General features: G+C 45.1%; 1 protein-coding gene across 1 annotated transcript; it reads left to right on the forward strand.

Annotated features, from left to right (window-relative positions):
- The first annotated feature begins 9,455 nt into the window (after positions 1–9,455).
- LOC104301022 (monocarboxylate transporter 2) lies at positions 9,456–38,476 on the forward strand. Its single transcript, XM_009901357.2, has 4 exons — positions 9,456–9,709; positions 29,015–29,158; positions 34,495–35,346; positions 38,157–38,476. The coding sequence occupies exons 1-4, from the start codon at positions 9,493–9,495 to the stop codon at positions 38,447–38,449; spliced, it is 1,506 nt and encodes a 501-aa protein (XP_009899659.2). The 5' UTR covers positions 9,456–9,492; the 3' UTR covers positions 38,450–38,476.
- The last annotated feature ends 33,323 nt before the right edge of the window (positions 38,477–71,799 follow it).

Genomic DNA, 71,799 nt, shown 5'->3' on the forward strand with positions numbered 1-71,799 from the left:
AGAATAGACTAGAATAGAGTTAGTTTTACACTATTCAGAAATGCTCCAGCTAACTGTGCAGACAGTAGTCAGGACAGCAAGTGTTTCTGTGCACTAGAGTAATGAAAAAGAGAAAAGACTTCAACTAACATTGAATATAGTTTCTGAGTGAAACTTTGGCTGTGTGATGTCAGCAGGAACTTTGCTGTCACCTTTAGTAGAGGATTTCCTCTTTCAGCTGCAAAGTTTGATCTGCTGCTCTATAGCATTAGAAGCCTGGCAAATTTCAGCCCCAAGCATGGGAAAAGGGGGCTGAGAACTGAATGAAATTTAAGAGATTAATTCTCTGACTGTGAAGAGTGGGTTTCACAAAGAACGTGAAGTGATGGAGTGCCTTATAAACATGATCTAGATAACAGGTGCATCTTTGATGCTTTTCTTATGAAGAGTGATTTCTGTGGCACTCAGAGAGCTCTTGGGAAGGTCAGTTGGTAAACCCAGGATTACAACAAGCTTGAGCAAATACCACGCTTGGACCCAAAGTTTCCTCTTTTGGTCTTGTGTGGTAACGTGGAAATGCTGTGGCAAATGTTCAACAAGCTCCTAAAGAACAATCTGTATAAGACCTTGAAAGTTAATACTAAAGCATTGCACTTGAGTTGCTGGACAATGGTCAGCCAGAAGGGCAAAGCAACACAGAAAATGCTGGCAGAGGAGCCTGAGTTTACCTCCAGTACTATTGTGTATTGCATCACCCTGTGTGAAGGGCATAGAGGGCTCATAGCTTTGAGTGATGTCATATGCTGCTATCCACACCATGCGATGCACCAACTAATCTCTTCCCTTGTTTCATTTGGTTTCTTGTTTCCCTGCATTTGGAAGGCAATGAAGGAGCTTGCTGGGTTTCTCCCACCCTATGGAGAAGAATGGGTTATGTGCAGAATGGTTGCTGATCTGATCCTGCTTCCTACTTGCTCTCTTGCAGTGTCTAGCAGCCTCGTTGGTGACAGGTGTGCTGTGAGATGAGCTCTTTGCTAACCTGGTTCCATTTCACTGAAATGAGTAAGGAAACTCAGAAGAATATTGCCATCAGAAGCCACAGACCACCTGTGGGCTCAGTGGAGGTGAGTCCAAGCCTACAGGCTTGGGCTGCAGTATGTGGTGGATACATCCACTAGCCATAAACTCTTTCCATATTTGCAGGCTGTGTTCTTGTGGAGATTGTCTAAATTTACATTCAGGGTGAAGAAATGTAGTTAAATAGCATCATTAGAATAGAATAGACCAGGTTGGAAGAGACGTTCAAGATCATCGCATCCAGCCTATCATCCAACACCACCTAATCAACTAAAGCATGGCACCAAGCACCCCATCAAGTCTCCTCCTAAACACCTCCAGTGATGGCGACTCCACCACCTCCCCAGGCAGCCCATTCCAATGGGCAATCAGTCCCTCTATGAAGAATTTTTTCCTAACATCCAGTCTGAACCTCCCTTGGTGCAGCCTGAGACTGTGTCCTCTTGTTCTGGTGCTGGTTGCCTGGGAGGAGACCAGCCCCCACCTGTCTACAACCTCCCTTCAGGTAGTTGTAGAGAGCAATAAGGTCTCCCCTGAGCCTCCTCTTCTCCAGGCTAAGCAACTCCAGCTTCCTCAGCCTCTCCTCATAGGGCTTGTACTCCAAACCCCTCACCAACTTTGTTGCCCTTCTCAGGACACATTCTAGCAAGTCAATATCTTTCCTAAACTGAGGAGCCCAGAACTGGACACAGTACTCAAGGTGGGGCCTGACCAGGGCAGTGTACAGGGGCAGAATGACCTCCCTGCTCCTGCTGACCACACTGTTCCTGATACAGGCCAGGATGTCATTGGCCTTCTTGGCCACCTGGGCACACTGCAGGCTCATGTTCAGCCTGCTGTCAACCAGTACCCCCAGGTCCCTCTCTACCTGGCTGCTCTTCAGCCACTCTGACCCCAGCCTGTAGCTCTGCATGGGGTTGCTGTGGCCAATGTGCAGAACCCGGCACTTGGATGTGTTAAATCTCATGCTGTTGGACTCTGCCCATCTGCCCAGCCTGTCGAGGTCCCTCTGCAGAGCCTCTCTACCCTCCAGCAGATCAACTCCTGCCCCCAGCTTGGTGTTGTCTGCAAATTTACTGATGATGGACTCAATGCCCTCATCCAGATCATCAATAAAGATGTTAAAGAGCATGAGGCCCAGCACTTGTCCTTGGGGGACACCACTTGTGACTGGCTGCCAGCTGGATGTGGCACCATTCACCACCACTCTCTGGGCTCAGCCCTCCAGCCAGTTCCTAACCCATCGCAGTGTGCTCCCATCCAAGCCATGGGCTGACAGCTTGGCCAGGAGTTTGCTGTGGGGGACAGTGTCAAAGGCCTTGCTGAGGTCCAGGCAGACTACATCCACAGGCCTCCCCACATCCACCAGGCAGGTCACCTGATCATAGAAGGAGATCAGGTTGGTCAGGCAGGACCTGCCCTTCCTAAACCCATGCTGGCTGGGCCTGATCCCTTGGCCATCCTGTACGTGCTGTGTGATTGCACTCAAGATGACCTGTTCCATAACCTTGCCTGGCACTGAGGTCAGCGGCTCGTCCAACCGGCCCTTCTTGTGGATGGACATCACGTTGGCAGCTTCCAGTCATCTGGGAACTCTCCAGTGAGCCAGGACTGTTGAAAAATGATGGAGAGCAGCTTGGCCAGCTCATCTGCCAGCTCTCTCAGCACCCTAGGATGGATCCCATCTGGTCCCATGGACTTGTGGGGATCCAAGAGGCTAAGGAGATCTCTAACTACTTCCTCCTGGATCACAGGGGAACGATACTGCTCCCTGCCTCCATCTGCCAGCTCAGGAGGTCAGTTGTCTGGAAGGCCTTCTGTCCTGCTATTAAAAATTGAGGCAAAGAAGGTGTTAAGTACCTCTGCCTTTTCCTCATCTTTTGCTACCGTGTTTCCATCTGTGTCCACTAAAGATTGGAGGTTGTCCTTGCCTCTCCTCTTGCTATTAATGAAGAAGACGGGTCTTCACGTGGAATATGTGTTGGGGTAACCCAAGGCATGGACAAACACTGCCCTTGGAAAAAAATTCCAGGGATCTAAGAAGTTGCTGCCTTTTTTAGTAGGTTGTCATCACTTCACATCTGAGTGAAGAGATGTGCAGGATCACACAAAGATCTATTTATTTTTTTTTAAGTAGAATTGGGACTATAAAGTGATTTTAAGTAAGTTGGCTGAAAGTGGCAGAAGATGCTCTGGGGTGGAGCAAACCACTGACTCTATCCCCAGTGTCTCTGATAGGATCAGCTCCTCTGTGAGAGTAGTGGAGATTTGCAGGATGTTGCCTGTGTGACACAGTTTGTGTTTACCAGGACTTCCCATCCATGACAGAGCAGAAGTGTAGGTCCTTTATTTTTTGGGTGTATGTGCTTTTGCTTCAGAATATGTGCAAGTGGGCAAAATAGGTGAGGCAATCTGGAGCAAGGTGGGGTCTAGTACTGATTTTACTTTGGCAACACTAAAATACTTTTAGCCTCTACATGTGTTTACCTTGAGCAGAAAGAGTATGAACTCGTTATCCCATGGTAAAGGCCTGAAAACAAGGCCTGAGCCTGTGAGTGGAGAACCACAGGGTGGGAAGGCAGAGGTTTCCCTCTGCACACACTCTCCTTCAGTAGAGCCCCATTTACATTCAGTACAAATGAAAGAGTGACCACTCTGCTTTGGCTTCAACACAACCTTATGCCCCAGCTGTTTGTTTGCCTGTGTTTGTGTGCTCAATCTGAAATGCCACCAGGCTCTGCATTCAGCAGTGTTTTTTGGGGAAAACCCCCGCAGTATTTGTCCCATTTTTTAGCCATTCAGGGCTTGGCACAGCCAGGCTTCTGCAATGAAAGTTAATAAATTCGTGATGCATCTTTGAGTACTTCAACTATGTTGTTTTTTCCCTTTCTATGCAGTCATTTTCCAAATATGACAGAGGAAGATCCTACTGGGATTAAAATGTAAATGAGATGAAGATGCAATAGCAGAGGAATAATTTGTTTTAATTCCCCAGTGAAAACATTCCAGTTATTAGATTTAGATTAATTGTAGCCATCTTTTCACCAACACAAATGTTTTGGTTTGGGCTGCTGATTAAACTCCTGCAGCAGGGGAAGAACAAAAGAAGTGATGTCACTGCTTAGTTTATTTTATCATCTCCAGGAAACCAGCACATTCAGCAGCAATGCTTCATGCACCTGGCTGGTTTGACAGAATGGAGCCAGGCTGGAGTCATCGAAGAGATTTGCTGGCTCTGGAGCGAGTTATTTCATGTTGTATGAATCCCTCCACCTGCCTGGCCTCTGTGCTATTAGTACTGGGGTTCAGCAAATAGGAGCTTTAACATTTCATAACTTTCTGGTTTGACCTCTCTTTGACCCCTTTGTAAAACATTACTCAGTGGAGAGCAGAGCCATGAGGCTCTGCCAGTGTCCCAGGTGGTTCTGAGCAGTGTCAGCGCTGATGTCCCTTGGCTCAATGTAGTGCCACTCAGCTGCCCAGGTGCACAGACACGTGGGGCTGGTGGCTCTGCCCACAGCAAACATCTCACACAGCAGTGAAGAGGCTGTTTGGAAATTAAAGGTCCTCTCAAAAATAGCCACAGGGTTGCCAACTGACCACCCTTGGCCCAAGACCCCCATTTGGAATGTTATTGGGTGCTGCCTGCATGCCTCCCACTGCTCAGCACCCCAGGAGCTGTTGGACAGAGCTGGGTTCCCTTTAATTAAAATCTCAGGCATGAAAATATTAGTAGTAAATCCCTGAATGCTGGCAGTCTTGTGGTTAAACACTGAGGAATGTGTTGTATCAGCTTGGTCCTGCTCAGCAGTGAGGAGAGCGTGGCGGGGCCAAGGGCAACTGTACTCACCAGAAAGGGAACTATTGATCTCTAAGTTTGCATTTCATGATTGCATCTGGTTAGGGTCCAGAGCCAAGAATTTGCTAAATTCAGACCTTTTCCCAAGTAATAATCTATATTAGTGTGGAAAAAGTTAAGAATGTTATTAGGGACATAAGTGTGTGTGCCCAGTTTTGGAAGCCAGGGATATCACTCTGAAGATGGATTGCACTGAGGACAGTAATAGTATCACAACCTGAGCCATGGGGTCCTGCCTTTTGGGTTTGTGGACAGTTCCTACTTATAACCTCATCCATTGATTCAGAAGCTCTGTTTTAGCTGGACTGGATTTCACTGCTGGTGCTTTTTATGAGCAAGTGGAAGATGACAATGGGAATAGTTTTGAGAAATGCAGGTAAGCCATGGAAGTGAGCTTCACAGCTGGATTAAAGTAGTGCAGTTACTTTTTTTAGGTGCTCACGTACCCAGTGCTGCTTTCATGCAGCAGAGCTGAGTGAGGATCGATTTTTAGTATTTATTTGTTTATTTTAACATGGAAGCAATTTCTAAAGCCTCTAATTGACTTTCAAAGACTCACTGAAGGAAAAACACTGCTGGGGTTATAGAGTTGCAGCTCCTAACTCGGGCTGCAACAAAATGCCTTGCATAAAAGGCTTTGAACAAAATTCTTTCCAAATACCAAAGTCCACTGAGAATAAATAGAAAAGCTTTCCACTCTCAGGGGAGCCCAGGTTGTGGGGCTTGCTTTCTTTTAGGGAAAAATAAAAAGCTAGTCACTTCTTTTTTTTAATGACCTTATATTTTCACTGTGAAGGTGATGAGGCACTGGAACAGGTTGTGTTGCCCAGAGAAGTTGCGGTTGCCCCATTTCTGGAAGTGTTCAAGGACAGGTTGGATGGAGCTTAGAGAAAGCTGGTCTAGTGGAGGGTGTTTCTGCCCATGGCAGGGGGGTGGAAATAGATTATCTTTAAGGTCCCTTCCAACCCAAACCATTCTATGATTTTAAATATTGTTCATCAAGCCTTGGGCTTCAATAAGTGAAGGACTTTGTTTGAAAAATCATGGCTTAAAATATCTCTGGGAACTGCCAGAGAAAGCTTTGCAGAGGATGGAAAACGGGCCCTTCTGGGGCTTGGAGAGGAGTTTCAGATTCTGCCTTGCTCCTGGCCTCGTTTCCCACTTTGCCCCTATTCTTTCAACAGCTCTGGAGTGGAGCACTGGGAATACAATAGCAGCCACTTATTTACATGGAGGACTGCGATAGAGAAATGAATCATTTGAAAAGGTATTTTGCAATTTTAATTAATTTTGTTGCCGCTTGCCAGCAAATTAAAAAACCTGCCCTCCAGGAAGCGTCTGCTGTCTGTGGATGAGTAAGCGGAGCCCAGCCTCGGGGGGAGCCTGTGCTCCTAGAATGAAGGGGGAGCACTCACATGGGCAGCTAATGTGAGATGAGCGCAACTCTCCCCAAATTGCTAGGAAGTCCTTTTTGACCTAGTGAGCCCAGTTGTTTTTTTCACTGGCAGTCCCACCCTCTGCCCTCGGGCTGTCACGCTTTGCTTCTGAGCATCTCTTCAGAGCGGCAACACAAAGGCAAAGATTAATTGTTCTCAGGCATCTTTAGAAATCATTTGTTTGCACCTAATGTCTCCTGCTCAACTGTTTTCCTGCTGCGCTCTTGAGTCTGCCACCAGTTTGTGTGAATGTTTACCCCGAAGGTGTCATGCTAGGGTTTGCTGTAGAGGTTGTTCTTTAACGTGACATTACATTCAGTATTCTGCAGAAGAAAACTCCCCTTTTCCATCTGAGGTCATGGCTGGAGTTGCACCTGTGTCTTCATCCCTCTACTCTAGGGAACTTCCATCTGCCCTCCCTCCCTTCCATACTGCTGCTAAGAATGTGCCCAAGTTCACCCTCAGGTGTGTTTATTTAGATTTGGTGTAAGCTTTGATTTTTGGCAGACCACACAAACCAGCTGCTGAATCAAACTTTATTCCCATTTATTAGAAAAACTCCCCAAATCCAGACCCTCATCCCTCTGTAGGAAAACAAAGAAAAACAGCCCTGACTGCTTGGCCATCCCCTTGTTCAGCTGCAGATGGGGTTTTCATACTGGAAAGACTTTTAATTGTCTCCTGTGCTGGCAGATGGCCTGCAGGACTTGGTGCATGCAAGACTGTACATTGTACAAGTGAGGCAGTAAAAGCAGGTGTCCTTATACAGCCCATAAAGCATGTCTGGGCTGTGCCAAAACAAAACTCTCCAGGTCATCACACTGTGACCCTGCACCTGAGAGTAAAGTTCTTCTGGTCATTTTGAATTTACTCAGTTTTATAGGAGGAAAGAAATGGTAGCAATAAAACATCTTACAGTTGTGTTGCAAAGAGGTCTTTAAAGCTCTAGATTAACTGTAGTGGGAAGGTCACTGAGCAAAGCCCCAATTTCCACCCCTATCTCCATTATTGCTTAATTGGTTTTGCAAAAAAACCAAACCAAACCAAAACAAAAAGTGGTTTACACTAACCCAGAGGCTGTTTTGGGAGCACTGGAGGGAAGGTGGAAATACAGGGGAGAGGAGCTCCTTCTGGTTTCATCAGAGACTGACATACTTGTCCCTGAACTGAAAGTGGTACCACTGTTAAAACTGTGTTAATTCAAAACTAGGGAAGCTGCAGCCTGGGCTTTGTCTCTGCATCCCTTGGGGAGGGAAGAGCTGTGTGCAGACACAGAAGGGTGTGAGATGGGACAGCAGCAAAGCCCTGCAAAGCCCCTCGTCACTTCTTTCTGGACTATCTGGGAAGGTCTCCCAGCATGCCTACGCAGAAGGTGCAGGCAGTAAGGGACCTCCCATCTCAGGCTGAGTGGGATGGGGAGAGTCCACTGCTCCCTGAGACATCACCACATGGGTGACATTTGGCTTAAGAAGTAGGAAAGACATGACACTCAGGGACATGGCTTAGTGATGGATGTGGCAGTGCTGGGTTAATGGCTGGACTTGATGATCTTAAAGGTCTCTTCCAACCTGTGTGCTTCTATGATTTGATACAGATAGGCACCACAGCAGTGTTTCAATGCAGATTGTAAACCCACACACTTTATGAGGGTGACTTGTTTTTTGAGTGTTGCCTTTTTTTGACAGCTTTATAGGGAAGATGGGGTCTGAGCCTTAATACCACAGAAAACCCAAGTGGGAATGGAAGCTCTGCTTAGTGGAACTGGGAAGAAAGGGCCATACATATCTGCAGTACAGGCCATGGAACTGATTCACAGGAAAAATATCTTTTGCAGAATGATTCATAAAATTTGCCTCCATCATGCCCCAATCTTCATGGTTACACATGGGGGAAAAAAAAGGTCTCCCTCTCTCAGGAAGCAGAATTGGAGGTGGAAAGGTGCTGACACCTGTCACCTCCATATGAATTTCCCCAAAACTGGGGCCAGGAAGGCATGTGGCTGAATTCCTCCAAGACCTGGTGGCCTTGAAATCCTCCAAGGGCTGTTCCTTAAGCCAGGGGGAGGCAAGGTTGAGTAGAATCATAGAATCAATAAGGTTGGAAGAGACCTCAAAGATCATCAAGTCCAACCTGTCATGTCTGGTAGGAAAAGTGTAACTTTTCAGCAAGACCAAACATTGTCAACATTTCCCCCAATGTAATTGCACACATAGCAAGTGGAATACGCAGTGAGTTAGTGAACATGAACAGCGGGTGGACAACTGCACAAATCTGCAGTGGTGCCCTGGTGTGGGGAGAGGAGGGCAGTCTGCAGCTTGGTAAGATGGGGAGAAGAGCTGGGATGCTGGTGGAAACAGGGAGGGATAAAATTAATTTCCACAGAAGTACCTGAGGATGTTTTAATTAAGGCCTGCGGGATGGCTGGGTGCTGCTGCTACCCTCCGCAGTGCCTCGGCTTGACGGGAGACAAGGAGAAACAAGGCGGGGAAAGGTAAAAAGCAGGAAGGCAGGTGAAGGCTGGAGGGGGTTTGGGCTGTGTTCCCGTGTGCGGGGCGGGCCGGTTGGTTGCGCATAGGGCGGTGCTGGCGGCTTCCTAGCCCCGGCTGGTCCTGGAGGCTGCGGGGGGGTCAGTGGCTACTCCGGGTCCGCGCTCCCGCAGGTGGGTACTGCCCTGCGGGGGGTCCCTCGGGTGTCCAGGGGTGCTGCGGTCTAGCCCGTCTCGCAGAGGGGTGCGGGGGATCGGGCGCGGGTCGGTGCTCCGGGTCGGAGCCGCCGGTTCTGGTCTCACCCACGTGCGCCTTTCGGCGCCGGGCCACTCGGACTCCAGCGCCAGTGCCGGAGGCGCTGACACGTACAGCTAGCGTTCTTTGCATTAAATGCCAGCGCAATGCCCCTTACTGGCTTTTGGACATCGGGTGGGACATTCCGGTCTAGATATTTATAGAAGTCAGGACCAGGCTGGAGCTGCGCTGGGGCGATACTGTTACTGCATGCTGAGGGTCTGGGAGAGCAGCAGCTCCGGAACTGACTCTATACCTTTGCATTTTGTTGTGCAGACTAGGGAGTCCGGGAGGAGCAGCATCTGACTCTGAACTTTTGCAGTTTGTGTTTCAGGGCTTCCCTAGCTCGCACAGCCCGGCCATGCCACCTCCAGCTGACCCCGGGCAAGCCCCAGGCCCGCCTGATGGTGGATGGGGCTGGGTGGTGGTCTTCGGTGCTTTTGTGTCTATTGGCTTTGCCTACGCCTTCCCCAAAGGCTTAGCCATCTTCTACAAAGAAATCCAGGATTTCTTTGGCACGTCCTATAGCGAGATCGCGTGGATCTCCTCCATCATGCTGGCCACGACGTATGGTGCAGGTGAGTAACCCTGTACCAGCCCCTGCTGCGTGGTGTGTGAGAAAAGCAGAAATAAGACAGAAATCTCTGCTCCAAGCCAACCAGCCCAGAGCAAAAGCAGCAGTGTTTTATTTTCTGAGCGTGTTTCCAATCTTGTTTGGGGAAACAAGTCATATGTGGAGCCTGAAGGGGCTAAAGGGCAGCTGCTCAAAGGTAAATTGGTGTTGGTTGGGATTTTCAACAAGCCTGATGCCTTCAGAATTTGTCACTGTGTTCAGTGGGTGCAGGCATTTTCTGACCCCTTTGGGTACCTTCTGGGCCTGTGGGGGACTCCAGATGTCTTTGCAAAAGCAGTCTGTGAGTGAGCAATTGGTGCTGATAATTTTATTTCCAGCTGGGCTTTCAGAACCTTTGCTGCTTGCCAAAAGAGGGCTCCTGTCACTAACATAGGCGCAGAATTATGCAGAAGCTTTAATAAAGGGGTGTGGTGTCTGTGCACCAGAGCCTGAGGGCACTTGAGGTGCCCCATGGCTGCACCCCTTCCCCTGCCACGCTGCCAGCTGTGGGCTGTGTCAGAGATTTTATCGGGCACCACAAACAAACTGTGGCCTTGTCCCTGTCACACAGCACCTCCACCTCACACACCCCTCAAAGCAGACAGCACCAGCCCTGTTCTTTGCATCCAAGTGGCAAGGGGCCAGGCAAGACACTGGTGTCCTCCTGCCTTGCTTTGACACAAGTTGGAAACTTTCTACCTGAGAGGCTGTGAGATACAAGAATACCCCAGACCTGGATCTTGCTGAGGGTAGCAGTGGTGGTCCCCTGCACCAAAATCAGAAGATTACCTGTGAAAGCTTTCCATGGGCTTCATTCAGTACTCTGAGAAGAGGCTGGTGTGAAATCGCTGGGTCTGGATTTCAGCCAAAGGTAGAACATGGAGTAGAGCAATAAATGAAGTAGCTGCTTGTTTATTGTGGCAGCTTATAATTACAGCAAAGAAATCACCACAGCCAGTCATTCTTGTCAGTAGCAAAGCAGTGCATATAACTTTGATGATATTTTAGTTTTTTAATGATTTTGATATCACTTTCATGGCTCAGTGAAAATCTTGGGCTGCCTTTGCTTAAATCTGCAATGGGAGGTAGACAGGAACTATGCCCTGTAATTGCAGAAAACTTAAATATTTATCCTGGCTATTAAAGCACTTCTAAAATATTCTTTATTTTTAGAAAGGGATATTTTTTTTCCCCTCAATAATACACTGTAGTGCTTTTTTGGAGAGCACAGTTGGTAATGGAATCACAGAATCAACCGGGTTGGAAAAGACCTTTGAGATCATCAAGTCCAACCTATCACCCAACACCATCTAATCAGCTAAACCATGGCACCGAGTGCCTCATCCAGATCTTCCCCTCCTCAAATTTGGATCTGCTGCCCATGTACTAGGACCAGAAAACCTCTCATGGTAGACCAGTGCAGCTCTCCTGCTGGAACAGCTTTCTCTTCTGTTTACTGCTCTTTGTAACTCATGCACTCGTGCCTGTAGAACAAAAGGTTTCCATCTCGTACTCCTATTGTCTCCATACTCACACAGGAGAGACCACAGGGCTCATTGTGGCATGGACTGTTCCTGTTGAGCTGTAGAGAAGTTCAACTCTGCCAGCTGAACCCATTGGCTCCTCTTCAGCCCAGCAGTGTCCTGGCTTCACACAGCCTGCTCTCAGAAGCAAACCCCCTCCCTCCCCCCCCAATGGGTGGGAAAACATCCCCCAAAAGCCCTCTGGGTTGAGATAAAAAAGTTTGCTGAGATGATACCACTGCACAGTTACCTTAGCAGAAGGTGTGTGGGGTTTTTGTTTATTGAACTTAATACTGGCCTATCAAAATCATGTTTGGGTTTGCCAATAAATTATCTAATATCCAAGAGGAGGGGAACATCCTGAAAGCAGCCACATTAAGCATCTAGCAATTACTAAAAGCCAACAATTCATATTTGAATGTATTTTTAATATCTATTCTTTCTTAACAGCACTGGTTTCACAGCCTGACCCTTTTCCACCCCATTTTCTCCCTTTTCCCCCTCAAACCCAGAGCACCTGGGCTCTGTTGGAGTCTCCTCCCACCCCAGGTGTGGCCACTTGGTCCTCCCCACCCGCTCCCCTATTTAATCCCCCCCAGGAAAGGCTGAAGCCCTAAGTTGAGCCCGTCTGGGCTGAGGGATCCTCCTCTCATCACTGGTGAGTGCCCATGGTGCACACTGGGTGATGGTGGTGGTGACAACAAAGGCCGGGGGGCCTGGTGGCCCCCCGGTTGTTAGGGCCATGATTGTTGACTACTCCAATATTATCCATGGGCGCTGGCTGGGCCTCCTTGCTGGGGCTGAGCCCCACTGTGTGGTATCTTGGCTGGTTGAGGGTCTTTCCCTTGGCTCTGAGATGGGTGCAACAATGGTGGTGGTGGAGCAGGAGCTGTTTAGGCACATATTTTGAGACATCTGTTTAGAATAGAATAGAATTAGCCAGGTTGGAAGAGACCTTTGAGATCATCGAGTCCAACCTATCATCCAACACCTTCTAATCAACTAAACCATGGCACCAAGCACCCTATCCAGTCTCTTAGAATCATAGAATCAATGAAGTTGGAAAAGACCTCAAAGATCATCAAGTCCAACCTGTCACCCAAGACCTCATGACTACTAAACTATGGCACCAAATGCCACGTCCAGTTCCCACTTGAACACTTCCAGGGATGGTGAGTCCACCACCTCCCTGATAGCCCACTCCAATGCCTACCAATTCTCTCTGTGAAGAACTTTCTCCTCAGCTCAAGTCTAAACTTCCCCTGGTGCAGCTTGAGACTGTGTCCTCTTGTTCTGGTAGTAAAAATATTTTGTAAAGATTTATAAAGTGGAAGTGATGCTTGAATTGGAGCCCATCTTAAACTACCTTATTGCAAAGGCTTGGTCCTACAGACAATAGATCTACAAGGGCTGAATTCCTATCTGAGAATACACAAATGGAGCACTTTAAGGGCAAAACCCCTTTAGAAAGAGAAATCCTCCACTTAAGCCAGTGCCATTGTCCCCGTACACCCTCTTGGCCTTCCTCATGGGATGCTGAGCCCGAGCCCTTGAAAGTGCTTTGGCTTGGGGATAGATTTCCATTGTGATTTGTTATTAAATCTAGGGGAAAGCACTTCTGCCTCAGTCCCAGCAATGCAAATAAGCACTGTGCCTTTGGTACATTCAGGTGCCTTCCCATTGCCTATCCTGTGCTGTTGAAGTAAACACACCGAGTTCTACCTTTAGGTTGGAGGCTCCCTGGATATCTTTGTGGGTTGTTGCCAGCTCTGCTTTGTCTTCTAATAAAAATCTGTCCTCCCTCCTCTAAAAGAGATGCTTCATGCCTGAATGTGAACAAGCAAGGAACACACTCTGAAGATTAATCTGACACTTGTTAGCCCCTGGGGTTCCTCACAGTACTGTAGATGGGGGCTTGAGCCACTTCGTGCTGGAGCAGGCGAAATGCTGCTCTGACCCCCTCTGCCTTTTCTGTTTGCAAATTTTCCAGCCCACACTGTTACCTTTCTCTCCAAGTGTTCAAGCCAGTGCTGTATGCTGCATATGTGGGATGTTGTAGTGAACTGGTATCCCAATTAACTGAGTGTCTCCTTTTTTGCAAGGAGCTTTACCTTTACCTTCCCTGAGGCTATTGTATGGTAATAGGGGAGATGATACAACTGGGCACACTTAGACTTGATTGCAGGCAATTGTACCTTTGTACCTTCCCACCTGCCTTGCTCAGAGTTATGTCCATATAATAGTGCTCCCCTCCTCTGCTCTTACATGAGATTTATGCTTGTTTGATCATCTCTGAGATGCTGAATTGATCAGTGGCTGCAAACAGGGCTGTGGTGGGAGTTTGCAGAACATGGAGCAAATGAAACACACATGCCCAAGAGCCTATTTAACACATCTAATTTGATTGACTGGGCATTTAATGCCAGAGTGGGTTTGACTTATGAATGACTTGGATCATTTGGAAGTTGTCATTAAAGGAATGAGACACTGGTTCCCGTGAGCTGCCAAAGCCTTGCTCTGCTGCAGTGCCAGTCAGAGCTGTTAGGATGCTTGAGTAGCAAAGCTTGATTTGCTTTGCTGAGAAACTAGAGGTAGTTTAATGTTGGGGTTTTATTAACCTTTTCTGAAAAAAAGGGAATTCTCAAAATGCCAAAGAATGCACTGGGTTGGAAGGGGACCTCTAGAGGTCTAGCCTAACTCCTGCAGTAAGCAAGGTCATCCCTAACTAGATCAGGGTGCTCAGAGCCCCATCAAGCCTGACCTTGAATGTTTCCAGGCATGAGGCCTCTACCACCTTCCTAGGCAACCTGTTCCAGTGTTCCACCATCCTCATAGTAAAGAACTCACAGAAAAGCTTTCAACAGAGTCCTCAGTAACTAGTACAGTTACTAAACCAGCTAGTTATTGCCATTCCTTCCTTTCCCAGTGACAGTAAATGGCCATGATTTGGGAAAGTGGCCACATAGATCTGTAATGGGTTTCCTCAAGAGCACACACACTCTTGGTGTCAGGGAAAAGCTGTAGCATTGATGTCCCTGGTGTTTGTCCATATCTCTGGGCTGTGCTGTGGCTCTCAGAGACAGGACTCTGGGCGGCAAGGCTGGCATCTGAGCATGGGGATGCTCCCCAGGAGGACTGACCTGGCTGGCCAGCTCGGCTTCCTGCATCCCCGCGAGCTGGGGGCAGCTGTGCTGCCCAGCACCTTGATGGGATGTGGAGGGTCTGATGCTCTCACTGAGGTTTGCAAACATCCTCAGGGAACAGCCCCTTGTGTCCTTGGCATGCTCATTGGTGTGGGGACTTGTTCTGAAGCTGTGCTACTCCCTGTGCAACAGAGCTTATGTTTGCATCTCGTAAATAATGCAAATGAAGAGTGCGTTCTGAAAATGTTCCTGTGAACTAACCCAAGTCTCCCCTGGAGTAGTTCTGTTAACTTTGACAGCATGGAGGCAGATTTACAGGGACCACCTGAGGCTTTGTCTTGTAGCACCAGAGCAGTGCCATTTTTTTCAGACTAAGGCTGAAAAATCAGCAACTGGCACTGTTTCTGCCCTTCGCTTTTTGCTTAATTCCCCATGGAAGCTGTTTTACACCAGCCGAGGCTCTGGCAATATATATTGCAGAAGTTTTAATGTGTCTTATCCCCCAGTTTCTTAATCTGAACTAGGTTGCAGAAAACAATTCTGTCACTATAATGCAAGTAGTAAAACAGATTAGTGTGCAGTAAAGTGTATAGCCTAGACTTTATGATAGGGTACTTGTAGTTCTTGCCAGTGTTCATGTTCAGCAATTCCATGTTTCCAGTTGCAGAGGGCCAGCTGGGAGGTTGGTGAATGAGGAGCACAAGGGAACATTTCTTCTCTGTGACCAAATCCTGCAGGGTGAAACCCTATCAATCTGATGAAAAAGGATTTCTGTTTTGCAAAGTTTCTACTTTTTTTGTTGGTGTGTGTTTGGTTTTAGTGTTTTGTTTTCATGGGCAAAGACCTAATTCCTTACCCCAAAATGAGAACAGTATTATGGAGCAGAGCCTGCTGGTTGTAAAGAAAAGGAGCCAGGCTCTGTCCACAAGGGAGTAGGAGAGATGCTGTCATTCTTTCTGAAAGGTTTCTTCAGCTGCAGCTCAGCTCCCAGGTGTCAGGCTCTGGGGGTGATGTGGACATGCCAACATTGTTGCAATGTGGAGCATCCCAGGACATCTGTTGCGTTGCTGTGCCCCTTGGCAAGGTTTCCTTTTGCAGGCTGTTTCCCTGGACTTTGCTGTGCCAACACAAGACCAAGGTTCCCATGGTCTTGCCTCGTGTGCAGGGGTGAGTTTTGTACAGGGAGATAATCTTAAACAATATAATTGCAAATCCTTTGACCTTCACACCTCCTGGCTTGGACTGTGTCTCTATGTAGTGTTCACAACAGGAAACTGAGCTGCCTTTCTCCTACTTTTAAGGGTGACACATTTCAAGCTAGGCCACATATGGGTCCCCAGGGATGACCATTACCCAGGGAAAGCAGGAGGCAGCTGAGCTCCTGGGAAAGAAAAGATAAGCAATATTAATTTGCCTGTAATTTAGTTGCCCTATTAAGCATTGAGGGTAGTAGCCAAACATTCTAAAAATATGAAATACTGATGCCACTAATTTAATAGCAGTAATGTTCTTGTAGCTGTTACAATCTCCCCCAGGGCTACAGGAGAGGTAAGGATTGTGGCAAGAAGTAATGTCTTTTATTATGGCCAACTGTTAGAGCTTGAACGATGAGCTGGCTTTCTGGCACGTGTGCCAGAAGAGAGAGAATAATTTAATACCTAGGATGTGTCTCCTTTTTCAGTTGTGTTTTCTTTTTTATGGAGACTGTGTGGCCAAAATGCCCCTTTTGTTGTAATGAAACAACAGAAGTCATCTGAGTGAAACAGAGAATCCAGATCCTGACACAGAGTCATTTCAGCTGATCAGCTTGAACAGCTGGGGCTAGAGCAGGAGACATCTGACCTTTGCTTTTCCTCCTCATTTCAAAGGGTATCACTCTTTCTCAGTTGCTGAGCTGTTAAGCCTTGTGTGTTTGCATGCAGTTTGTAGATGTAAATATGTGCTGCTTCTCTTGCCTTTTAATGCATAAAAAGATAAGCTGCCTCAGGACCATACAGTGTTTTTATTCAGGATGTTGTGCACTGGTGTCTCAGTCTCGCTGTATGCTGCTGTAATACTCCCCCCTCCAAATCTCCAGGCTGCTGTTCTCACACATCCAAATTTCTGTTAAAATTGGGGAATCACCTCCTGTTTAGCAAAGACAGTGGCTGAGAGCTCTCTTTTGCAAACACAAGAAGAATGAGAGCATTTCTGAAGTGAAAACTTTCTCCTGAAGCCAAACAGTATTTATTACTCTTGCTGTTTATTGTTTCATACTTTGGATGAAATGGCTGAGGATTTAATTCTGGAGATGCTCCACAACTGAGCCTTTTCTCCAAAGAAGCTTTCTCCCAGAGCTTGTAACTGCTTAATAGAGCATCTGCTAAAGCAGCAAAGGAGAGATTGGGAAGTTGAAAGTCAACCATTGACCTTGAACATTTAATCCAAAATTTTATAGCTGTATTTTATTACACTGCTAGCATGATAAATTGCAGTGACAGGTTTAGAAAGCACCTTACAGCATGCAGTGGCATAAAGCTATATTAATAATGAGTTTGATTCTACAGTTTTTAACTTAATCAAAACTGCCAAAATTCTCTTCTGGTCTGGTAAAAGCTTCATCAACATCTTCTTTTCTTCCAGATGACCTCACCCAGGGCTCTTCACCCATTCCAAGTGTTGTGAAGTGCAGCATCACTTAAAAGGGGAAACTGAGGCATCGGGAGGGAGGGATGAGAGGTTTTCAAGGACAAGCAGCAAGTGGGTGACAGAATCTAGGTCAGGCCTCAGAATGTGCAAGCTCTCTGCAAGCCAGCTTTGATTCAGCTGTTGCCTGATGGACCAGAAGTGCCAGGGCAGTACTTGCCCTGATTGGGTGGAGGTTTTGCCTGCTGAAAACTCGGTGACAGAGGTGCTTGGTAAAACCAAGTGTTGTGCATTGCCTAGCGTTTTGCAGTAGATTTCCTGTGTGTGGAATCCCAGATGGCTGGACATCCCCCTCACTGCAGGAGGAGGGCTGTTTACATGAGAGCAGATCACTGCTGTGGAGAGCTGCCAACAGGGCTGTTGTCCAAATTATCATGGAATCCTGGAATGGTGTGTGTTGGAATGGAACTTAATCATCTAGTTCCAACCCCCTTGCCATGGGCAGGGACACCTTCCAGTAGATCAGACTGCTCAAAGCCCTATCCAACCTGGCCTTTAAGAAACAGTCTCTCCAAGGCACCAGTCCTTTTGCAGATGGCATGCTGTTGCTGCTGTTTTCATCCCCTGCTGCTGAGAAATGAGCTGCCACGGCATGGGCTTTTTTTTGCTCTTTTAGAAACCCAGAGCCCCAAGTCTGTGAGTTCCTACATGAGTGACTTCACTCTTAAAAAGCAAAGAGGTTATCCTTGCATACCATGCTTAAGTGGCTGCTCTCTGGGCTTCCCATCACTTCCTCTAATGTGGGCTTAGCAGAGAAATAAAAATCTCAGTACTTGGGCATGGTTTGCATTCGGAGATGCTCAGCCCTTACAGAAACAGTGCAGATCTGCAACATGCAGTAGGCTGCTTGCTGGTCTCTCCAGAAAATCCAGCACCACTGTCCTCTGGGGTCTGTGCTGTGTCTGACCACTCTGTGAGATGCCTCAGTTACCTGAGGATGTCCAAAGGGGCATGAATGTCTCCTCATCAGCCCTTACTGCTGACCAAGGGTTACAAGAGGAGGGCAGGACAGGACTATTTGCAGTAATGCATCGTGCATCTCCCTACATATGTGCTTACTGCATTGGCTCAACAAAAATTCTCAGCTAGGCTCACTGCTAAGATTTCCCTAGGCATATTCTTTTCCACCTGGATATTTTGTATAGGGCTGGTACAAAAGCAATATCTCTGCTTATCCCACAGTAGGTATCCAGCATCCTGCCACCATGGCCAAAGCCCAGGCAGCTTTACCCTGCGTACCTGTGGCTCAGCTACCTCATGCTAGACTTCACCCTTTCACTTATAATCATCACCTCTTGGAGTCTTGCCAAGAGCCAATCAGCCTCCCCTTGTCATTGAAACAAGACCTCTTCCCACACGGGGGCAACCTCTGGAGTAGCAGCACCATTATGGTTGGGGGTTTTGTTAAGAAAGCCAGGTGAGGAATGATTTGATTTCTGTAATGGATAGCACTGCGGATTCATATACTTCTCCTGACTCTCAGAGAGCACTCAAGCCCTGCAAGGTCACCACATGTGTGCTGATATATTTATTTATTTTTTAAATAGCCCTGTTCTACTTAAGAGGGATAATGGCACTATAGGTTTGGGTGAAATATTTCTGTGTTCATGGACTTGGTCACAAAGCTTTATCATTTTGCCCTTCATTGGAGCCAGCAAGGTCACCAGGCAGCAGTAATAGAGATGTGATAGACTTAATAAAACCCAAGATTAATAAGAACTAGGAAGAAGAAAGCAAAGAGTTTTGATTGGGAGGTTGTTAATGCTTCATGGGCAGGTGTTAAGTCCAGGAATAAGTTATAATCCGCTCCTGCAAGTGAAGTTCAAACATGTGAAAGCTGCTTCCCTGGTCAATGCAGTACAAGTTCTGTGTGCTGCTGTAGGAAGGGAGTGGAGAGCATTGATGTCAACCCTCTTGCAGCATTGCAGCTTTTCTGCCCCGGGTGGTTTTCCAGCGTGATTGGTCACTTGGTCAATTTATTCAGGGCTTCCAGGAGGTGGACAAAAGCCTTTGAAGAGCATGCCCAGGCAGTGGCCAATTTGCTTGTTGAGCAGTGTGTTCTGACTGCTAACAATGGGCTCCTGGTCTCAGAGAGTGTAGATGATTAAGGGAGTAGAACATCTTCTGTATGAGAAGAGACTGAGGGAGCTGGGGCTCTTTTGCTTGGAGAAGAGGAGCCTGAGAGGTGACCTCATCAATGTTTATAAATATGTAAAGGGTGGGTTCTGGAGGATGGAGCCAGGCTCTGCTGGGTGGTGCCCAGTGACAGGACAAAGGGCAATGGGTGGAAGTTGAGGCATGGGAAGCTTCATGTAAATGTGAGGAAATTTTTTTTCCCTGTGAGGATGACAGAGCAGTGGAACAGGCTGCCCAGGGAGGTTGCGGAGTCTCCCTCTCTGGAGATATGCAAGGCTCACCTGGATGCATTCCTGTGTGATCTGGTGTAGGTGATCAGGCAGGGGGGTTAGACTAGATGATCTTTCAAAGTCCCTTCCAGCCCCTGAAATTCTGTGATTCTGTGATAGAATAGAATAGAATAGACCAGGTTGGAAGATCATCAAGATCATCGTGTCCAACCTATCATCCAACACCACCTAATCAACCAAGCATCCTGTCACGCCTCGCCCTGAACACCCCCAGCGATGGCGACCCCACCACCTCCTTGGGCAGCACATTCCAATGGGCAATCACTCTCTCTGTGTAAAACTTCCTCCTAACCTCCAGCCTAAACCTCCCCTGGTGCAGCCTGAGACTGTGTCCTCTTGTTCTGTTACTGGTTGCCTGGGACAAGAGACCAACCTCTGCCTGCCTACAACCCCCCTTCAGGTAGCTGTAGAGAGCAATAAGGTCACCCCTGAGTCTCCTCCTCTCCAGGCTAAGCAACCCCAGCTCCCTCAGTCTCTCCTCATAGGCCTTGTGCTCCAAGCCCCTCACCAACCTTGTCGCCCTTCTCTGGACTTGTTCCAGCAAGTCAACATCCTTCCTAAACTGAGGGGCCCAGAACTGGACACAGTACTCGAGGTGCAGCCTAACCAGTGCAGTGTACAGGGGCAGAATGACCTCCCTGCTCCTGCTGGCCACACTGTTCCTGATGCAGGCCAGGATGCCATTGGGATGTTTCAGCCGTGCAGGGAACTCATGTTCTGCAGTCAGGCTTCAACTGACAGAAGGAATGAAAGTCTGTGGTCCTGCCAAGCAAAAGGTTAGCTTAAAAAAAAAAAAAATCTTAGGAAAGAAAGTCAAGAAACATGAAGTCATGACCTTCTGAAGGTCTGCAGCTGTGATCTGCTGTGTGAGTAGGATCCAAGCCAGCAGCCTGGGGAAACCGCTGAGCACAGGCAGCTGGGTGCTTAGCACCTGCAACGCCATCCTCTCGCAGGAGCAGTTATTTAATTGTCTAAATATGAAGTGACATGAAGGACCTTGGCTCCAGCCCCAGATTTGGAGCCACTGGCCTGTGGCTCCTCTGTGTGCCGCAGGAGCAGCACTTGTCAGCTGTGTGGCCTGGAAACTGAAATGCCACAGCACTGATCAGATAAGATTGCTGGGCAGGGAAGAGGACACTTTGTCTTTACGAAGCTTGGGCCTCCTCTGCCTCTCTGTTTTCTCTCTCTTTTTTTAACTTCAGGGTGCTGCTGTGGCAAATGCACCTCTATCTGATGAGGGGATCAGGGTTCCTGGCTTCCCAACAACGTCCCTGGTGGGTGCAGCGGGGGGAGGGCTGCCACAGCTTGGTTTCATTTACACCCAACTGCCCTCTCAGCTGGATGTGGTGCCAATTCTGCCCAAGAGATCCAGCAACAACCATAGAGCCTGGATTGATGACCAGGTAAAATGAGTCCAGTCTCTCACATGCATGGCTTATGCTTCTCATGGAGGCTGTGCTGAAGCTGTAGCCATTGCCCACTTTATGTACAGATCATTTTTCATCTGTGAGAAAGAATGAGAGGCAGCTATTGGTGACTGGGTGGTTATGGGAGCTTTTATTGCATGTGCTGGACTTCAGCCTGCTTGTGTAAAAAGGGTTATTTGCCGTGTAAGGTCATACTAACAGAAGGCAGTTTAGGGGTGGACAGATCTTTGGAAGCTGCTCTTTGGAGTCTGGTCAAGGGGTATTTGATACCATTGGGGTCATTTGCTTGCTGTTTCTTGTCCTCCAGTACTGACATGTATGACCATCCTGTCTCCAGCAGCACTGCTAGAGGAAGCACCAGTTGTGTGTAGGGTTCTCAATCATTGTATGTGTAAAACAAACCATCTAAATCAAGCAGCTGAGACTAGTAACGGACTGCACCATTAGCAGGTACCAGCAGTTCTTCGGTGATCTGAAGTAGGCATGTGCAAGGCTCAGTTGCCATTGGTCAGCAGTTCTTCAAGCCCACATTTAAGAATGTGAACCATCCAGGTCCTGAACCTTGAATTTCTCTTCAAGCAAAGCAAAAGACCGAAAGGCTGCAGATTTTAACCCTCCCTTCCCTTTCCCCTTGCCTTTGAGACTGTGCCCTGTGTTCTCTCAGGCCACCTCCCTTTTGGGGCGTACATCATTACCAGGTGCTGATTGCTGCTGCTGCTGCTCCCCTCTGCCTCAGGAGGTCGGTGGATTCTGTCAGCCTGTTAATAACATGGGGGCACTTGCTTTCATTTGCGGGGTAATGAGGAGGTTGCTCTGTTACAATGGGCTGGGACCCTGGTGGATAAATTACGAGGCCAACGGCAGTGTTGTTATTCCACCAAGGGAATGAGATTATTACTGAGGAAATTGCAGGCCTGCTCATGTTGTTGTTTTACTACTAGTGTAATAATAGACTTTGTTTTATTAGTATAAATGATTTCTCTCCCTTTCCTCCCAGCTGAGTATGCTCCTTCTTCTGTCCCCAGTGACTCCACATAGTCAATGCTAGTCATGTTGTGCTGAGTTCCTCAGTATTATCTGTGTTTTCTCAGCAGTTTGGAAAATGTTAGCTATCTGGGCAGGCTTTTTGGTGCTGACCAATGTCCCTGTGCAGTAACAGCTCTTTAGAGACATTTGCCACTGTAGAAAAGTGGGAAAAGCTGAGCTGCATGTTGCAGTCCTGGTGATGGGGGCACTGGTGATCCTGAATGTGCCAGCACTGGGGCCTATGCAGTGGTCTGTTTAAAAGTGTTGCTGTTTTATCATCTGCATGGCCATCAAATGGTCTCACCAGCAGACAAAGGGCATTTCCAATGGCTCTCTGCTACTTTATACTCTTAGAAGGTCAGCCTTGTGAAACCTGGAACAAACCCACCTTGAGCATGGAAGCCTCTGGGTTACAGGGTCAGTCTTTCAGGCTCTCAGCTGCTTTTTGTAGAGCACAGAAATATTTCAGAAGAAATTCATCCAAACCGAGTTCCACAAAAAAGGGACAAAACTGTTTCTATTAATATTAGGTTAGGTGGGGGGGAAAAAAATGTGACAAGCCAAACTTTACAAATAAGGGATAGGTTTGTATGCTTATGGTCAGAAGTATGGGAGAGAAGAATGCTTTAGTCCCTGTTAAAAATACATTGGGATTTTATACCAACACTGGAAGTTTTGCAGCTCATAAAAAATTCATAAAGCTTGCTGAGGAAAACAGAAAGGCAATTCAGGTGTCTATTTTTTGGGAGCACTGTCATACTTGCAAGAGTTTAAGCCAGCCTGGATTGATATTTCTTGTTAAATGCCAACTCTGTGTTAGGAGCCTCTCTGGATCATAGTTCAGCGGCTCAAAAAGAATAAATTACAAGGTGGCCTGACTTTGTGGTGGAGAAGAGGGGAGAGTCCAGAGTATTTTGCATTTTCTTTATGGTTTTACAATCTCCTCTTCAGGGTCCTTTTCACTTCTGCAAACACAAAACTCAAGGTGAAAAGTAATTGGACAAGCTAACAAATGAGTTCGGGCTTGCTGTATTTCCCACCGGCGAGCTGCTGTGTTCTGCTTGCCACCAAGATCAGCTTCTTTGACGTGGCCTTTCATGTCCCAGCTAACAACGAATGGAAACCTGCCACAGGTATGAGAAAAGAGAGGCTTTATACAGGACAGGCACTAAACCAGAGTGATTTATATGGGCTGAGGATAGTGCTTTTCATTACATCAGTCTGCCAGGAGTGCTGTGATCCCAGCTGCGTCTTTTGGGGATATTTGGTGCAAGCTGTAGCTCTGCAGACTGCAGAGTCCTACCTTTGTGTGTGCACCCTGCTGTGCAAGCACTTGGGGTCTAAAGCGAGGTGTTTCTGAGAAGGCTGCCCTTGCTTTTACCCAGGGGAGCATGGCCGCTCCACTGGAGAGTGTGTCCCTCAGCGGTGCTCTGTGAGCCAGGGCAAGCTGCAGAGTCAGAGCAAAGCCAGCAGCAGGATGAGGCTCAGCATTTCCCTTGTGTCCTCTGCTATCTTGCACCATTGCTTTGTGATGGATGATGAATGATGGCTGTGGCTGGAAGTTCACTGGAAGGGAGGAAGCCACTTACTGGGTTGTGGAAGTGGCTGCCTTGTGTCCTAAGGCTGTCAGGGTGGAGATGCCATCCCTTCCTGCACCAAAGTACTAGCTGCTACCAGCCCTATGTTGGCAGCCTTGTCTTTCTAAGGTATTGGGATGAAAGGACATGAAAAATTTTACTTCCCATTACGTGATGATCTTGAAGGTCTCTTCCAACCTGGTCTGGTCTGGTCTGGTCTGGTCTATTCTATTCTATTCTATTCTCATTAGAAGTTTGATGGTGCCATGGTGGTAGGGATGTGGGGACAGTGCTGGCTGGTTGGCACTAGCCCTGGTTGCTTTCATCCCTGAGAAGCCATGGATTGGGAATGTGCTCAGCAGCTGGGATGGCTTTTGCTCCTTACCATGGCTCTTTTGAACTTGGCTGATTCTGCAAAGTCCATCCAGGTAAACAGCACTTTTCTGAGAGCTTTGCCAGCTGTTTCTCTTGCCCTCTCCTCACCTTACTTTGTAAAGTAAGAAGCAAAAATCAACCCACTTCCTGCTAGCTTCTCTTACCACTGGCTCACAGGAAAGAAGAATGATTTTGTTTGGATGCCAGAACAGGGAGCCCGTGGTTCCTGCACGTTTGACCAGGCAGGTATTAGCAAGTGAAGGTGCCTTGGGATCTAAGCTGTACATGTTCTTAACATAAATGGTTTCTGTGTGGTAATATATAGCCTCTTTATTCTTTTCATGCTGGCTGAATAACTGGTAGCTGACAGGTCCTGCTTTTCAATTCACCCTGTTTCCAGGGGCTGTCAAGCTTTTAATTTTTGCAATAGCTGCAAGCAAAGCAGTAATTGTGTTTCCTATTTCCCACAACTGCAGTGCTGGCTTTGTTGTTCCCCTCTCCTTAATTTCTCTGCCCTGGTGTAAGCTGTTTGATGTCCTCTGAACCCCCCCCAGCATTGTTGCTGAAGTTACCTAACATTTGTTGGCCAATCGGCTCCCTGCGAGAAACACACTACAGGCGGCCTGTGGCAGAGCAGGTCAGCAGAGGTGCATTGAGATGGGTTGGGTGTGATGCTGATCACTGAAGACATCTGGGCAGGGTGAAGGTGTATGTGGCTGTGCTCCTTGTGCCTGCCCAGACTGGCAGAGCTTGCATGCTGGAGTGTGCACGGCTATGTGACACATTGCGTGCGCTGGTTTCTGCTGGGAGATGGGACAGCTTTTGAAAGGCTGCTCCACTAAAGCCCATGGATGTATTTGTAGCTCCAGATGACTTAAGTGGAAGTAATTTTAGGGATGTGATTTTGTATTTGCTTCAGTGCATTTGAAAGGTCCGCTCAGGACTATTACAAAACCTTCAGCCGACAAGCAGCAGCTCAGGGAAGTTTGGTTTCCCAGCTGTTTGAATCCCTGGGTTGAGTTCTCTGGTGTCTTGTAAAATGGAGGTCTAGCTGATGCTTTCTCTGCAGGTTGAGTACTCATCATGGCATTTCCTGTGGATTCTTCAGTAGCTCTAAAGGTTTAGTCCAGATGCTGTGCTTCTCTTTTCTCCTCTAACTGGCTGCACTCAGTACCTTGGAGATCTCCAGCCCTCAGTTCTGTGTCGATAATGCTGGTCAAGACCAAATGCTGTCACTCAGGCTTACAGGGCCTGGACTTAAGGTTTCAGGCTGTGAAGGAGAAAGGCTTATGCTGCTTCTGAAGTTGGTCACAGTTCCCTGTGAACTCGGCACAGCTCAAGCAGATAATTCCTTTGAGACCACAGCTCACCCACCTTGATTGGCCATGTGGGACTGATTAACCCCCTGGAAAACTGATACATCTGGTTACAACAGATAAAGGCTGTCTTGCTGAAGGTCACATAGACCTGCCATAAAGCATTGCTGAGAGATCACACAGGACAAAAACAGGGAGCAATTGTGGTCTTGTGGCCTAACAAGTGATCACTGGGAACTTGGGTTACAGTTGAGGACACTAACAGTTCATGGAGGGTGTCCTAGGATGCTCTCTTTTGTAAAGTCAATGGCTGGGATATGAAACTTTGCTTTCATGTCTTCTAGCCTCCACTTTGGAGAGCAGAGTGTGTACCCCTCTCAGCTCTTTCCAGTTTATCATCTGCTGCCATGGTCCAAACCCATCCTTATTGATGAGTGAAGCCAATACCAACAGCTGGAATGAGAGGGACATAGATCCATATTTCCCTTCTCCCCAGGCAGATGCTGCTGGGATAAATGTGATCATTTTTGGTTTACTTCTCATAGCAGAGGCTTCTCTCCTCATAGGCTGCCCCAAGTCTGAGCAGAAGAGGGACCAGAGCAGGGATCTTGTGGGCTTTAAGTGCTCTGCTCCACAGTATGGCATTCTGTAGTTTTAGGGCCAGTGTGAAAGCCCTCTCCCAGCAGGAGAAGGTAATTGAAACCACATTTTCTTAGCTGAGTAATTAGATTGATTCAGGAGAAATGCGGACATGTGGAAAATTGAAAAATGGAAGAGTTGTGAGCCCTTAGGCTGCAGATAAATAAGTTGGTGCCTTGCTGAGGAACACTGGCTCAGTCTATTGAATTACAGGACATGCTGAGACCAGCTCAAGCATGATGCAAGTCCAAGCCCTGACCAGTGGAAACTCAGCGAGGAAAGGGGTCCCTTCCCTGCTGTGCTGATCTGACACAGGTATCTCTTTCCCCAGACCTTCTCTTTGAATTCTGTGGTGCTCTGTGCAGCAAAAGGATTCATGCGTGTGGATCCAGTTATAGGATTAGGAAAGAAAACTCTCTATGTAATTATACACTCACAGAAGTTATAATGGAATGGTGCAGTCAGTGGGACCAGTTTACAGATCACACAGTTACAGAGAGGCTGCTAAGACTCTGCTCATGTGTATTTAATTTTTGAGTGTTCTGACCTTAGACATCTAGTGGAAAATATTTTACATCACCAGGCTTTATTCCCTAGACTAAGCTGGTCATACCTCCTGGTTTTCACTCTTGCACACTACAACACCTGAGAACTTGTATGGATGCTGTCAGCCAGGCTGAGGGGATATTGAGTTTTTTGGGTCTGACCCCTGTGCCTCAGTGTGTGATGGTTTACAGGGTCTGGGAGGAGCTCTGTCATTATACAGGGGCCAGACCCTGCACACCACCAGTAAAGGCTGCTCTGCTGAACTAAGGCCATGCCCTGTATTCTTTATTCACAGTATCACAGTATAACCAAGGTTGGAAGAGACCCCAAGGATCATCAAGTCCAACCTGTCCAAACAGACCTCACAACTAGACCATGGCACCAAGTGCCACGTCCAATCTCCCCTTGAACACCTCCAGGGACGGTGACTCCACCACCTCCCTGGGCAGCCCATTCCAATGGCGAATGACTCGCTCGGTGAAGAACTTTTTCCTCACCTCGAGTCTAAACCTCCCCTGGCACAGCTTGAGACTGTGTCCCCTTGTTCTGGTGCTGGTTGCCTGGGAGAAGAGACCAACCCCTTCCTGTCTACAACCACCTTTCAGGTAGTTGTAGAGGGCAATGAGGTCACCCCTGATCCTTCTCCAGGCTAAACAATCCCAGCTCCCTCAGCCTCACCTCATAGGGCTTGTGCTCAAGGCCTCTCCCCAGCCTTGTTGCCCTTCTCTGGACACGTTAAAGTGTCCCGATGTCCTTCTTAAACTGAGGGGCCCAGAACTGGACACAGTACTCAAGGTGTGGCCTAACCAATGCAGAGTACAGGGGCACAATGACCTCCCTGCTCCTGCTGGCCACACTATTCCTAATACAGGCCAGGATGCCATTGGCCCTCTTGGCCACCTGGGCACACTGCTGGCTCATGTTTAGGCAGGTGTCAATCATCACCCCCAGGTCCCTCTGTTTGGGAGCTCTCCAGCCACTCTGGCCCCAGCCTGTAGCTCTGCATGGGGTTGCCGTTGCCAAAGTGCAGCACCCGGCACTTGGACTTGTTAAATGCCATGCCATTAGACTCTGCCCATCTGTCCAGTTGGTCGAGGTCCCTCTGCAGAGCCTTTCTGCCTTCTAACTGACTAACATCCGATCCCAGCTTGGTGTCATCTGCAAACTTGCTGATGACTGACTCAACCCCCTCATCCATATCGTCAATGAAGATGTTGAAGAGGATGGGGCCCAGCCTTTTCTGCTTCATTTCAAGGTGTCCAGGTAGAAAGCCAAACCATTGGAGGTGTTTAGGAAGAGACTGGATGGGGCACTTGGTGCCATGGTTTAGTTGATTAGATGGTGTTGGGTGACAGGTTGGACTGGATGATCTCTGAGGTCTTTTCCAACCTGGTTAATTCTATTCTATTCTATTCTATTTCTGTCTGGGATTATTTAAGCAAAGGTAAACATCCTATCAAATGGCTCTGCAGTGAGGTAGATCCCACAGCCAAACTCTTGAGAGATGCCTGTAAGCTTAAAATATCCATTTCCAGTAATCTGTATGTGAATGGTGTTGGCTCTTTGTAACAGCAGGAATGAAGGCAAGCAGGCACATTGGGCTCCAAATAACCATGGCTGTGTTCTGAGCAGCACTAGAAGTAGTCAGGTAAGATAAGATACAAAGTGCTGCCTCTATCCTCCTGCCTCATTTCCAGCACAATGTTTGCAGGATTTTGGTTTGGGTTTTAGTGATGCAGAATCTTTTCCTTACATTTCGCAGTTTGACTTCTGGACCACTCTGTCACGTTCAGTTTGCTTTCTGTTGTTCTGACTTCTCAGCTTGGTCTAACTTCAGAATTGGCTCTCCCCTGAGCAGGAGGTTGGTCTTGAGACCTTTAAAGTCCCTTTGATCTGTATTATTCTGTGCTTCTGATTCTTACTGGTTCTCTGCCTGGTTGAGATTACTATACACAAGACTCTCTTCTTTCCTCCTCTACCCAAAGCTGCTGTTCAACTTCAGATTTCAACGTTTCCTTTCAGTGTCCACAACCTTTGTTAAGCCATTTCCCTTCTTTGTAATTTTGCACTTTCCTGAGCCACCTCTTTACATAAATGGAAAACCAAACTGGTTCTTTTCAGGTCTGGCTAATCCATCATCTCCAACCTGGTCTAGCCTACATAGACTGATATTAAGATTTAATTAGCAAGTGCTCTGCTGAAGCCTCAGTCCTGGTCAGCAGTATTGGAATCACATTAAATAGAGGCATTAAAAATGCAACAGTATTCATGATTTCAGCCTTGTAATATGAAACACAGCTTTGTGTGTATGGTTTAGCATCATAACAAATCAAGAGGCTCCTATGTTGAGGTCATGTGTTCATCCAAGCTGCCACCAACTACATGGCCACTGTGTAGCATGGGACTCGCTGCTGTCTCCACACAGTGCAGACCACCTTTCTCTTTCATTTTCTTCCTGAAGCCACCCTAGAAGCTGTCAGCAGCGCATCAGGGCACTGATGTAACAGAGTTTTAACTGCTTTTTGTCAAACATGCCCCTCTCTCAGATGAAACCTACCTCAAGGACAATTTTGTGCTCTTTCCCCAGGTCCCATTAGCAGTATTTTGGTAAATCGCTATGGCAGTCGACCTGTGGTTATGTTTGGAGGCCTGCTCTGTGGCATTGGGATGGTCTCAGCTTCTTTCTGCACCAGCATCCTGCAGCTCTACATCTGTGTGGGCTTCATTACAGGTAAGAAGAAAGCAGCTCTTTTCCACCTGCACTTGAGGTTTATGGGCAATGGTTTTAAACTAGAGCAGGGTGGTATTAGATTAGACATTAGGAAGAAGCTCTTTACTTTCGGGGTGGTGAGACACCGGAGCAGGCTGCCCAGAGAAGCTGGGGATGCCTCATCCCTAGAAGTGTTTGAGACCAGGCTGGATGAGACTGGGCTGGATGAGACTTTGAGCAACCCGGTGCTCCTGCCCAGAGCAGGGCAATTGGAACTAGATGATCTTTAAGGCTCCTTCCAACTCAAGCCATTCTATGATTCATTCTATTATTGGGGTATCCACACTTGGGCACCTCATCCAAACACAATGGGAAGCTGGTAAGATAAAAAGCTGGTGGGGCAAGGACTGTTGCTCCAGATGAGTTTTAGCAAAGAGCCTGTCCCCTGCTGAGTGCTGTGTTCCTGGCTGAGCATTGCGTGCGGGATCTTTTCAGTGGATGTGCTCTTTGCAGATGAGAGCTGTTTCCCTAGAGGCGATGGTGAGGGTGGCCATCAGTGCCTTCAGCTCCTGCTGAAAGGAATGCAGATTGACTGTGCTCTGCCCTGAGCCAGGCAAGCTCCTGGAGATACAAGTGAGATTGTGAGGAAAGCACCTGTGTTCCAAAATTACTGTGTGTTTTCTTCTCTTGCAAGATACTTGAAATGAGATTCCAGGCATTTGCTTTAGTTTACTTGCCCTTGCCTGCTTGTGATGTTAGGAGCTCCTTTATCTGAAAATAATAACTACTGGAGCTGACTGAAAATATGCAATATTCTCCTTACTGAGAAAAAAAACTTATGCTTCCTTATTCAAGTTACAGTTTGGATTGTCTGCATTGAAATATGAATTTCCATATTGGAAACTCAATCAGGAGAAGGTATAGGCTCAGTCCAGCATCTTTAAAGCCTGCAGTTGCTGAGTTATTGCTTTTAAAGGTAGATGGATTGGAGTTCTCCACCTGTGTGAGTATAGATGCTTAATCATATGCATTTTTTTGCTTACAATTATAAGCAAAGTGTACCTAAGGTACAGCCAATGTTTCTTTCAGTTGCAGCTAGGACATCTGCCTGAAAACATGATACAATGAGTTCAAAACTGGCTTTTGAAGTTGCAGGGTGTGTGTTTTAATGACTGCTCCCTATCCCTCTGCAGCTGCATTAAGTGGTGCTGCTTTGTGAACATGAAAAGTGTGAGCTCAACATTTAAATCAATAAAACCAGCCCCTAGCAAAGTAAATTGGGACAGAAAGTTTGTCACCCTGTTCTCCTACACCAATATTACTTCATTAAATCTGTACAGTAGTGAATAAATTGCCATGCAGGATTCCCAGTCTTAAACCTTACTCTTTTTAAGGAGTAGTAGTCAGAAACTTAACTCTTTGTAATTGCTGCAGTTAGATGAAACTGTGCTTTTAGTGAAGGAGTAACTCTCACAGACTCCTTGAAAAAGATTCCAGAAACAAAATGATGAGAAATAAAAATAACCAGTGTCTCCTGTGGATAAACTCAATATTCATCAATGCATGAGCTTGCATCATTGCCTGCTAAACAAATGTCCTCTAGCAAGTTGACTAATGCTGGATTAGCACATGGAAACCATTAATCCTTTGCTAAAAATATATGCTTTTTTGTGTGTGTGTGAGCTTAAGGGCTCAGGCAAGGAACAGGACTGTAGGAAGGCACCAACTCCAATTTTCAAAGGTACTTGTCTAAAAACATGCCAGGAGGGAATTTTGTGCCTAACCCCAGACCTAGGGTTTCTGAAGACCTTCCTCCTTTTTGATCCCTGAATATCTTTACCCACCCCAAAGAGCTGATAGTTTGAGCTGTGCTCAATGCATACATGTAGCCCTCATTCCAGGAGCAAGGTACAGGGACAAACTGCCCCCATATCTCCCTGTCTTTAATGCTGTGATGTTTCCTCAGAGCAAAGCATAGGCTGTTTTTGGTGTGTTTGTGTGTATATCTTTTCCTCTTGCTTGCTGAATGAGGGCAGCTGTGTGGATGAGGTCTTAGCTAATAACCCATCCTTTCCAGGCCCGGTGTGTGTGCTGGGGAAGGAATATTAATTGGATAGAGAAGGGCAGATTGCTTGTAATTTTCCTAACATGCTTGATGCCTCTAATTACTCTTGAAGTGCTGTCACTGGTTAGGCCTAACATGGAAGTATTCAAGGGCAATTATGAAACTGCCTGCTCATCTCACAGCTGAGACTGTGTAACTGTACAAGGAGAGAGATGACTGTAAAGGCAATTTGCAGTGACTGTAAAGCAACTTGTAAACATCACACTCTAGCCTCCTTCCTACCAGCCTGAAAAAGAAACAGACTGGTTTAGAAGACCATGTCCATGTAATTTGCAGGGATGGAGATAAAAAGAAGATACTGGGAGGTTTCTGCTACGCTCTGGTGCCTTTGGCATATTAATAGAAATCTCTTCAGAGTAGCAGGGCAGGAAGTATCTGTTTATGGTGGAGGGATTAGATACAGCAATCTCAGCTGCTTTCTTGATTATGCCTTTTCCCTTTGGCATGCAGAGCAGGAGATGGGCTCTGCTGTGGGGAGCAGCTCTAAAGAAACTCCTCGATGGCACTGAGCTGTGGGCTGCATGAGGTACTTTGCATGTGCTGTAAACCCCATGCTCTCTTCCTCATTCGTTTCCCTGTAGCACTTAGAAAAAGAAATGGGGTTTGCCAGCTGTTGACCTGGATCAGTGCCAGCCTGGGTGCATTAAATAGGTGTTTAGGCATGCAACCCCTTCCTCAAGTCTGAGGTAGAAGCAGCAAATTTCAAAGCTAAACACAAGGTGATAATGAGCGGTCACAGTTTAGTTCAATCTGTACCAATTAGACCACGATGAAATGAAATGGCACCTAGGGTGAAGCCTGTTTACTAATCTTTGCACTGTTGATGTTGATCATTGAAATATCTGGTAGGATCTCCCTTTAATAACAAAGTAACAAGATCAATAATTACACAGCTCACTCCTGTACCACCACTTATTCCCTTCTAATATGAGGAAGATGTGTTTGTTCTAGGGAAGGATGCTCCTTCTGGCACAGGCTTGCTTCTGTTCATTCAACGCTGCTGGTAGGCCTCTGTGTCGTATCCCTGAGGAAAAAGTGTGGTTATTTGAGTAACAATTTAAGCCATGGGAAAGCTGCTGTAGTTTCTGAAGACAGGAATAAACTGGATTTAAACATTTCCAACTGAAGTCAGCCAAAAGCTTAAGGTAAATTGAAATTCCAGTCAGCCAATTTGAAACTCTCCAAATTTAATTAATGGCAAGAGCATGAGGTAATATTAAATTAGATTTGTCCAACTGGCAAATTAATGTTCACATAATCAAAAAGCTGAGTTGATTATTGTTTAAGTGGGTAGCTGGCATCCAGTCTGATTTTCCTGCTCTTCAGGACATGTGGTAGGTCCCTACCAAAAGTGTTTCTGTGGAAATGATAGTTTTGTTTCTGCCTTTACCTGCTAGCCTGGGAAATATGAAACTAAAGCAAACCCTGATAGAATAGAATAGAATAAACCAGGTTGGAAGAGACCTTCAAGATCATCGTGTCCAACCTATCATCCAACACCACCATGTTGCATCTTCTCAGGTGAAAGAAGATGCATGCCTGTATCTGAGCACCATCGAGGGTGTCCTCTAAACAAGACTGTGTTTATGTCCATAGTTCTCAGGACAGCCCTCTCATGAGGATGGAATATAGCCCCTTATGCATTATGAGCAGGCTGTATTTTCCAAAGGCATGCCCTCCCAAATACGTGGACGAGCTAGAAAATGTCATGCTGTGAATGTGTTTTATAGCAAGATTAATCTGAATATGTTGCCATTTCCATTTATTTTTAATGCTGTAAACTTCCAAGTAAATTAGGAAAAAAAAAATAATAATAAAAAAAAAGAATCCTAGACTTGGCAAAAGTCATAATGTTGCAGAATGGTTCAAACTGAAGCTATCCAACATTGGCTGAATTCTGCTGCATCAGTTGGATTCTACTCTATCAGCGACTAATGATAGTGTTCCTTAATTAATTTTGAGGACCTTGACCTTTCTAAATTAGCTTCTGTAAAGCAATATGCCTAATTATGTACTGCACAGTTAAACAAACTAATTATATAGACTAATGAACAAGAAAAAGTCTGCATGACCCTATTTTCAGGATTCATGTTCTCTGATATAATCACTTCAAGGATTACATTTCTGCTTTGTTCCAATGTGACTCATTCTCTCCCCGACGATAGGGTGGATAATATGTGGCATGATTTTTAAGAGTCATTTTCACTGAATCAATAAGGTTGGAAAAGACCTCAAGGATCATCAGGTCCAACTTGTCACCCAACACCTCAGGACTACTAAACCATGGCACCAAGTGCCACATCCAGTCCCCTCTTCAGCACCTTCTGGGATGGTGACTCTGAAAATACGACTTTTAAAGGAAGTACTGCACATGATGGAACTGTTTGAAAAGAAGAGATTGTTGTAGGCTAATGCTCTCAAACAGAACCACAGAAAGTTGAGACCATTACAGCATTTGGTCACCTCTGCCTTCAGACTTCACCTGCACAAGAGAAGCTGGCTAACTGAATTAGCAATGCAGATTTGTGATGCCATTTACAAGTCTAAATGCAATAGAAGTAAACTTTAATTAAAAGCAACACACTAGGGTCCTGTTTAATTAGCATCTTCAGTAGCTATTTTGCTGTGTACATGCAGACCTTTTAATCCTTTGTATCAGACCTGAATTGCTCAGACCACCAATTTAGTAGTGGCTGAGAGGGGTGATGTCATCTTCTGTGCAGGCCTGTCTGTGCAGCAGCAGTTTTGGGTGCTCACCATCCATGGAAGAGAGTGCCAGACCCAGTTACAGTTCAGAAGGATGTGCTTCAGCAGTTAGCACTGTCCAACCCAGAACAACCTTCCTCAAACTTTGAGCTGTCATTTTCTTTAATAGATCCATCCTCTCCTCCAACAAAGCTGCTCTGTCTGGACAAAACCAGCCAGCATTCACTGAGGGTGTAGTTTCAATTTATTCTGAACCAAACTCTTTGTTCTAGCCCTGCCACCCATGAGATTTGCGGTGTGAAAGGAAGGGACATTGTCTGACTGAAAGTGTCTTTCTGGGTGGCTGGTTACCCAAATGTGGCAGGCAGAAGTTTAGGGATATCCTGAGTGAAGTTTACAACTAGACTATTGTGTTGAAGAGCCACCAGTAGACCAATTGTCCATTGATTCGCCTTAAACATCGAGCTTAGCTTAAATGGGTCTCAGATCTTCCTTTGTGTGTCTCAACTATTTTTCTCTGTTCCAGGATTTGGCCTTGCTCTCAACCTGCAGCCATCAGTGATAATCATAGGGAAATACTTTTTGAAGAGAAGACCCATTGCAAATGGCCTTGCTATGGCAGGGAGCCCTGTGATGCTTTGTACCCTGGCTCCTCTCAACCAGTTCCTTTTTGATAATTTTGGCTGGAGGGGCAGCTTTTTAATTCTTGGGGCAATTTTATTACATTGCTGTGTGGCTGGAGCTCTCTTCAGACCCATTGGGCCAGCCATAGTAGCAGGTAAAACCCAGGCAACTGGGAGGAAGGATGTTCTGAAAGAAGTCACTGGAAATGCCACCAATGCCCCCACAGAGAACAAAATGGAAGAGGAAGAAGGAAAGGACTGTTGTGAAAAAATCAATCAGTACCTTGATTTTTCCCTCTTTAAGCATAGAGGGTTCTTAATTTACCTGATAGGAAACGTGCTTATGTTCCTGGGGTTTTTTGCCCCCATTGTTTTCCTGGCACCCTATGCAAAACACATTGGCATTGATGAATATTCAGCTGCCTTCCTCCTTTCAATCCTTGCTATCGTGGACATGATTGCCCGACCTACCACTGGCATCATTGCCAACAGCAAGTGGGTGAGGCCACGGATTCAATACTTTTTCAGCTTCTCCATTGCTTTCAATGGTGCCTGTCACCTCCTGTGCCCGCTGGCTTCTGGCTACAAATGGCTTGTTGTCTACTCTGCCTTTTTTGGCTTGGCCTTTGGCATGGTTTGTGCCATGCTCTTTGAAACTCTCATGGACCTCGTGGGAGCTTCCCGGTTCACAAGTGCTGTTGGCCTGGTCACCATTGCAGAGTGCTGCACGATATTGCTGGGACCACCTATTGGAGGTGAGGCAATTTGCTTCTGCTGCTTCCACTATGTTGTTTATGTTGAGGAGCTTTCAAGCAGTTGGTAAGAAGTGATTTTAAACTTGTTTTCTCTGCTTCTCATCCACCATTTCTCCACTCATAACTGGAAAGGGAAGGCAGATCCTAGGTGCCTCCTCCAGCATTTTCTTGGTACTCCTTTCTGTGTAGTTCTCCAGTTGAAGTCAACAGTTTGGAGAGTGTTCTTTTAGTTTCTCATGCCTTCCAACACTTGATCTGAACTTGCAGAGTGGGACTTCCTGCAGCCTTGTGCTTCCGACCACTCCTCCTGGAAAGTCCTCCTGTTGCAGAAGGCTGGAGTCCACCACAATTTAAGCATGATAAAACACAATGGTTATGCGAAATTCTCTTGTTGACCCAAACCTAAGCCTTGCCATTTGTGTCTGAGGCTCTGAGTACTTCTACTTACGGATTTAAGTTACCTTAGTGCACCTGATAGAGTTAAGGCTGTTTGAAAACAATTTTTGGTTTGGGTGTCATGGTTTGAAATACCAAAAGGCAGAGACTCTCAAAGGTCCATGCTGACTATAGTGAACCTCCAGCAGGGCTTACAGTCACCTGAAGATAAGTGGGAGCAATGACTTCCTGTGACTTGAACAGCCTTCACTTCTTTCCCTCTACAACATGTTGCCCTGTTGTCTACAAGGAACACAGCATGATTGAAGGCACCATAGCTGAATCTGGCATTTGGCTCAAGTACAGTCCTTGTCAAATACGAGTCAGCTATGAATTAAATTACATCACAGGTGACATCTGACATCATCTCAGTGTACAGATATCATTCTGTCGGTGTGCACTCTGCTGCAATTTGCTTTTCACCTGCATGCAAGCTTGCAGAACTGGTTTAGAAACTGGTCCCCTGTAAGTACACAAAGATGGTTAATTAGTTGTGTGAGCTGTATGTGTGTGGATGCATAAAGGTTAAACTCTACTATCATAGTAAATGTAAAGACTGCACAGAAAGAAGCCAGTTTAACCCCATTTCCTGGATTCAAAACTGAGGTCTGGCTAATACCCTGTAGGACACATCTTGCAGAACCATTTAGTTCTTCATGCTACCATGTAGCTCACAGAGTGTGACAGAAGCAGCTGGATCCTTCTGCGCTCTTAGAGATTCATTATTTAATTAATGACAAACAAAAGAAAATACAATTTTAGAATTACTGTCTTCTGAATTACATAATTTTCTGTGTGGAAGATTAAGTTAATGACCAGAGACTGCTAATGAGGCTAAAAGTGTTCTGTGTAATAGTCAGTGATATTAGTTTTGTAGGGCTTCCCCCACCATTTTAATAAGCAGCAAATTTATCGGTTCTTTGGCATTTTAATAACCTACTGCAAGGTTCTGCTTTAATGAACTAGGTAAATTGTTCCCAGTGTATTTTATGACTTTATCTTATTCTCAAAGGAGAAGAGGCAAGACTATCCTACTGTTGAATTTTCCAATACTTGACTCATTATAACTCTCATTGAAACCTATTTAGGCGACCTCTAGGTCATCCTGATTAGCAGAAAAGGAGAAAAAAAAAATGTTGCAATTAGCATTTGCTTGATGTTTCTCCAGTAGCATGAAAAGCTCAGTGCATTGAAAATGATGTACAAAGGCATCCAGGAATGGTTCAGGAAGAGCTGTTGACCAAAACCAGTTAAAAATTATTATTTTTGTGATCCAGAGATCTGTTTGGTGGCCGCAAAAATCCTGTGTTAGTGTAATGCAGTGGGATAATTAATCATCAGCTTTTCGACATTTGAGGTCAGTCAGGAAGTAATTAAAGGTGCCTCTTTTTGAGGAGGAGAACATATTCCAAAGAATCAGAGAGCTGATGGATGATGGGCCAGTTTCAAGAAGGACTATCTATAGTGTGAAGGCCAGGTTAGGAGCGGGTCTTACTTTAATTAGGATTTGGGATGTTAAGAATGGTCTGTGTTGCACCAGTAAAGGGGAATTAATGCTCAGGATCATACTCCCAATAAGATTTGAATTACATTTTGACATAATGGAGAACACTGACATTTCAATTAAGTTGTCTCCCTTCAATTACTCTGTAACTCCGTAGCAGTGGCATTAACCTTTGAGAGGAACCTGTCACGTTTGTCTTGGCATTGAAACTATCTGACACTGACAGCATCATCTTTGCTTTCCCTGGAACTAATCTTTTCCAGTTCCGTGCAGTGCCCTTTCATCTTTAGATCCTGAGTATAAATGCAGAAAGGGCAACTGTGACCAAAAGCTGAGTCCTCTCTAATGCTGGTCAATAACCCATGGTGGAATAAATCGGAAGGTCTTTGTCGGGAGTCTGAGATGAAACCCTGTGGCCAGGTGCTATCTCATGAACATCTTCCTGAAAGCTGCTGCTTTTGTTGACAGCCTGAGGACTACTAAGTTAAGTGGATGTCCTTGTAGGTGATCACTGGAATTAATGGAGACTGTCTGCAGACTCTCTGATCAGAGGACTTGGTCTCTGCATGGAAAAAATAGATCTACCTGAAAAGTCCAGGCTAGGAAAGGTAGGGTTTCTGTCCTCTTCAACTTAACTGTACAAATTATCAGTAGTATAACCTGTGTCAACATTAATTCCCCACAGGATATGTGGTGGAACTTGTGGGAGATATTTGCAGGATCAGAGTATTTGGGGAAGAGATCAGAAGTCCAGAAAATGTTTTATTTTATCCTAAAGAGACCATGGTGTCCCTTTATACTGAGGATCTGAAAACACAATCATTTACATTCATCTCTAAGTTTCTGTTTTCTTTTAATATCTGTTTTACAGGAACTCTTATTGATACCTTTGGGGACTATAAATACATGTTCATTAAATGTGGAGCTGTGATGGTCCTGGCAGGAATCTTCCTGTTCATCATGAATTATTATAATTATCGTATACTTGCCAAGGAGGAGAAGGAGAGAAAGGCAAAAGAAGAGGACCCTCAGTCTGTAAGGACAGAAAGTGAGGACAGAAATAACTGGAACAAAGAACCTGCGCTGGATGGGCCAGAGCTGGAACCTTTGAGAGAGGAAGGAGAAGGACTAAAGAAGGAAATGAAAGGCACAAATGAAGTTTAACCCTGTCCTCACATGATGAATGGGGAATTTCTTCTGGACTGCTTCTCTTGATACCAGATGTGAAATCACACAAGTTTGAAAATCTTTGTCCTATGCTCTGCTACATTCATCCCCTTTTTTGTTTGAGAAGACTAAACCAAACCCAACTTTAGTTTCTTATGAAGTACTGGGACATGGTGCAGTCTCTGTTTGCACACCAAAGGTCCTGCAATATTTTCTTTAGCTATTTCCCAGCGAGGCTGACTAAGGGTCTAACTGACACCCCACAGCTTCACTCGATGAAGAGGTTCGTGGCCATCAGTCAATGCAGAGCCCTTCCAGCAGCCTGAACAGGCTTTTCATTGAGTACTGTGGTGGCTGCATCTTCCCACCGTGCAGTCAGAACTCTTTGGCTCTCTTATGACTGCAGTGTCAGAATTATCCCAGTGATTTGGTGCTACCTTCTGCTGGCAGCTGCACTGTGATTTGCACTTCTCCCTTATGGAAATATAAAATAGACCTTACACTCATCTTGAATGCACCCTGAGAGGGCTGCTTGAACAGAGCAAGAGCAGCATGTCTGTGCATGCAGTGGCAGCAAGGCAGCCTGACCTTGCGACCAGAATGTGCTAGGAAGGCCCTAACACGGGGTGACTCATCATGGCTTGACCGGGGTGTTCCTCAGGGACCTCTGCATTTAGCAAAATGCCCTGAGAAAGGTGACAGTATGCAGGGGGTCAGCACAAGGCTGACACACTACAGGAATCCCTGTTTGAGGTCCTTTGTCTGTGCAGGGTAGTAATTCAGTCTGAAAGAGTTTTGATCTGCATTTGAATAGTGCAAATTCTTTAACATTTCCCCTAGGAGGTTACAAAGTCCTTTACCCAATATCCCAGCGCCTCACTATTTTAAAGCATACTTTTTCTTTACAACACCCTGGTGAGCCAGTAAGCGTTGCTGCTATTTGTTAATTGTAGAAATGAAGAACTAAAGCACGGAGGAGCTTTGGGCCGACACAGCATCAGTAAACAAAGCTTAGGCATGCTGAAATGGGATCCACTTCCCTGAATTCAGTGCCTGAAAGCCCTGTTGAGTGCAAGTATCCCCCTGCTAGAAAGAGGAAATACCACGGATAGCCATGCTTTAAACCACAGCCTTCCTTGCATGCAGCCTTTGTACTCCATACTGCTCAGGATTAATTATTTTAGACACTGTCTTAGAGCTGCTGTCTTGTGCCATGTTTTTCCAACCTGTTTAAGTTGCATCCATCCTGGAGGGAACCCAAACACAGCTGCCTCCCCTTTGTTTGGGCTGGGCTAGACACCTCCTTGTTGCTAGTACTGGAATACTTGCTGGCCTCATGCCATCCTAGAATCATAGACTTGTTTCCATTGGAAAAGACCTCTAAGATCATCAAGTCCAGCTGTCAATCCAGCACCACCATAGCCATTAAACCATGTCCCAAAGTGCCATGTCCACACACTGTCCTCTAGGGACAGTGACTTGTTTTGGTTGGAAAAGGTCTTTGAGACCATCTGTTATCTAACTCCACCAAGTATGATGTTAAACTTTGTTTCTTGTCACCACACCTATGAGTCAAAAAGTCCTGTTGCTGTTTCATGCATGTACCCTGTTTCATCAAATAAAGTTTCCTCAGGTCAGTGATACAGAGCTGGAGCTATATCCATAGGAGACAGAGATGTAGCCACAGGAGGCTCTCATCCAGTGGTGATAATTTTGAGCTGGGAAGATCTAGACTCTGGCAGAAAGCACTGAGGTATTTTATGACAAGCAGCTGCTGCCCAAGAGCCATGGATGCTAAGCATATCATGTAGCTGAGTCACCAGTCTTTTGAGGATTTAGCTCCAAGTGACTAGAAAAAAACAAGGACTTTGCACAGGGATCACCCAAATCCATAGCTAACATCAGTCCAAAGGCTAGGTCTCCTTTTTGTTTGCTTCAATGGTACCCTCATGTAATCAGGGAGTATTTTTCCATGACTTTGTCACTGAAGAGCTCTAATTATCACTTGTGTGCACACTACTACGAGGGGCTTGTAAAACTACTTTTGTAAATACAACATGCTCCCAAACTTGGATCACAGCATTTTTTTCTTCTACAACATCTGTTCTGTGAAATCTTTTGTCCCACTAAAGCATAGTGGTCTTTGACCATTGACTTCAGTAGAACTTATGTTTTATCCTTATGTATTATCTTGCATTTTCCCTGAAAAACAAAATCTGGACAATGTACTTGGGCTTTTGTTGCTCTGTTGTTAATACTCTTTGTTTCTGTCAAAGATATCTGTGGTATTTCAACAACAAAAAAAGGCATTGATAAAAGGTCCTGAACACTTCCAATATGCCTTCTGGAAGCTTTCATATACTTGATGAAACTCTTTTTAATAAATGAAATGAGTTTATATTTGCCTCTCAACTCAGTAAGGGATTGATCCTCATAGGGCTTCTATGCCTGGCTCCATGCACATGGTAACACAGCCTCTTATTCCAGGACCACCACTGCGAGCTCCTTGTCACAGTCTCTTTGATATTTGCAGTGATCTAGGCCAGGCTGACTCACCCCTCCAGTCTGGATGAGCTGAGAATGACCTGGTAAAGATCTGATAAGCTCTTTCATACTTTCCCACCAAGTTGTATCAATTATTCTAGAAATAACAATCCAGATCTCCATCTGGCCTTACTTCAGGAGCTGATGCTAAGGGTCTTTGTCTTGAAGAAACCCAGAGCAAGCTTTTTAGACCATAAAACTTAGTAAATACAGATAAGATTTTCAATAGAAAGGCTTTTCTGTTCAACTTCCTGTGAAAATCCTCCAGAAAAGAGACACCTTTGTTAACCTGCCCCTTGTGAGCTAAAAATGCTACAGCTTCAGAAGTCTAACGTTAAACAGGTGCTTCATTTAACCTACTCAACCTCCTGCCATAGAAACATACACTGTTTTAAAGAGTATGCCACTACTCTCATACAGGAGTCAGACTATTTTAAAACCATTTTGGTGAATATGGCTGGTTCTCAGTGGTGGGTGACCTGCCTTTCTCCTCTTATCCTGCCTCCTGCTCCTCTGTAGGTTCAAACCTCTGATCACATCATCTCATTAATCAAAGCAGCAAAGCAATGTCAAATAACTGTGTACACTTCAGCATGTGAGCAGCCCTAGAAATGCTTTCTGGCATCAAATCCCATGAATTCAACACCTTGCAGGCTCAGGCTGTAATCCAGACTTGGAAAACTCCCAAATTTTCCTAAGAACATTTTCAGTTATTAAAAGTTACTAGTACAATATGAAGTATCCATCAGAAAAAGCTCTTGTGAAGGAGCAGAAGCTGCCTGTGCATTTAATTTAGTGATTTGGATAGCAAATTAAACACAATATTCATATTTACATGCATGCTTATGCCTGGAAAGCACCTGTGTAGGAAAATCAAGAGATTTGATCAAGAGTACCATAAATATGTGTACTAGGCATATGGGGTATATTTAAGCTATCAGACATGCAAAGATGATTGCTAACACTTTGATTGCAGTGCAATTATTAGATGTCTTTCATGTTTCATTAGCTTGTGACCTTATTAGAAGCAATTGCCCATTGTTTCCAGAGCTGCTCCAGCTTCCCCAAGAGCCTGATTTTGATACTGAACCATCCTTCCCAACAACCACAAAAGAGCAAGCAGCAACACAACACTCCCTGCAACCATGTTCTGCTGGTGTTTGATGGGGAGGTATGACAAGTACCATGGATTGGATTTAGATTTATCCCACATACTCATTTCTTCTTTATAGTTCCCCTCACTTTTTCCCCTCCCTATATTGAGCTTTCCAAATGTACAGGCATGGAGGAGGAATAAAACTATTTCAGCACTTGCTCTGAAGTGGCAGTATTTGTACACCTTTTTACCTCCATAGAATGGTAAAGAAGTGACTGTGCCAAGAGTCATGCCACTAGACAGGGGCACTGTTTCACCATCACATATTGTGCTAGATGCTGCTTTGCCACACATTGTGTTGTTTTGCCCTTGGAAAGGGGCAAATAAAATGCCTAGATTGTGCTTTTACCAAGAAATGTTGGACCAGATGGTCCTTGAGGTCCCTTCCAACCTGGTATTCTATGATACTGTCATTCAACAAAGACTGCCCAAGAGTAAAGCAGGGGGGATGACACAGCTCTGCAAGGTAAGCTGTAGGTCTGAGCTCATCATAAAGATCTTTAAAGCTCTGTGGTTTGTACTGTTAATGAAAACCATAGCTAAGAGGACACCAGTGCCCAGGCCTTAAATAATGGAGAGTAAAACCAGTCTGTACTATTTAATTAGTGCAGGAGGCTGCGGTTATCAGTCTTCTAACCATCACTGGTACATACTGGTGCTGGTCTGGGCATCACACTCAGCATACTCAGAGATACTCATGGCTATGAAGGGAAAGGACATTCATTCATTGCCACTATGTGCAGCAGTAGAGCAAAATACAATTGTCCTCCTTTTAATAAAAAGAACGACCCATGTCCAGAAAGTGCAAAACATGTGAGGAGAACAGAACCATGAATGAATGGAGGTAACTTGGTAGTAACTGCTGAAAACAAGCAAGCAAGCAAACAAAATCAAAAAAATTAAGTGCCAACCTGCATGTTTGAAATATGCAATCATTTTAGACAACATGAGGGATAATTCAGAAGGACAGCTCCTGTGGCAGCTGACACCAAATTTATTTAGCTGTGTTCAGAAAACACCTAGTAGAGAGCAGAGGTGCATTCAGATTACGTTGAGGAATGAATTTAAAAGACCACTTTGGTGCCCTCTGTGCTGACAGTGACATTGACTGTAAACCAGAACTGTTTAGGCTTATCAGAAATGTGTGAGGGTGTTTTGATGAGTGACATTCATAACTGTCAGCAAAGCTTCCCCTAATGGCAGTGCAGCTCAGAAACAAAGACTTGATGTGCTGTCTGCTTTGGCACTCGCTAAAGTATTGCCTATGCTTGTGTTTGTGTTTGGAGAGAGGCTCATTTACATTCTGACACCAAAAACCTGAGCATATAGAGATAAATGGGATCTTCTATGTCACCACAGTCAAGACCATGCTATCATAGGTAACGGCATCATATAATTCCTTTTACAAAATCACCATGTACAAAACCGGTGCTAAATTTGGTGTGTTTGTCCCACGAGGGGAGGAATTCCCATCAGAAAACATACAGCCCACTGTCCTGCAGAACCCAGCACCTCTCAGAGGGTGACCTTGCTATGATAGTTGTGTCTGTAGAGGGTGAATCTCCACGTGTTCGACAGCACAGGTCTCTGGAGGCTTAGACAAACACAGTTCTACATGGCTCGAGATACTCAAGCCCATCAATCAAACAGAGAGGGTATTTATGCAAGGGAAAGCTTTCATGTCTCCTCCCTCCAAAAAGGCATACATTTGGATGACATTTTAAAAACAATCATTCCTTTTTTAGTATTTATTTGTGTGTTTGTGTGTTACTACTTTCTGACACATACTCTACATCTCTTTGACATTACTGCCCAGGGAGGTGGTGAAGTCACCATTCCTGGAGGTGTTCAAAAAGGGATTGGATGTGGCACTTGAAACCATGGATTAGTAGTCATGAGGTGCTGGGTGACAGGTTGGACTTGATGATCTTTGAGGTCTTTTCCAACCTTATTGATTCTATGATTCTATTGTTGATGAATTTGGACTGAAAAATTCTTCCTCTAATGATTTCCCTTTCTTTTTAAGATACCTTATCCAGACACAGCAACTTTACACTGAACTTGGCTGTCATAGCATGCTGTTTCTGTACTCCTTTTTAAAAGCATGTTTCCCCTTTCCTGACAGTTTTGAAAATCATTTCTGTAGAAATTCAAGATGCAATTTTTCTGGACAGCCTAAGAAAGGGAAAGCTTCAGAGAAGGAAAGCTTCAGAAGTGCAACCCTATGCTTCTTGCAGCAGGCACGGGGCAGTTGATGGCTAGCACAGATACTGATGTTTGCACCCTCCAAATATAAAAGAGATCTTCCCAGTGTTCAAAGGATGCTTTTACTTTTTGATTTCCTTGAATTCACAGGTAACTCAGTGACAGATACTTGGCCATAAGTGCCCAAGGCTGTCCTGAACATGCAAGCCTCTTCAGAGGCTGCATGTCCAACACTGCAGAAACCAGTTCTCTGTGCAGGTTTATTAAACTCTCACCAGAACCTTGCATTTAGCTGAACTGGTGTTTCCCAGCCAGTGGGGTCCAAGCAGGCCAGTGTATAGTTTAAACTCTTTAGGTGAATGCAGCTCTGGTTTATCTCTTATCTCTTAAGGCATCTCTGACCAGCAGACTTTAGGAGAGATAAGAAGGCAATATGTCTATTATTACAAAGGCATCTAAGAAGTGTCTTAGGCTGGAAAGGATGGGGATGTCCCTCAATGAACACACAGGACAGAGTACTGCACTTTGGCTGTATGAGCCAAAGTCTGGATCTCCATCAATCTATCTGATATTCCTAATGGTGCAACCCCCTCAGCTGGTACCGCCCATTGCCACACCATGATCCAGAATGGTCCATTTTTCACTTCCAACTCCTCAGCCCATGAGTTTGTCACTTTTCACACCAGACTAATTCCACAGGTAAAGAAACACAGAGGAACATGGGCTACTTGTCTCCTCAGTGCAAAGGTGTCCCACCAAAATATGCTGCATAAATAAAATCCTACCTTCTGTGGGAACACAGAAGGTGGGAACCTGGTCTAGTTGAGGATGTCCCTGCTAACTCTGGGGAAGTTGGACTTGATGACCTTTGGACGTCCCTTCTGGCCTGGACCATTCTATGAACACTAACTGTTTCAGACAGGCACCAAACAAGAATTTTCTTTGCTTTCCTGGTCAAATCATTGAGCTTCTGAGGAGAGGAAGATATCCACACAGCAAAGATGTCAGCTTCAAGGTCTAATTCTGACTAAACTCAGATGCATCAGATTCTTTAGGTGTCCTGGATTCCCTTTGATGTACAAAGCAGAGTTGTTCAGTGCCTGCTGCTAGTGAGACCTGTACAACTGAAATGAAATAGGCACAAGCATTTCCCTCATACTGCAGGGCTTGGCATTCCCTTCATGGACAGATAAGATTCTTAAGTAGTTTTTAATCAGTATGTAATCAGCCCCAGCCATTAGTTATGCCATCTGATCACAAAACACAATTCCAGAGAGAGATCCTTAGGGTATCCAGGAGGATCCATGTATTATTAAGTGAAAAAGCCACAGACTCTACTTATCACACTTTAATACTGTGTATAATAAGTGCTTGTTGAGCGAACTTGCCAAGTCTAATTATTCTGCCAGCAGACTATGGGGTCTTTTTGGCACTTCTACAAGTCTGATGGAAACCACAGCAGACCTGCATGCATCCACATCCCAGCCCTGCTTCAAGAGATCAGAGGGAAAATCCACAAGGCAAAGCCTTGCACGCAGGGCCTGCGTTCCCCAGTCATATCTGAATTGATGTCTTAAAAGATTGTGTGTCACTTAAATCTGGTGACAAGAGTGATACTCAAAGCATTTTTGCTGGTCCCAGTTCTACCAAGGTGCCAGCTGAAATATGAAGCAAGAAGGGAGATCCTTCCAGGGCTGACTCTTGAGCCCAGACCACAACAGGGGACTGAGCGGCTGGAGCAGACATGGTCTCCCAGGCATTGTGGGCTCTCCCTTCCACTCTTCCAGGCAGGACAACCCACACAGTAAAGTTGGCTCCCAGGTCACAACTATAGACATAGTGAATGATAATCCATATTTCTTATTAATTTAGGCTTCCCCCCCCTTTCCTTCTTTTCTGAGATCTCTCAGTGTCACTCCCAACTTCACCCTGAGATTGTGAGTATTTGCATGGGAAGATTTTTTTGAGCAAAGCATGAGATGATTTAATCTCCAGAGAGTTGGCAAAAGTCTGTCAAACAACACTGCTGGTGGGTTGGAATGAGGAAGATTAATAAGTCCTTAGATCTCATTGAAGAAGTTAATAAAGATGACCATATTGCTTAACCAAGACCAGAAGCAAAACCTCCCTGATGCTCCAAGGGTGGGCTATGGTTATGCAGGGTTTCTTTTGCATGGAGTGCAAAGATGTAATCTGTATTACAATAATTAAAGAGAAGGTCTACAAAGTGGAACCACCACCTCTCTAAAGATAAACCTCCAGTTGGAGACCTCTGTTGATGGATGGGCTGAGGAAATCCCAAATAACTCAGAAGGTTGAGGTCCTTCTCACTGAGCTTAACAGTTTTGGAAAACAGCCTGATATTTTGGGCTTGTATGGTTCTCTTTTCCTTTGTGTTATTGAACTAATTTTACCCAGTAGGTATTTGTCCTCTGATTTACCTGTTACAGATATCCTTCAAAACACAGTATTGTATACTACATTCCAGTACAAAACATGAACTCTGCACCTTGAGTCCTGTGTGCAGTTCTGGGCCCCTCAGTTTAAGAAGGACATCAAGACACTTGAACGTGTCCAGAGAAGGGCAACAAGGCTGGGGAGAGGCCTTGAGCACAAGCCCTATGAGGAGCGGCTGAGGGAGCTGGGATTGTTTAGCCTGGAGAAGAGGAGGCTCAGGGGTGACCTCATTGCCCTCTACAGGATGCTTGGTTCCATGGTTTAATTGATTAGGTGGTGTTGGATGATAGGTTGGATACGATGATCTTGAAGGTATCTTCCAACCTGGTCTATTCTATTCTATTCTATTCTATTCTATTCTATTCTATTCTATTCTATTCTATTCTACAACTACCTGAAAGGTGGTTGTAGCCAGGAAGGGGTTGGTCTCTTCTCCCAGGCAACCAGCACCAGAACAAGGGGACACAGTCTCAAGCTATGCCAGGGGAAGTTTAGGCTCGAGGTGAGGAGAAAGTTCTTCACCGAGCGAGTCATTCGCCATTGGAATGGGCTGCCCAGGGAGGTGGTGGAGTCACCATCCCTGGAGGTGTTCAAGAGGAGATTGGATGTGGCACTTGGTGCCACGGTCTAGTCATAAGGTTTGTGGTGACAGGTTGGACTTGATGATCCTCGAGGTCTCTTCCAACCTTGGCGATACTGTGATACTGTGATGAAGGACAATAACATCATGTTTCCAACTTTGGGACAGAGAAGACAGTAATTATGCACTCAATAAACAGAAGGGCAGTGAAGCAGCTTTGTAATTACAGTGTAACTAAGCTGTACTAATTTACTTGTATTCTGAAGTGCATCTGAAGTTAGCAATTAGGGCCAGTAGATGATGAAACACCAGCAATACCCTTACCTTCGTACTGAGTATTATTTTTCACTCCTATCTATCATGAACCTAGATATTTTCCAGGGATTAATGATAGGCTGTGAAAAGTTGATAGCCTGAAGTTCAGCAGAGAGCCATTAAACTGGCCCGGTCATTAATCCCTAGAAAATACCCTGCACCAAGGTTGTTAAAAGGTGAATATGGAAAATATCTTTCCACTCATGTTGACTTTTGTCTTGGCTGCTATGTCATTGCTAGTGTGTAGAAACAGCACCCCAAATGCAAGCGACTTCCTTTCCATTGTATTTGGGTGTGCTTGATGTTAAGAGGAAAAACTCCCCCTGAGTTCACCTTTGTACATCACTGAACATTGCCAGTGAATGACCCTGAGTAGAGAGCTTAGAATCATAGAAATGTTAGGGTTTGAAGGGACCTCAAGGATCATCTAGCTCCAACCCCCCTGCCCTAGGCAGGGACCCCTCACACTAGGCCAGGTTGCTCAAAGCCATATCCATCCTGGTCTTAAAAACCTCCAGGAATAGAGCTTCTACCACTTCCCTGGGCAACCTGTTGCAGTGTATCACCACCCTCATGGTGAAGCTTGTATTCCAGAAAGTCTGACTTAGCCATAGTTGTCCAGCAACGTTTTGAGGTTAAATTTAGACTGCACCTCCATTTCCTGAGATGTGTAATTCCAGCTTCTCTGAGATGAGAAACAACACTGGCAGCCAAGTAAAAATATCCATTGCTGGGGGAATATGTAAAAACACCATTTCATCAGTCATCCTGCTCACACAACTCCCTCCCAGAACTGAGGGTGGTAATGAAAGTAATTTAACATACATCTATAATTAATTTACTACATTCTTCCTGCTGATGGCAATCATCTTACCTAGGAAAGTTCATGAAATTGATCTTTATGCACAAAAATAGAGAAAGAAAAGTGTTAAAGGCAGCTAAATATACTTCTGAGCATGTAAGCAGTTAAGCACTGTTTGGGGAAATGTTTTTGGGGCTAATTTAGCAGGAGCCGTGAGAAATGACAGGGAGCACACAAGCAGGGGCTTTCCCCTTGACACACAAGAGTTTGGGAGCACTGATGAGAGCAGCAGGCCTTTGCTCTTGGAGTTGCTCCTATTTTGCATAATGTGCAGAGAAATGTGAGTGTGGGCTCAAAGGGGCTTTGCAGAAGGGGTCAAAGTTGATGGACAATTAGAGGTACCACTAGGGACTTGAGCTGCACCAATAACAGAGCTGTTATTCAGTGCCATTTCAAACCACGAGCCCAGAGCTCCTGTAGCAGCTATATAAATACAGACACATAGAATCATTTAGGTTGGAAAAGACCTGAAAGGTCATTGAGTCCTATCATTAACCTAACACTGCTGAGTCCACCACTAAACCATGTCACTAAGTATCACATCTACACATCTTTTGAATACCTCTAGGGGCAGTTAGTCAATCATTCTACTGGGCAGGCTTTTAACTGTGTCTCCCATCACTGAGACTTCCAAATGAGGGAGGACAGTAGCCTTACATGGATGCAGGCAAGAGCCACCGCTCACTTTGGTGCTTCCTACCTTCAAGGTGGAGCACAGCCTGTGCAGCCTGTACTGCAAGAGGGGAAGGAAAGCCTGCACAGGAAACATAAATCCTCCTAATGAAGAGCCCCAAGCAGCACAGAATTAGGGCAGTTCATTCATTCCCCTACAAGTGCCTGTGCAGGAGAGCCATGGAATGGACTCTTGGCCTCTGAAGTCAGGGCTGCTCCTTGCAGGTCTGATCTAGCAAGAAGGATTCCTTTTTAAGGCTCAGCAAGAGACATTTTTCTATGGGCTGCTTACTCCAAGTGCAAAGCTGTTGACTGGCTTCTCCCTATTGCGAAAATGAGCAGAATGTGTCAGGCTCGTGCTGCTGGAGAGAGAGGCATGAATCAGCCTAAGGATCCATACAGACGGCAGCAGGCTGCTGCTGCAGGACTTTTATTGCCTGTTGGCTGTCACACAGCTCCTCATCACGGGGCAACAAATGCTTTCAGTGCCCTGAGAGGGACAGCTAGTGGCAAAATGTGAAGAGTGAGTCTGAAGCCAGCAGAAAGCATTCCAGGCTGCTTTAAAATGCTGGGGTGTGAGTCCTGAGTACCTGCTTTTCACAGTGCCCCATGGCAGGAGCTTGGGCATCTACCCCACCAGAACCCTAACTGCTCTCCAAGGGAAGATTTCAAAATGGAGAACATCCTCTTTGCAGGTTTTTGCTCCCAGTTTATGCAGACATGAGCATGACTCTTTGCCCTGCTCTCCTGAATGAGCCTCCAGAGGTCCCAGTCCAGCCCAACTCACACCTATTCCTGGTGTGCAAGATCTTCACACCCTCTTCCTTTAATACTACAGTGCCATTGAAACAAACAAAAAATCCTTGCAGTAAATGCTTTCATTATAGACACTAAGGAAATTTCAGGGTGCAGACATCACATGGAAATGCTGAGATCTGCCCTGGATCAGGGCTGGATGGGACTTGTCACCTTTCGCTTGAGGAGCAAGGTGTCTTTCTTCCCATAAGCACCGGTTGCTAGTGAGGCCTCACTGCCAAGGACAGCTCTATTTTTTCCAAACAAAGAGCAAGATTTCAGCAAGAGGCAAAACAATAAGAACTACCTGTGCTGAAAGCACAGTCTGAGGAGTCTCCAGTCAAAATACAGGTACTATGGCAGCGCAAAGGTCAGTGAGAAGCACAGGGCAAGCTTCCATTGACTGAGCTCCATCACCAAGAGAGATGACTAAGATGTGCTAATTCATGAGATTTTCAGCTGTAAGGATCATCAGAAGGGTTGTTCTCATCTATGAAAGATGATTTTTAGTAGTGCAGTTGGTAGTAGGAGAGACAGTCAGTGCCCAGTTAGATCTTGGGCACTTGAAAATGAAACCAAACCCACCCTTTCTATAAATTCCCATGTCTCTGAGCTTGGCTCCTTCCCACTACATAATGGTTATGTGCTGATTAGGTGCTTCTGCCTCTCCCTGAAGTGGTTGTGGGTTTGGTGATAATGTTATTAGCTGTTGTGAGATGCCCAGCTGGGGAACAGATCCTGGACTGTTAGCTGGTATGAGGGTAGAATGAAAACCACTTGGGATGTGAAGGGTGTGATAGGCAAAGCACCCTTGAAGGAATGAAGAGTGCTAGAACAACTCTATGTATTCTTAGTCATATCTTCTTTAATTAAAGAGAGGTAGTATTTTATCTGTAAAAAACATGGCCTGTTACAAAGGCCAGTGATGGAGTTTGTAGGCTTTTCCCTCTGGACCCACACAAGGTTCATCAGCAAATGTTATTATGCAATGATTGCTAATGGAACATCCAGAAATATACAGCAGTGCTGTGTGTTTTGTCAGCTAATAAAAGAAAACCCTTAGATGAAAGAGGAGCAGCTGAAAAAAATAGGCAATAGTAGTGCCACCATTTGTCTTGCAGCTTGAGAGCAAACTAGTGAGTTTAAGTTGTACAGCAACAACCCAGAGGGACATGAACTCTCCTAACAAATCCAGTATTATATAGTCCTTCAAATCATATAGCATTCATCAGTGTTGTCTGTTTTGAAATGTGTTTGGGATTCTTTCTTTCCTCCTGGTTCCTGTGAGTGGTGGCTAGAAGGTGGCTGATTTCCCCAAGCATTCTTTCAGAAACTCTGAGAAACTAGAAAACATGAACCAGGCACTAATGGACTGTTGCACATCTAAGGAAGAACTGCTTTGCTGTCTGGCTGATGGCATGAGAGTGTGCTTTGCTTACTGAGGAACTGCATTTTCCTATTGGAGAGAAACCATTCTTTTTCCTGCCAAAGAAATAATATCTTTTTGTTGTTGTTGTTGCTGCTGTTGTTAACAGCACTGCAAATATCATGGATGAAAAAGCATCACTTTGTCTTTTGTTGTTGTTACTGTTTTTTGGTATAACTAGGAAGAAAACTGTTTCAAACAAATACAAACTACTTACTTCACGCCTTGCTTTTTAACCTCTCTTTTCCTCCCACCTTTTTTCTTTCCATCAGTCATAGGAGGAACAAGATTGCATACCACAAAGTAAAGAAGAAACCAAGTATTCAACAGAGAATAAAAAAAAGAGGCAATTGCTTTGATGTAGAATGTAAAAATGTCTAGAAAGGTCTAACAATGAAAGTTTTCCTTTTTTTTTATCCAAACAATCCTTTGAAGAAGCCCAATACTCGAGACAGCTCTGCTCTAAGAGACACATGGTAGTGCTGCTGCAGACGCGGGTCCTAAGAGAGAAAATTCATCCCTGTGTGTTACTTCAACGTGACCACAAAATTTAGTCAAGTTTTCACCCTGCTCCGGGTCACAGTACTGGGAGTGACACCCCCACAAGATAACCCTCCCCTCCAAAAGCAGAGGAGCAGGCGCGTTTAAGCGGCACAGCAGCTGTGCTCGCAGCCGCTAGAGATCAGCCTTGCCCTGCTCATGGGCGCAGCGCTGAAACCCTTTAGCCGCCTTTGGCTTGCACAGTCCCCGCCTGACTTTGCACATCCGATTCTCTTTTCTTTTGAATGTGTCTGCTCTCTCCAGCGCATTTTCGGAGGTTCCCCCCGCTTTCCCTCATCACGGTCAAATTGGGTGCCGTTAGTTAGCCGACAGCGTGATAGATCCCTTTCTTGCTGCAGCAGAAACCCCCCACTCCCTCTCTTTCCTCAGGCTGTTTGCTTTGGTTTAGATATTTTTAAAATACTGTGCTCTGTTAAAAACTTTTAGCCTTGTATTTCCTCCCTATCTTCTCCCCAGTAAGATGACTGTGTGAGTACCTGACATTTTCCTTGCTGAGATACATGCACGTTTGGGAGGAGGTATAAAAATACACAAAGAAGAAGGATATTTTGCTTTTCCACACAGAAACTCCCATCCCAAGTCTGCAGCCTGCTCTCTGAGAGGAGGCAGTGGGCAGCATGAGAAGCCCAGCAAGACCCTATACACTCAAGGCAGGGCTGGTAGGCATCCACCCTGCATCCTCTCCTGTACCCACACCACTTGACTAGGAATACTGGGGGCACTGATATTGCACTGGTTGATAACTGAAGTGACAAAGCAGTGTGCGGTGGCCCTCCATAGGAAACAACTCAGCAGATGCTTCCCCTGGAGCAGAGCTGTATCAGCTCCCGTTTAGTACCACACACAGGCTTAATGCTGCAATTAAGCTCATAGTTTCCCTGTTTCAGATATTTCAGAACTTCTCTGATCATCTCTCATTTTGCACCTCAGAAGTATATTGAGCGTGATGTGCCAAAGTAACCGGCCGTGACAAACTGTTGCATAGATGTGGGAAGCATGTGGGATACAAAAGGGTGCAAAAATGCCAGGAACTGGGCTGCAAATTCATTTGTGTTATTAACCTCAGTTCTAAGTTATAGACCTCAGCCTCACAGGATTTCACCCTCAGGATTTGTCCCGGTGCTTTGCCAAAGAGCTGGGATCAGCTTCCTAAATGAAGGCCACCAGAGTAAGTGTGCATGTGGACATATTTACATTCAGAAGTGCATCTCACATGAAATGTCTGTGTCTGGGTTCATGCCTCACTCTTACAGCAAAATTGTTAACCTGCAATAAATATTTGTATCTAGCTAGAGTCTCTTCTGAAGAAATATTTAGTGCTTCTCATTATGCCACACTGCAAAAACCTGCCTATGGGTTGGCTTAAACTGATGAGGCTGCTCTCCTTAAAAGGAAGCTAAAATGAGCAATGAGCCTGTGTGAATATGCTGAGGACAGATGTGGGCTCTGCCTCCTCCTTCTCTGGGCTGGCCAGAAGGGGCAGCCCCCGAGGAATGTGCCTGCCTGAGGTCACTGCTGCGCTGGAAACAATGCTGTACAACTACCCGAATAGGTGAATTTGAAAGCTACTCTCCTCAGGGGCTGGGAACTTTCCTTCTCCTCCTCGTCTCTGGGAAACAAATTCAGAAAGCACAGGAAGACAGCCAAAATTAATTCATGAATTCTGCAGAGATTTTAGTGCTCATGGTTTTCTAGACGTGGCAGTTGGTGTATATGGCATCAAATATCTCCTTTCATACTAGAAGGACAGTCGTTGGCCAGCCATAAAGTCAGATCCTGACAGCTGCATCTACTCCAATCTTGAAAGCCTAAAGTACTGATATCCACACATTAGACTTGTGATGAGCAGGAAGGCCCTTTGAAAAGCCAAAAGTGACAGCACTTGTCTGCTTGGTGATGGAAACTAGACCAAAAGAGGAGCTAAAGTTATCCCTGCAAACTGGGATGACAGCCTGAGAATCAGAGGCAGGATGGGATGAGACAAAGCTGGGAGAAGAGAGAACAGTATGAGAAGTGTCAGTCCACGGCTACCCAAACAGAGCTTTTCTTCTGCTTTTGCATGCAGTATGTGGGCACACCTTAATCTTGCGGATTCATTTAGTGTCACCAAGCCCCTCATGTCTGCAGGGGACAAAAATAGGTCTGGCATTATAATAGCCATTCCTGCCTGTTCCTAGTACTGAAGATTTTATGAGAAACATGGCAGTATCTGTGAGCCTAATCTCTTTCAAAGAGAGAAGATAAGCAGGAAACACTGGAGTGACTCCCAAAAGAGATGGCACTGCATTTAATGTGTATTTATGCAGCTATTTAGAGGCAAACAAGAAGCAGTGATTATGTATGGAATAAAATGGAACAACAAATTGAGATTGTTTTAGCTTCCACTCTATCTGATTAGCCAGGAAGAACAACAGACTGATATGCTCTAAACAAACAAAAATAGGCTAAGCCTAAATGCTCTGGTCCTTGGGGGCTTCATTTTTATTTACCACATGAAACAAAGAGGGAGGACAAAAGATTTGTTTTGAATCAGCTGGGAGGCTTGGCAGCCCAGGCTGAGCTGGTCTTTCCGTGTACCTGAAGGTACTGAAGCTAGCAGGAATTCTTGGTGCCACTTCTCTGCTCCTTGGATAAGAAGAAGTCCTCAGTGAAGTGTAGCACCAACAATGGAAGCTGTGCAAGTCAGCCCTGGCAATTGGTGGGAACTGTGGAATGGGAAAGGGCAGAAGCACAAAGTATTCCTCTCCTAGACACATTTAACAGCAGAATATTAGTTTGAATAGCTGAACCTGATGCCTCAGGGTCCCCCAGCTCAGCTGTCTGCTCAGTGCTGTGAAACGCAAGCCAGCTGCTGTGAGAATGAAAACCCATTATGGATGTAGCCAGACAGAATGGGAAGCAGTGATTTACAGGCAGAGCCAGAGACCCCTCCCAACCCCACATACATCCATCAGGAGCAGAGAATCCCTGAAATGACCGGCATCAACACAACACAAGATGGAACTGGGGAGAATTCCAGGAACCAGGAAGCAAATTGCAATTGGGCATGAGCTCCTCATTAGATCTATAATAGGACATCTCAGAAAGACCAAAGCCACCAACCCCCAGCTTTGCTCTTATAGACCCCTGGCAGGTGTACAAAAGGGATGTGCTTGGGTTCAGCAGAAGCTGCTGGATGAGCTCTTAGGAGTTTCATGATTTCATTCATCTACCTTCAGCATGCACCATGGGATAACGAGTCACTAACAGAGGTCATTGCTCAGTGCACCAGGTGCTGCTAGATATTACTGAGGCTTAGGTACTACATTGCAAGGATAAGTGACATAGTGGCTGGAGTAACTATTTTAGTGGTAAAGGAGAATGTTTAGTACCATTTTTGACACAGCAAATAAAATCCTACATCAACAAAGTCCTTGTGACCTAAGTAACAAGTAACACTACCAGAGCAGGCAAGAAGACTGCACAGAACAAGTATTTTGTGCACATGCAGCCATCAGACAAATCTTTCACACAGCTGGGGAGGACAACTACACTGTGTTTACCTCCTGTTCTCTTGCAGGGCCATGCTGGTGTGGGCACTGCTTGGGGCTCAGTGCAATACAGCAGCAAGACAGTCAATTAATTCCTCCCCGCCAGCCATCAGAGCCATGCTCCCTCCTGGCTCTGTGGGGAGACAGTGGTGCTGTGTATGAGACAGGAAACCTGAGTATACTCCAAAAGCTGCAAGAAACCCCTGAAATATGGCTTAATAAATGATAGATTTGGTTCTGTTTCACCAACATGTAGGACGCCAAGTACTTCACTCTATGAACCTATCCCTGCTTTCTTTAATGGTTTAGTAACATTCTTTCTGTTCCTCAATTGTGTTTTATGCAGAACAAGAAAGGGAGCTTTCCCCACAAAGCATGTTGTGCTCTAAATACCATTATAGATGCATGTAAACAGTCAAATAAACACTCCAACACAGAATGGGAAGAACTGTTCCTACTTGGGGTCAATGGGGTGATTTCCAACTTGCAAAAAGGGATCTTGTTAAATAGAAAGAAAGGTCAGCAGAATAAATTCTTTGTTCCACTCCCCAAAACAGGATGATTCATCAGGAAAAACCAAACCAAACCAAACCAAACCAAACCAAACCAAACCAAACCAAACCAAACCAAACCACAACACCACAGCAAAACAAACAAAACCAAAATGAACCAAACAAACCTGAGCCCCAAAGCCTATGGTTTCTGCAAACACTCTGTGGCAAATTTCTAAATGAAGAATGGCAATAGTTTTACACAGGCTGGCATGGAAAAGGTCAGCCATATGAACCTCTCCCTGCTTTCTTTAATGTTTTAGTAATATTCTTTCTGTTCCTCAATTATGTTTTATGCAGAACAAGAAAGGGAGCTTTCCCCACAAAGCACGTTGCACTCTAAATACCATTACAGATGCATGTAATCAGTCAAACAGACACTCTAACACAGGATGGGAAGAACTGTTCCTACTTGGGGTCAGTGGTGTGATTTCCAACTTGCAAAAAGGGATCTTGCTAAATAGAAAGAAAGGTCAGCAGAATAAATTCTTTGTTCCACTCCCCAAAACAGGATGATTCATCAGGAAAAATCAAACCAAACCAAACCAAACCAAACTAAACTAAATCAAACCAAACCAAACCAAACTAAACTAAACCAAACCAAACCACAACACCACACCAAAACAAACAAAACCAAAACAAACCAAACAAACCTGAGCCCCAAAGCCTATGGTTTCTGCAAACACTCTGTAGCAACTTTCTAAATGAAGAATGGCAATAGTTTTACACAGGCTGGCATGGAAAAGGTCATCCATATGAACCTCTCCCTGCTTTCTTTAATGTTTTAGTAATATTCTTTCTGTTCCTCAATTATGTTTTATGCAGAACAAGAAAGGGAGCTTTCCCCACAAAGCACGTTGTGCTCTAGTTACCATTACAGATGCATGTAATCAGTCAAACAGACACTCTAACACAGGATGGGAAGAACTGTTCCTACTTGGGGTCAATGGTGTGATTTCCAACTTGCAAAAAGGGATCTTGCTAAATAGAAAGAAAGGTCAGCAGAATAAATTCTTTGTTCCCTTCCCCAAAACAGGATGATTCATCAGGAAAAACCAAACCAAACCAAACCACAACACGACACCAAAACAAACAAACCCGAAACCAACCAACCAGACCTGAACCCAAAAGCCTATGGTTTCTGCAAACACACTGTAGCAAAATTCTAAATGAAGAATGGCAATAGTTTTACACAGGCTGGCATGGAAAAGGTCATCCATGGAAAGCAGAGCCAGTAATGCAAAACCTGAGTGAAACAGAGTGACTTAATAGAGTATGTCAGGAGGGCCTGTTCAGCTGGGATAATAACAATGCTTCTGCATTTCATTATGTTTTAGCCTATTTTCCCAAGCAAGTGAGGTTCACACAATCATACCCCATGTACTTCTATGTGTCTATGCCGGCTCTCCCCGAGCAGTTTTTGAATCCATGGAGCTGCCTGCAACAAAATTGAAAGGGAACAGCAGTGTCAGAAGCAACTGAGATCCTCTGGCTGTCTGTGGTGGTGAGAGAAGGTTCGGTTCTCCCTCCCCCACAAAGAAACCACAGCTAACTCAGTCAGAGGAGCAAAGCTATATATACAAGCAGGATGAAATGCAGTGAATATATACATAATATACAATATTTACAATATATACAGAAATACACAGCAAAGAAAGTAATACAGAGCAAAACTCTCTCCTCCTGCCAGAGGAAGGTTCCCCCCCTGTACCTCCTGTCTCCCCCTACCTCCCTTTTCCCCAAAAGGGTTAGAGAGAGAAAAGGTAATTATTAAGGAGGACAATTCTGTTAGCTTAAAGCACATGCAAGGATTAGTTTTCTTATCTGTTATCTCTCAAGGTTAGCTCCAGAGGCTGTTGCTCAGATGTTTAAGATGTTGCTGTCCCTGCTGGTAGAGCACTGCTGCCAGATCCCATCCTCACTCAGACATGAAAAAGTCCATACAGGGAAAGGTTATACCAGCACCCCAAACTCAGGAAAATAGTCACCTGGAGTCTGCCACTTCCTGGCTACCAGAAAATCAGACTGTAAGAAATCAGGGTTTATTCAACCCCACTGCTGAAGCAAATGCTTATTTAAAGTGTAACTTGTCTCAGCAAATTTTGTAAGGAGAAATCTTTTAATTCTGACTTCTACACACAAGTCTCAAAGCTTCTGCATTAATCAGTCAGGGGACTCTTTACTGAAAGCCAGCTCTGCAGAGGACACAGCAGGAGAGGTACAGACTGTGAAACCTTTTCTGTGACTTGTGGATCCCAGGGACATGTTTCACACTTTGAATTCACAGGGAAGCCCCAGAGAAAGCTTCAGTTCCCTCCTCTACCCATGAATTCAGGAACAAAGGTTGCCTCCAGAAAAAAAAAAACACCCTACAAGTTTGTCATCCTCTATCCTGAAAATGTCTGGGAGATTTTGAAGTAGATTCTTAATCTCTGTACTGTGGCAAATCTTTGGTGGAGCCAAGTGAAATCCTACAATTTACTCATCTGGGGGTCAGCATACAGGGTCTCTTCTAGGTTCAAGGAGTTAGGCAATTGTCCTTGGTAGCAAGAAATCTTGCTTCTTTTGCTATGTTTTGGTCTTTAGACCAGGACCAAGGACCCTGATTTTATATGGTGGAGAGAATGCTGTAACTTGTGGCTCTGTTCAGTTCCCCCTCAAGCACATCACTTGCCGCCCAGGCTTCCTGGCAGATAAACATTTCTATTTCACTTTTATCTGCGCTGACATTGATGAAGCTACTTTGCCATTACAGCCAAGCCCTGTGATCACTCAGATTCCCACCAGTTGATACAATTCAAAACTCAGGACAAGGTCAAAGCGCGCAGGGCTGCGTGTTCATCACTGCAGGGTGTGCCTGCGTGTCAGTGTTTGCAGGGAAGAGGTCCTGCCCTCTCTCCTCCTTGCTCTGACTATCCCTTCTTCATTTCACACTTCACAAATGCACAGTGCCCTTCTCATCTGATAGCTAAGGGTCTCTTCTGTGCAGTGCTGTATTTCCCTGTGCCAACAGGCTTTGAGATGCACGAGAGTTGAAAGCTAACAGCCAAGTAAAGCAAAACCTCTCTCTCCATTCCCCAAGTCTCAGTCTGGCATGTGGAGGTAAATGTGTGAAAGACTGAGATGATCAAAGACCACACCACAAAGTAGAGACAAAGTATGTAGACCAAAGACCTCAAGCAATTCTAGCCAGACAACAGTGTAAATCCCAGAGCTACATATAGGAAAGCAAGCCTAGCTTGTCCTGAGAGATCTTGCTTCCAGACTGGAGCTATCCTTTCTGCATTGTCCTGTATAAAAGTTGCTATTCAAGTCAGTGATAGGTTAGATTTCATGGATAGGTCAGGATTTGTTTCATGCTGTGAAGCACAAATATCCCAAACACAATTCCACTTGTTCCAGTAATAACTAACATTGCCCTCCCAGCTTTTGGAAGGATGAAGGCAACCATCCCATTACAGCATCACAGGGGAGACCTTATTGCTGTCTACAACTACCTGAAGGGAGGTTGTAGCCAGGTGGGGGCTGGTCTCTTCTCCCAGGCAGCCAGCAGCAGAACAAGAGGACACAGTCTCAAGCTCCACCAGGGGAAGTTTAGGCTCAAGGTAAGGAGAAAGTTCTTCACAGAGAGAGTTGTTAGCCATTGGAATGGGCTGCCCAGGGAGGTGGTGGAGTCACCATCCCTGCAGGTGTTCAAAAAGGGATTGGACCTGGCACTTGGTGCCATGGTTTAGTAGTCATGAGGTGTTGGATGACAGGTTGGACTTGATGATCTTTGAGGTCTCTTCCAACCTTATTGATTCTATGATTCTATAGTACTTCTGTGCTGTCCTCTGCAGGTTTGGGGAGTGTAAAAGTATAGCTTCTAAAGCTATCTGAAAACAACTCTCTTCCCACAGGGGAGAGGGCTGGGGATGTTATTTGCATGGATAAGGAGAAGGCTGACTGAATTGAGAAGCATCATTTGTAATCCTGATTTGAGGAAATGCCTGTGTTTATCAAGGCATGATAACCTCCATCTATCCATCATCCCTTCCCTTCTTCAGCTGACCGGTGAGATTTTACACTGGCCAAATCTGGCAGGCTTCATTTTGTGTATTTACCTTTTCCTTGTCAGACTTGCAAACGAATGCACACACCACACGCTGCCTAGTTTATTTGTATGGTGCATGGAGACTGTCATCTCTTATGAGTGCACCAAAAAGGTCAGAGTATTCAGCTTGCATTGCAAATCAGCGCCAGTTATGTACTCTGACAGCACCAGATGTCAGCTCCAAAATGAACTGCATCTGTTCAGCGGTACACAAGGAGCAATGCATGCGAGGATGAGACTAGGCTCTTGAATGGCCCCTCAGAGCCAGGGCTGTGGACTTGCATTACAAATGCAGCAACGAGTCCATCTGCAAAGGCAGGTTTGGACTTCTCTCCTAGGACTTGTTGCTCTGCTTAAGCTGAGCTGAGAATGAGAACTGAAGGTAAAGTAGAGCAGTCAGAAAAAATAATTGACCTTGGGGCTGACCTGAACATGGAACTTCCCTTTCCTGACTCTGAGCAACTCAGGTCTGCTCTTATTTTACCAGGAGCTGTTTCCTACTCCAAATCCTGCTCCCCACCAGCTAGGTGGTGTTACAAGCTGCCCCACATTACATCTACAGCAGCCCCTTAACACTGCCTGTTGGCTGAAGCAGATGATTTCTTTAATGGGCTTTTGGGACAAGGGTGGCTTATCCACCCACATTTTCCCATCTATTTGTACAGGTGCCTCATGTCTCATCAGTGGGTGGTCAAGTTCAGCTAAAGTTCAGAGATGTGATGTGCAACAGCCTTTCCATTTTAGTTGTTCATTCCCATAATCCTACTTCTCCAGAAGGAAGATGGCTGTTTCCCAACAGTCTATGGGAAGCGCTTTGGAAGGACCAATCCTAAATCATCCACCACTGATAAACAATCTGGACCATCTTGGTCTGTTGTGTGTTTGGAGTCAGTCAGTTGAAGGGGCACTTGGGCTACTCTGTTGCTCTTGTGAGGGAGTCTGGGCTGGTTTTTGCAGTGTGAAGAACTACAAGCTTCATGGCTATTTCAATCAAAATCTGACCTGACTGTGGCTCCATCAATGAGAGCAAGGCCAGGGTTTTAAATGGAGCTATGAAGCTGTGTTTTGCCAAGCAGCTCCTCCAGTTAGAACTTTTCTCTATAGATAGAACTTTTCTCTATAGCCCTCTATAGATTCACAACTCCTACATTTACAGTAAATCACTAGAAAAGCAAGTAACCACTACATTAATTCAGTATTTCAGCAGTAGCACACCAAAGGAGACACATTAACTGCTCTAATTGTTCATAAGTATTTACTTGTTTAAAAGTATTAAAAAACTTGATGGATTTTAACAGCTGTGACATGCTAGCTGCTGCTCTTTAGAAGAAGTATGATGTTAAAGACTCAAAGTGGTCTCATTCATCTTGTCCAGCCCTCAAAGAGCATGATCCTCCTAGAGTGCCAGTTTTCATTGATGACAATGGAAGGGCTGGTTTGGCAGCTTCAGCTGGGGGAGGGCAGCCAGGGTATCTAGGCTGGAAGGGCTCCTCAAAATCTTACCTTTTGAGTTCATCCTACCCTTTGTGAGACTGGGCTCACTGAAAGTGATGAGGAGAATTTTGCTTATTTTGTCTTTTTGCCTTTTTTTAAGGTAAGGGCAAGGAAGGTTTTCCTTTCCTCCCTTGCACGTCTACCTGATGTGATAAATCTTAGAACAGCAATGGGAACAAGTTAATATGGGACTATATTTTCTCTCCCCATGATGAGCTTTGTCATGAAAGTGGATTGATTTTATGTCACTTTCTTTTCTCTTCATAACTTTTATGGATGGAACGAGGTAGCAAAACTTTATCTTTCATAAATTCAATATAAATTTGCCTTAGCCTACATAACTTTCTGTTTATTTTGGCCACCTATTTCACTGCTCCCCTGTTTACAGCCTAGGAAAGGGGGGGAAAATGGCCAATCAGTCAAACTCTGGAATATTGAAAAGGTCACAGCCATCCACATGATACCACCATCCCCTGCAGCATTAGGCATTTCCCAGCTGCTGCATCGCTCCAGATGTGCCTCATTCCCTTTTCCCTGTAGTTTTTTCAGGCCCTGGAGGAACTGAAGGGAAGACAGATCTTACCAAAAGGAAACCCAAGCACAAAGGATGGGAGTGAGAGGTTTCTGCCTCCCCTCCAACCAGAGCAGATGTCCCATCTGGCACATGGTGAGCAGCGTGCCGTGCTGTGCTGAGCCACCGCGCTCAAATATGGCAAAGCTCCTGTCAGGCTGCTCTTATCCTGTCAGGCTGCTCCTACCCTGTCACTGATACTTGTCAGCCCCTCAGAGGGAAATTGTATTAACTATTTACCAGCTTCTTCCAACTGCTCTTCCCTACAGCCCCAAAGCATAAGAGTGTGGATCAATTCTGAATCATTTCCTCTTAAATGCTGCATGGCTTTTCCCATCCACTCCAAATTTCTTGAGTACTGCTTTTTATTAATCCCCTTTCCCTTCCAATTCAACAGCTGCCACTGGGGCAGAGAAGAAGTTTTCTCCCAGGTACACTCAAATAAATGAGGGGCTGAACTTCAGGTTGGACTTGGTGACCTCAAAGGTCTTTTCCAACCTGGTTAATTCTATTCTATTCTATTCTATTCTTCCTTTCAGGGCTAACCTAGGCACCTGGATACTCATCTGTGCTCATCTCATTGCACAGACTAATTGAAGCTTGAAAATCCTCATTCAAAAATGAAAGCATGGAAATAGGAAAGGATTTTCACTTTGTGCAGCTGAATATATGCAAAATCAGTTGTAACAACTACAAGCAGATCAGTTTTCTTCTGCTGCCCACAACAGCAGGGCAGAATGGATGGATGGCCAGAATGCACCATGACAGCCTCAGTGTGTACTAAGGAACTGAACTAGTCCCTACCAGGTAAAAGATCTGGCATCTAGAAGTCAAAGTGGAACAACAGTTTGGACTCATAATAAGCTGGCACAGAGTCAGAGGCCATCTCACTCTCTAAAATTGTGACCCCTTCCAGTAAAACTGCATATTTCTGTAATAAGAGACAAAATCATTGCTTAATGGTTTTTTTGGATGATAACTCTTTTAAATGGAACGACTGCATAGGAGAAAAGTTAAGCAGGAGAAGTGTAATGTTGCATTTTATGTGATAAAAACAATGGGGGGATGAAGGGAACATGTGGCTGCTATTTTGCAAACTGACTTGTGGAAGCCAAGCTCCAGCTTTGCTCCCATTAAGGATTAACATCTGGAGATAACAGTTTAAAATCCAATATTGCCTGGAAAATGATGCACAGACACAACTTCAAGTCGCTATCTTGGCTGCATAGTCACAGCTCACCAATTTTATATCCCTTGTTTCTCCCTGAATTATTCATCCTAAGCATCCTTTATGTTTTGGGGTTTTTTTACATCATGTCACAGCTGGAAAAGGAAGAAGACATCCTGTGTGTAGAGGATTCCTCTATTCCTTGCTTTCACCCTCCAGGTGCAGCAGGTTTCCTACCTCATTTGCTTCCCTGGGACACCACTGCTGCCAGGTTTGGGGTCCCTCTACCTTCTCAAACTGAAATGTTTCAGACCTCTCACAATAAGGAGGAAACAAAAAGTGGGCAGATTCATACACAAACAGTTAGAGACTGCGTCATGGATCATGATCATTCCAGGCAGTTAAGCATCTTCTTATGTTGGTTCCTCTCCAACCTGCATGACTCTTCAAACAATGATTACACTTCACACCAACACAAAACAACATCCCACCTGAACAATGTCAAAGACTCCTCCTCTTGTGCACAACACTCTCATTAACCACTCCCTGCTAAACTGCCAGGCAGTTTTGTCTGCTGCCTTGCAGTTCTATCCGTGAAGTGCATCCAGGCATTTATCAGAAAGAAATTCAGGCTATTCCCCTGAGCTCCCATGTCAGCATACACAGCTATTGTAGGCACCACCCCACCACTCTGCTCAACAACTCCATCAAACACAACAGAAAGGGAGGGAAAGAACTGTGTCCAGTTCTGAGCCCCTCAGTTTAGGAAGGATGCTGACTTGCTGGAACAAGTCCAGAGAAGGGCAACAAAGTTGGTGAGGGGTTTGGAACACAAGCCCTACGAGGAGAAGCTGAGGGAGCTGGGGTTGCTTAGCCTGGAGAAGAGGAGACTCAGGGGTGACCTTATTACTCTCTACAACTACCTGAAGGGAGGTTGTAGACAGACGGATGTTGGTCTCTTCTCCCAGGCAGCCAGTACCAGAACAAGAGGACACAGTCTCAGGCTGCACCAGGGGAGGTTCAGGCTGAATGTTAGGAAAAAGTTCTATACAGAAAGAGTGATTGCACATTGGAATGAGCTGCCTGGGGAGGTGGTGGAGTCGCCATCACTGGAGGTTTTCAGGAGAAGACTTGATGGGATGCTTGGTGCCGTGGGTTAGTTGTTTGGGTGGTGTTGGATTGGTTGATAGGTTGGACATGATGATCTTGAAGGTCTCTTCCAACCTGGTTTATGTATTCTATGTATTCTATTCTATGAGGCACAGACCCAGGGACCTTCTAGAGTTGTGGAACAAGAATCTCCCTCTCCCTTGTCCTCAAGGTAACTGCCTTTTATCACCGCCTCAAAACAATCACACTAATAAATGAGGGAAGAGATCTACTCACTATTGAGAAGGACTAATTTTGGTCTTTACCTTTAAAGATAAACTTTTTTTAAAAAAAAAAAAAAAGTAGAAAAAAATAAAATAAAATTGCTGCAGCAAATCCTGACTTAAACCCCTGGAAAATTTTAAACCTCATTCTATAATAAGAACAAATCCTAGAGGAGAACTCTTCCAACTATTGAACAATGCCAGCAAACCCAAACAAATGGCTATCATATGGCTTTCTGAAGGCACACAGCTTGGAAATTAGAAGCCAGCTTCCACTGAGAGTGAGAAATAAGAGTCTATTTAGGTCCTATGATAGTGATGTTCTCAGGTTTGTGTCCCTTCTTCCACAGCATAACTGAATAAACAGTCAGGTACAGGTAATAAGAAATCTGTAATATACAACCAGATCATGAGGAGGAGATGTGACTGCATGTTGCACATCCACAGAAGGAGAAAGTAAGGAAAGAACTCAAGGGTCTCTATTTAACAAAGAAAAAAAACATCCCTCTCCCCCAGCAAATTTAGTTTGCCAGTTTGCCTCAAAAGTGTTGGGAATAAATGTGCCTTTAAATAAAGATTCTTATGGTTGCTGTCAATAGAACAAAAACCCCCAATCCAGTAAGCATTGATGCTTTCATGCTGGAACTGTAGTCACTCTTGCCACCATGGGTTTTGAAGCCTGGTGAAGTAAAACTCAAAGAGAAGCAAAAACCTTCTGAACCCATCCAAACAGAAGGTTGAGGGGCCAGTGCAAGTGCAAAGCCCAAGAGGGCCTTTCTGTACCAAAGTTTGTTTCTACTGCTGGATGAAGCCTCACAACCACTCAAAAAGAAGCAGGGCAGGCAGAAGCAGTCCAGGAGGACCTTTCTTTGCCAAAATTTGTTTCTACTGCTGGATGAAGCCTCACAACCACTCAAAAAGAAGCAGGGCAGGCAGGTGTGTGCTAAAACTGAACTCCTGGTTCCAGGACTCTGACATTTTGTTCTGCCGTGTGGTGTTCAGCCTTGAGCACATCAATCAGCTAATTGACAGCTAATTGGCTTGTCAACTCAAAATATTCCTTTCTGCCATAAGTGCTAGGGGTGGGGAAAAAGCCACCTGGGAGTCAGTACAAGTTTTTCTGTATGAAAAGCTTTTGGATAAATCATATTTTCTTGGCAGCAAAGTACAGAGTTGTCTACAAAGCTGTTCGGCACAGCTCCATTGCTTAATATAGAGGCTCTAGCATATTGTTCACATATGAATGGAGCTATGAAAGCATGCTGTGATTTATAGGCACCTTTCAGTTTATGTCTCTGATTTAGCTAAGCTGGGATTTGATTCTTTAGGGAGTTTTTCACTGGCGTTTGCAAAACACCAGACTACAGTAAGTTGTGAAGGACTTAGAAGCTGAAGAACAGTTGTTACTGCACGTCCCTACCAGACCCAGAGCTCTCCCAACAAGGACAATAGGAAATGTTTACTCTGAAAATGCTTTCAAATCCTTCAGAAAGTCTGGTTCTTCTGCAGTGTTGCTTTGTCATCTTAGCTTTATAGGACGCCTGCAAGGAACAACTCAGGAGATAAAGCATACAGCAAATAAATCAGGAAAATTATCTATTGTCCTGTTTAAATACATCTGAAAGAGGTAGAGTGATTTGAATACTGTCCTCTTTCCATCACCACCTCCTTGACTTTGCCATCTGTGCCCAGCTTCTGTTGCAGGAGAGAGTGGGCCATTGGCATGAGAGACCCAAGAGAAAGGACTTGGTAAAGCTGTCCCCAGGGCATAGCAGTGTGCGGTGGTGAATACCAGGAGTTACCGCACTTTCTCACCAAGCCCTGCGTGACTGCTTGCATCTCTGTCTTCTGATCTGGCTTGCTTCAAGCTCCTCAGTTGTCAGTCATCTTTAGGGTCTACAAATTGCAGAAGGCACTGGGCATGCTGTCACTTCCGTGTACCTGTATCATGTTCATTTCACTCTCTTCTCTCACAGGCTTCTGCTGTTCACCCAGGTCTCACCTTGTAATATAGATGATAAATTCACTCCCAAAACAACCCTTCTCCTACATTGCCTCTCTGCTGTGCCAGTAAATGCTTCATACTGGGGCTCTTCAGGTCATGGATGCACACACAGGGAGCTGATGCCATGATAAGTGCAGTATTAACACAAAACGAAAGAAAGAGGAAGGACAAGGACCGTGGAGTGTTAACTTGACAGACAGTGATATGATTGTATAATTTTAGTTCTCTTTGCTGACTATACAGCATGAATATTCCTCTTAGCTTCATGTCATCACAGCTGCAAATTTAAATCAAACTTACATCATTTAACACTGCCTTGAGCATGAGTGACATTTATTTGCCTTCTCTTTTGCTTTCGTTAATGTCAGTTTTGCTGTTAGATCCGTTTGTTAATCCTACAAATGAAATTAAGCCAAGGCTGTTACACATAAAGGGTTTGCAAGGATCAGATCTAATAATGTCATACTGTGTTATTTTACAGAAAATGATTAGCTAGTAATTGGTTTAATGAAGGGAAAAATAAACAAAACCTCCATGAAACGGGTATTTCACATGCCACGCATGGCTGAAGTTATGCTAACTGTGCAAAGAGCAGGAGCTGCTTCATGCTGGACACAGTCTTGTTCTGACTTGGATCAGCAGAGATATTCCAGTGCTGTGAGCAAGCTCAGACACAGTATGTCATGGATAAGACGCCAAGCAGTTGATGTAATTCACTGTGGTTTTACTGATGCTGGCCCTGCTGAGCTGACAGTAGTGGATTCCAGCAAGGAGAACCTCTCCCTCTATAAGGTATCCTGAGTGCTGCAGGAATATTCCACACTTTGATTTTTCTCTTTGTGTGTGCACCAACAGTCTCTCCAGACTTGCCTGCCTTTGCCACAGCAGCAGCTGTGATAAATGGCTGCAAACTTTTGAGAGCTACAAATGCTTAGTCACCACCCTATAGCAACGCTGATCACCACCCCACACCTCTGTGGCCTGCCATGGCTGTGGTGTCCACCCAGATGCATCACCTTGCGGCTTCAAGTCTATCACAGATCCGCTGAGCGTGAGCTTAGATGCTGCACGAAGCCAGAGTGACAGCACAGGGGCAGTCAAGGCTTTTTTTTTTCAATAAGAGCTGTATAAGTATAAAATCTGCATCAAAACATTAAGTGCTTTGTTTCAGTGTGTGTTTAGAGATTCTACTCCATTCTGACGATACCACGGGAACTACGTTAATCTGCCCCAGAAGAGGATTTGTCTCTTGTTTAGCTCAGCGGCATGAGCAGGGTATTTGTGTGTTTTCTGCTCTAATGTCAGAGTGACTTGCTGACATGCACAGGCTATTATTCAGTAATGATGCCTAAATGGAGCTATCAGAAGAGTTATTATCAGGGTTATTAAAAAGCAATTCTTTCTGCCTTCATTTTAACCACAAGTCGCAGAGCTAACCATCGTCTAGGTGAGGATGTGCGCATTAATCAAGAGGCTTCCTATGGTCTACCTAGATATCTTGGGCCTGGAGAATGATTGATTTACTCTGCTCTTAGATTAGCACACGATCAAGTGGGGGTGTTGAACATCTGACCAGCAGAGTTAATTCATAATGCTTGGCAACCATTTTGCAATTCTCTCACATCTGCTCTTTCTGGCTGAGGCACTAGATTTCTTCTAAGAGCCCAGAAAATGGCACATTGAGAAATGTTTGTGGTGCAGTGTTCTCTGCTACCAAATGATAACTGTCCTACTAAACCCTTTTTCACTCCAACATTTTTCTAGGAGAAATAAGCCTTTTGTACAATAATGTACCAGATGCTAAAGTATGTGAAAAGCCAATAATTTTCTAGCAATCCTTTGAAGGTAGCTGCGCATAACTGCATTCCTTTGCAAACCAAATCTGATCAGGTAAGTTACTAATAAGCCTGTGAGCACCATTTAGGTTGAGTCATCAGCTTTAGTGAGGGGTTTAGAGCACAAGCCCTATGAGGAGAGGCTGAGGGAGCTGGGGTTGCTTAGCCTGGAGAAGAGGAGGCTCAGGGGAGACCTTATCGCTGTCTACAACTACCTGAAGGGAGGTTGTAGACAAGTGGGGGTTGATCTCTTCTCCCAGGCAACCAGCACCAGAACAAGAGGACACAGTCTCAAGCTGTGCCAGGGGAGGTTTAGGCTGGAGGTTAGGAGGAAGTTCTTCATAGAAAGAGTGATTGGTCATTGGAATGGGCTGCCCAGGGAGGTGGTGGAATCACCATCAGTGGAGGTGTTTAGGAAGAGACTGGATGGAGTGCTTGGTGCCATGGTTTAGTTGATTAGATAGTGTTGGATGATAGGTTGGACTTGATGACCTCAAAGGTCTTTTCCAATCTGCTTAATTCTATTCTATTCTTATTCATTTCACTTCTTGTCTTGTTTAGGTAAAGGGCAGCTCCATACTGCTCTCACATACTTCTAGCAAGCCCTGAAGTGCAACAGAACTTGCATCCGCTGCTGCAATATCTTTGAAGGCAAGCAGGGCAATTCAGTTGGCTCCGGTCTTTTCTGCTGACTCTGAGCTATCAAGGCATTTGAGGCTTGGCAAAATTCTCACAGTGCTGTCAAGCTAACCAACGTATCTAGTATTAAATGGTTCCCCATTTGCTGTTATCATCATTTTCACAGGCTACTCTTCAGCTTTGCTGTGCACTTCTAACGCTCTCAAGATTGCTTTTTGCAAGTGAGGAGGCCAGAGATGCTGAGACGCAGCCACATCTGCTCCAGCCCCTTCCACCGGCAGCCTGAGGATGACATAATGAAAAGTACAAATGCTCACTAGAGGCAGGCAGACTTCTCTCTGCTCTGTCCCTCAGTTATGTTATCAAACCTGCTCATCCTGTCTTGGGAAGGTGTCAAAGATGAATAAAGAGCCTTCTGAGAAATATTGCTGGCAGCATCAAATTTCAAGAAAGAAAAGAAGGGAAAAAAGAGGCTTGGAGGGGCCCTCAGGGTTTTTGGACAGTGATTTGAGTCCAGGTAGCTAAGCTTCAACAAAATGGGATACACAGGTGCTTTATAGCACCTACTGAGACTTAAGCTTTGTGTGCCAGGTGATGGTCTGCTGACAAACAATTTAAAAAGTATTACTGTGAAGAGCTGCAGTGATTACACTGATTTAGAGTAACTGCTGAGAGTGAGAGGAAGAGAAGAGGTATCATTTATATCCAGGAATACCTATCTGTCAAAAGCACAGAGTATTCGGAATTCATGGAGGCAGTAGGCTGGAAGCTGGATTCGCAGTAAATTGCGTAGGACCAACCCAAACTGCTTCACTGGAAGCACATGAAAAGCCTAGTGGAGAGTCATCTCAAAACCTTACACACTTTTATTGAATAATTCAGTGGCTGGAAACTCATGTTTATCTGATTCTTCCTATAAAGCAAAAACTACCAGGACTCTGCTCCTCTGATGTTATGGCGTAAAGTGAGAGGAGCTGCACCTTGCTCTGAAGGAGTGTAGGTATTTTGTAGCAAATATTCCTCTGTACAAGTGCTCTCCCTGTTAGAAGAAGAGACCTTACTACCCACAGTACTATTACAGTCCTGCTTGCCACAGTGCTTCCCCTTCTGCCAAGCTCCACACAGAGCTCATCACTTCTGGAAAAGCATCTTTATTGTAAAGCAGAAAGTACTTCAAGCTTATGTCTCAGAACAGACAATTTATCCCCTGGGGATAAATAACACAGTTTTTCTTCCCCCTTCACAGCTAGAGACCAAACACAGATATCCCATCCTGCTTTAGGGATGAAGCTGTTGGATAAAAGGGAACTCTTCCTGGAGACCTGCTTTATCATCCAGCACCTTTTTTAGAGAGGATTCAGCAATGCCACCAGATGAAGAGCACCCAGCCCATACATCTCTTCAGAGTATGGCCTTGGGGGAAGTACAAAGATGGAGTGCTGCTAAGACAAACAGTTTTAGATGTGTCCAGAAGACAAGTTTCAGGGGACAGACTTGCTGAAGGTTTTGCTACATGGGGAGTTGAAGTGCTCCCCAGGGTGGACAGAAGTATGGCGGGGGGGCGGACATGGGGTGTAGGTGGCTTGGTTCTTTCTCACTGTCAGGGGCTTTTTAAGCCCCTGAAGTGGACTCCTGTGGGCTAATAATTTATGCCTTCTTATGTCTCAGCACTATAATTTACCAAAATAAAGAATAACACTCCTGTAACAGAGATTAATGGCTGTCAGGCTGCAAAGTAATTTTTCAATATGAAATGGAGCAAAACTTACATTTTTAGCACAATTTCCTAGTTCAGTGATGCACCTGGTAATAATTATGATTTACATTAACCATAACATCATCCTTCTTATATCAACTTGCCTTAGTGAAGAATGAAATAGGCCCTTGTTAAATGTTTCATGAAATAATTCAAATTACATATGCTAAAATGTCCCACTAGCTCCCACTAGCCAGGCTAAAAATCAGCAAGAATAAAAATTATTTGCTGCTGCTGCTTCAAAGACCCTGACTCTGCATGAGGAATAAGGCAAGCAGAGCCCTAAGAGCCCTCGTGGTTAAGTTAATTATAAGAACAGCTGACAGAAACTTTAAGTTCAGGACACTGATGCAACTGCAGAACCCATTCTCTGCAGATTTTTCCATGCACTGAGTTACGTTCAGGCTAATGTTCTCCTGTAAGAATTTGCCCATGACAAAGACAAATTAAAACCCCACAGTCCCTGAAGTCATCAGAGTTCAACCCTTCAAGACCACCTAATGAATTAACTTCCAGGCAGCAGGACTGTAGCAAGGCAAAGCAGTTTGCAATTTGTTGCTTTGCTAACCTGGGGCTCGAGTGTCTCTTGTTCTCTGAGGTACAATGGAACAGTTTCCCAGCACAGTTTCCTGCCAATATGTAATAAGCAAAGCACCTACCCAAAAACCCCAAAGACAATGCCCCTCTCCTTGCTTCTTGGCATCTGTGAGGCATTTGCATGATAAAATATTAGGTGGTGGTGGTGGGGAAGCACTGAAA

This window comes from Dryobates pubescens, chromosome 1 (assembly GCF_014839835.1).
Source record: "Dryobates pubescens isolate bDryPub1 chromosome 1, bDryPub1.pri, whole genome shotgun sequence".
Classification (NCBI taxonomy): Eukaryota; Metazoa; Chordata; class Aves; order Piciformes; family Picidae; genus Dryobates; species Dryobates pubescens.

Bases quoted from the DNA above. Each gene is read 5' to 3' on its own strand.
- LOC104301022 (XM_009901357.2), top strand. From the start codon at position 9,493: ATGCCACCTCCAGCTGACCCCGGGCAAGCCCCAGGCCCGCCTGATGGT. The intron at 9,710-29,014 runs GTGAGTAACCCT...CTCTTTCCCCAG, and splicing joins GGCCACGACGTATGGTGCAG to GTCCCATTAGCAGTATTTTG. The intron at 35,347-38,156 runs GTGAGGCAATTT...TCTGTTTTACAG, and splicing joins GCTGGGACCACCTATTGGAG to GAACTCTTATTGATACCTTT.